Below are 72089 nucleotides of genomic sequence, written 5' to 3' on the forward strand. Positions count from 1 at the left end.
TACACATTTGAAGGTAAATGACATTTTTTGAGATTCTTACCTTTTGAAACAATAATTTTTATGCAAGTATTTTCATGAAATAATATTTTAGTGCATAAAAAAATTCATCTTGAGCTTTCGATGATTCATTACTAAAGATTAAAGCATTGTACCTTTACATATGAATCCAAAAATTTCTAAATCTAATATTTTCGATGTTTGACATTGAAGTCCTTCTCTTGACAGATTTGGCATTCATGCTCGACTTCCATCTCGATTTTCATTGGGTGTCTTCGTAAGTCTTTTGATAGCTACCTTTTTATCTTCAATTGATCAATTTTGCCACAATAGCTATAACGACTCGAATTCAACCACATGTCAACAATTTTTTGCATAGTAAATGTTTGAATTGAAAAAATAATATTTCTAGAATAATTGTAGCATTTTGAGTTAGATTTTCAACTCACTTTGAATTGCCTTAATTAGATATCGAAAGAAAAAAGATATAACTAAATAGTGATGACTACTCAAAACGAAACCAATCACAAGAGAATTTGGACCATGCATGCGATGACCTTTTTTGTGCACTCGAAGCCAAATAATAATGCCTATGTATGGGCAAGGAAATATCCCATTGTGTGCATGGGGTAAATTTGAAAAGATGGGATTCAGTTTCATTCTTTGATAGAAACTCTTTTTGTTAACAAATTGGATGCTTTATTTGACCTAAATCTAGCTCTTGTAAATATAGATCTTGGGCAAAACATTAGGGAATCTCTCTCTAATCTCTTAATACATATTCTTATAAAAAAATTCATCAACAACGAGAGGCCAAATCGCAATTTTTTGAGAGAGAAGATCAAGCCAACAAGAAATTCAAGATACTTTACACAAGAATTAGAAGATTCAAGGCATGGATTCAAGATCAAGGCAAAGATATTGATTTCTATCAAGATTCTTATATGTTTCTATGATCCGGGTGATATTCTTCCATAATTCTTATATAATGCTAGGCTAGATCTTTACATTTATTGGATGAAGATGAACATTTTGCTCATTTATTTTCATTCAAAACAAGTAGATCAGTACATTTCATGATTAATCTTGCATGTTCGTTCCATTATTTTATTGTTTAATCACCAATTAGGTGATTAATTGTTTGAGGTAGTGTTAGGAGGCTTATAATTAAGAAGACCGTTGTATGATTAACACATGGCCAATAGATGTGGGGATTAATGTACATTGTGTGCGTAATTATCTCAATAATAGTGTTATTGAATGTGTTATCATTTAGAAAATTGTGTAATAGATTGCGTTCTATTCATATGAATTCGAACTGGGAATATAATTTAGCTGTGTCTAGAACAGAATTAACTTATCTTTAAAAAGAAAGTTGAATACAATAGAATAATCGATTGTTAATAGGGTAAGAATGAAATTAAATTACATAGTTAAGAATTGAACTAGATGAAAATAGGCAGATTTTAAATCAAATACAATCATCCATTCATTTGTACAAACAAACACTTTTTACATATTTTTTAGAATAATTTAGAATTATCACATATCATTATCTATTTTGTTATACAAACATCAAATCAATACATGACTAATAAACTTCAATTATAATTTATTCTCCGTGGGACAATAGTCAACTCTTCGCAGTTATTACTTGCTAGTGATCCCTTTACACTTGTGCAAAAACTTTGTACTTTACAAAGTGGATATCACATTATACAATATGTACTGTAGTGCAAAACTCTTATATCTCAAATTCAAAACTGCAAATGATTCTTCATGATATCCATCCTAAAGCTATATCTCTCACTGAATCATTCCAAGTTACTTCACTTATTTTAAAATTGTTGTCATTATGGAAGGACTTCGGGAACTATCTAAAAGATAAGCGTAAGGAAATGAATCTTGAAGATTCTATTGTCTAAATGAGAATAGAAAAAGATAATCACAAATCTGAAAGGAAGAATGGTGCATTTCATTCAATGGAATCAAAGGCTAACATAGTATAATGGGGTTCCATTGCTAACAAAAAGAGAGCACAATAGCGATGGCCCAAGTGATAGACATTAATCTTTCCGCGATCATTTTTTAATATAAGTTAGTAGGTTGTTGGATGGATACTGAAACTACTTGTCACATATATAGATCATGATGAACAACTCTATATGAGAAATTCTTCATCTTTCAAAGTTAAGGAACATGAAAAGATATTGCTAAAAATGACAAGTGGAAAGTAGCAACTCATCTTAATGCATGATACATGTTGTACTATATTTATTTTTTCTCAATCCATTGTTGCATGTAGACTAAAAGAATTGAAAGATGAAGATCCCTCAATCTTTTGGGCCGAAGCTTACACAAATTAAACAGGTGATTAAGGGCCTTATGTTCGCCCCATGGACCGAAGTTCATCCATGAGTCTTGCAAGGTTATGAGTCTTATGTTTGCCCCATGGACTGACGTTCATCCACATTAAACCCATAACAATAGGGTAGTAGTTGTGTATGTGCCACTCAAATTAATATTTGACATAATTTCTCCTAAACATCACAAAGATTATCGGACTTCTGTTGGGCAAATTTATAAATGATTTATGAATACGAATAGTAAACGGAATAGTAAAGTAGTGGTCCCATGACATACGTGCATAATAACAAGTAGTAATTATGAATGTGTAGTTGAAATTAATATTTGATTTTTACCGAATTTATTAATCAATTTGTACTTTGTATCCAAACCGAGGGTAAATAATTGTTGAGATCCCCACGAAAATGGTACCGATTACCACCGTAGAAAGAACCGTGCCTGATTCATCCATAACAAGTTGAAGCAGCCTACATATTGACTTAATATACAATTTTTAGCATGTGAACAAACCGATTTCCAGACGGATCTTACAATTTTTCTCGTCTGATCGACTGGCTATTGACTTCATCTAAATGCTTGTACCTTCTGACCACCTTGTTTCTAGTAACATGTTTCTCGATCCCACCATTTGTTATCTCCTCTGATCTTGTCCTCCTTAGCCTTCGCGAAATTTTACCATTGTCTTTTGTAATCCTCTTTCTTGCTCCTGATGAAAGCGATAAATCTAAGGACTTCTGTTTCTTGATAATGATTCTGGTTTTTTCTCCATTGTTATCCTCCAAACTCTTCTTTTTATTGTTTTTCACATAATCTTTGCCTTTGATTTTGATTGATCCTGAAGAATTCCAAACCTTATGTTCTTTCCCTCCTGCTGTTTCATCCTTTTGACTCAGACACCAATTGCAGATCCCATAAGAATCAGCATCTGGATATATATTGCTACAATATCTGCAAGATCCATATGATTGCCAAGAAATATTCATATGTCAAACTTCAAATTTATTTCAAATAACCCATCCAAGCAACGGTTCAACAAAAAACAATAACATATTTTATTATAAAACTTGCCTGTGTTGTGATCTGAACTGACACCCTTTGCAGCGGAAGAGCTCCGAAGAAAAACCATAATCTCCACACATACAGCACTCAGTATCTCCTCTTCTTGCTGCCATGCATCCTCATACAGGAAAACCTGTAAAAAACTTTAGCGTTTCGAAAAATGGGTTGTCTGCCTAATCTTCTTCTACACAATAATTTTTATTTATTTATTTGTCACATTAGATGGAGAGAGAGTGTTTTTTATTGGGGAGACTGAGAAGGAATCATATTTCATTTTCTTCGTCCCATTCCGTGTGGGACAAGTTAGAAAAATGGCGCTACAATCAGTTGACAGAATAGCATTGTGGGGGTACACCACTAATTGTATTTTTTTTGGCGCTGTCCAGTATTTGATAAGGGTGTCTTTTTCATTAGTAAAGTTGAATAGACACGTTAACAAATTAGAAGAAATATATGTGTTGAGTAGTTGGATTAAAAATTAAATAAAGGTGTGAAATGTTCCAATTAAATTCTTAGATTAGTCAATGCATCATGTTCGTTCCATTTTAAATTCTTAGATTAATTAATATGTATGGCCCTCTGTTCAATTGAATATTTTTTTATGCATTTATTAATACTAGTCACATGTGAACATGCGATGTAAATGATTTCTGATTTTATTATTATTATTATTTTTTAAAGTCTTGTAAATAGATGCAAAGTGAAGAATTAACAAATAAAAAAAAGAATGTAAATTGGTAATTTTTAAAGGATGTTAATCCCTCCTAAATAAATGTAATTTTAGATCACATGTATACTCACAAATTCACATGCAAAGTTCAAATGAATATTATGTCTATGTTTGACCACCATTTTTTTAAAGTATATTTTCAGACTAAACATTTATGGCACCCACAACCACAAATTTTATAAATTTTTCAACCACACATTTAATCAGTTGTTATCAATTGATTTAAATTGGATCAATAATGGAATTCGAAGTCTTAGGAGGGTGTATTAAATAAAACTTTTAATGACTTTCTAGAATTTAAAAAGTTTAGGGGTATTTAATTGAAATTTTTTGAGACTTTTTAAAAGTCACGGTGTATTCAATTAAAACTTTTATAGACTTTGAAATCTTTAAAAGTTACTGTGTATTCAATTAAAACATTTTAAAAGTCTTTATAAGTTTTAGGGTATTCATATTTTAATGATTTTTAGAGACTTTTATAAAAGTCTCTGAAACACTAACTTTTATGCAGAAAGTACTCATATAAAATCTTAAAATTTGTTTCTCGTTAATCACAAAACTTTTGGAGACTTTCACATGTAAAAAAAAAAAAAAAAAAGGTTTTCTTCCTTTCTTTCTTTCTTTCTTTTCTTCCTTAATTTAACCTTCTATGGACATGTATGGCTAAATTTTTTTTTCTATTGATTATATTCCATTTATATTTCTTTCTCTATCGTATTATTTATCTTTATTTTCTACTAAAAATTTTGGATTCTTGTAGCTTTTCAATTTCTTTTTTTATTCATTTTTGTGTGAAAAATGTCTTCTTTTTTTTTTTTATTGAAGTATAAAATTTTATATGAAAAATTCATAATTATATATATATTGTAGGAAATAACACCTCGTATGTAAGAATTCCACACCAGATCCACGTGAATTCTATTTCAAATGAAAGTTTTCAAAAGTCTTTCGAATTCCACAAAAGTTTATAAAAATCTTAAAATGAAAATCCATAGAAGTCTACGAAAGACTTCCACTAATTCCATACAAATCTATAAAAGATCCATGAAATCCACAAAAATCATCACTTAAAAAAAAACTATCAAAGTCTTCAAAAGTCCCAATAGAATACACCTATCTTAGTAATCATATAAGCTAATTTTACAAAATAAAAAATAAAAAACTCTCATAACTTGTTTATAAAAAAGTTAATTTAATTAGTTAATTAGCATAAATTCTTCAAACAAATTTGGCTATTTGACTAATTTAACAATAACTCACACTAGATTAAGCTTATAGTCCTTGTGGTAACAAATATCTCATTCATCATTTTATTACTTGTTTACCATACCACACACTTGCGAAATTTCGTACCTTCAGTATACATAACTTTTTTGACTTTGTGTCCATAAATAAACATTTAAACCAAACAGAAGTCATTGTGTAAAACATCAATCGTTGTCACAGTCTTCAATCCAAATGTGATGAACTGTGTCAGGCGGAGTTTTGGGACCGTGAGTGAAAGATAATTTAAATTTTCAATTTAGTATGATCAAGGTTCTATCGTGAATATTAGGCGAAGGAATTGAAGAATTTATCTCAAATAATTTTCTTTTTTAACATTGCTTTATCCATGAATAACTATTAAATGATGGTTTTATTTTTTTAAAGCATATTCTTGTAGTATATGAAGTTATCGTATTAAACTTTGTCAGACGAAGTAGTTTTTGTCATATTTCACTATATATGATCTAGAATTTCTAGAATTTGGGCTACATATTGATTGGTAGTCGCCAAAATAACTTGAGTTTAATTTGGTTAGTGGTAAAAATGTTAAAAATTTACTATGCAATAAAAATAATGGACCATTCTATTTGTACACTTTTTTTCACAACTTTTTTCAGAGTATACACACATGCAAGTGGGTGGGGTCCACAATTAAAACAATTGTGAACCCCACCTTTGTGAGAGGAGTGTGAAAATTAATGTGAAAAAAGTGATGTACAAATAGCATTTTTGAAAAATAATTAGGGGCATTTGCAAAAATGTACAATTTTACATATGTCAATTAAAAAATGTCCACTTTTGATAATCTTTGCAAAATAGGCAAATTTGATATCAAATTTTATATTTTACCCTTGATGAAAAAATAAATAATTTCATATTACACATGTCAAATCACAATTAATGCTAAATATAGAAATATTGAGAACAACATTTAAAGTGTAGAAAAATATTACGTTTGGAATGAAATATCATTTTAGACATTTAATATGTCAAGAACAGCGTCTGAAATGTCGATAACATTTAATATTATGATTTGATATGTGTACTTTTGAAATATAAACGAATTCAAATATCGAAAATGATATTTGAAACGTTTAGAATATTATTTTAATGTAACTTCTCATGGAAACTGTTTAGGGATATTATCGTCCAAATAATTGCAAAAATAGACATTGAAAAATTTTGAACATTTTTGCAAATGACTATGTCAAAATGGACATTTTTTGTAATTTCATCAAATAATTAATAATATATTTGCAGGAAGTGAACCATCGGTTGAAACACTGTGTTATCGGTTGAACCTTTAACCTGCTTCGTTATTTTAATCAGTGTTCAGGTCGGATTCGACAACTATGCTATTACCCATATTACTTCTCAAATTCTTGACAATAAGAATTTGGAAAAATCTTCAAAAAATTTGGACTGAAGAAAAAAAAAAACGAAAAGAAAATTTCTTAACCACGTTCCAAATAGATGGAATTCGGCATTTCTTATGACAAAGTCGTGTCTGACTATCAATGCTATTAATGTTTCTGTTAATTCGAAGGAAACTCAATTTTAGGTTGAAGATTTAAATTGAGAACTATATTGCGTATTGTCGCACCTGTCCTATCCACTTGGGCCAATAGCCCACTCATCCTGATCCACGTGGCATTCTTGCCGAGGTGGCACACATTGCCGAGGTGGACTACATCCGAACTGCTTTGAGCCGAGGTTCATCCGCCGAGGCTCCACGATCCGACGTACTCTGCCGAAATCCAACTACCGAGCCCCATGACCCAAAGCATGGAACCTGTTGAATTTAGCTGAGGTCCTCAAGTGGAAGTATTTGTCAAATGGTCGAAGCCCCGAAACTGATACACGAGTCTCTTAACCACAAGGAGCTTCCTCCACAGTCACTCCTCCCAAGAGATCGCCTGCTCAGAGATCTTATTCGAATGACTGATGGAACGTTTATCACAAGCATAAAGGTCAAATCTTGTCACTAGTATGGAGGACCTGCGCAAGCAATAAATACGCCGTAAGCTAGCAAGTCAAGCCCCATACCTAAGAAAAGACGTTTGAACTAAAGAGATGAGGTCACGTGCCACTTCATCCAAGGGCTCCCATTTCATGTGTATCACTATAAATACTTCCATTGTATAATGTCAACGGCTAATGTAAGAATCAATACTAAAGACTACATTTACTCAACTCTATCTCAGTTACTTGCAATACACACATCGAGTTTATACACTTTTACATATACATTTACGAGCACCGGTTGGTAATTATTGTACAACCGGATTATGAACAACCCGCCGGATTTCGAACGTCACCATCCCACGTCGTTAGGCTACTCCCATGCCCCTTTAAACAGCTCGTTTTAGATCGTCCACATGTCTTAGCGTGTTGGACATTCGCCCACGTAAGCGTGGGTGAGACCGACATCTGTTGGCACACTTTTTGGGGTCAACAAACTACATTTAAGGTCATGAAATTTTTTTAAATCTTTCTACAAGTACAATGATTTTATATTTTTTTTCTTTTTTTGTGGTAATTAAACTACTAGTAGACATTGGTAAGCAATTTTTGATCTACAAGTACAATGAATTTATTTTATTTTATTTTTCTGAAATTGCTTATACGATAGAAGAAAAATATCGAAACTATTTTTAAAACGTGTCAGCTGTGATGAATTCTCGTGTTAAATTATTTGGAGTTCAATGTGCTATGGAAAAACTTTCAAAAAAGTTTAAGTTTTTAATGTAAAAATTGCAAATTGAGAATTAAAATGTTTTATTAATGAATTGTATAATTCCTATTTAAATAATATGTAAATTATGAAAGTGTTTGTTCATCTGTGAGCTCTACTACAACTTCTAAATGTAAAGCTTCTTTTTATTCCGAGATAGCTAAGAAGGGTCAAAATGCGTATAATTCTAACATTAGCACTAACATTATTATACTTACTAAATTAGAAAAGTAGTATCAATTTGATCACTCAATTTAATTTCAGCGGATGAAATATTAAATTTAGATACCCTGAATTGGTGGAAAACAAATGAAAGATTGTATCCAACAATATCAAGAATGGCACGACGTTTATTAACATTTACGATTCCAACAGTGGCATTCAAGTTTGCATTTTGTTCAAAATAAAATGATCGATGATATCACTGAAGACTTCAAAAACCTTGCAAAAGAAGACGTGGAAGATTATTTTGCTAACATAGAATAAGTTATAACAACTAAATTATAGTTAAGTAGGTGCAACTTAGTTGGAATGTTCTTAAACTATGTATACGCAAATGATTGATAATTAGGTATTACTTGAACTCAATCACCTAGTTGTAGTATATTTTTAGAATTATTCTAAGATTTTTTATTTTTTGACAAAGTTAGAAACAAATGGATATAAATCAATGTTTTTTTTTTTAATCTATAAATTAATTTTATCTTTGTTATTTATTCTTGCCATTTTTTTTTAAAATTAATATCAAACAAATTCATAGCAAACGTGATATTTACATTGCTAGTTTACTGTTCACGTGCTATTTTAAGTTTATCAATTTTCCTGGTAAGATTATTAATTCAAACAACCAATTAGTCCATTGGATTAAGAATTTGTCCATTTGCTACTATCCTAAATATTAAATATCAACATTTGTGATGCAAAGGATATGAGTGAGGTTATCTCACGCCTTGCTGACAGTCACAGTTTGGGGGTTCGATTTCTGAAACATGAAATTGGACTCCTTGTAGGTGCAGTGTACAGACAATTTTTGTTTCCTAACCTGTTATGACACATCCCGAAATTGACCTCCCTCACAAAGCCCTAAGAATGGAGCAAAGAGCCCTTAAGGTTGGGGTTCAACCCTTTATTTATTTATTTATTAATATCAACACTTGCTTTGAAGTTTGAACATCATTTGCTTTGACGTAATTGACGCAGTCACGTGAACGATTAGGCTGATAGCCTTAATTTTGCCTCAAAGGTTAGGGCCCAGTAGAAGATTTTTTTCCCAAGCCAACCTACAAATTAGAAAATTTTTATAGCTGTAGATTATGGCTACGACGTGACGGCCTCAATTTAGACTTACGGCTGTTAGCCTTAATTGAATAGAAGGTTCGAGCCGGTCTGAGGCTAACCGATACTATTCCCGAGTTGATGGCGCTTTAGGGGTATTACATTTTTTGCAGGTCGATTAAGACTCACCCGTTAACTGGCATGGGTGGTCCTACAATTGGATCGATCCATTTTGAGCTGTAATCTTAACGGGCCGATTCGAGCCTATCCATCCATTTTGACACTTCTAAGGATGAGTATAGTTGTTCTCTTGTATCATCACTATTGTTTTTTTATGTTGGTATTGTTAATGTTACATTTCTTAGGATAATGTTTTGTTCGCTATTGGTCATTGTCTTACGACAACCATAGTACCATATGGTCTGTCAAAAAACCATTACTGCATAATCCACGTATGTTGTCGACCAAGGGCACTATCAATATAATGACCACCAATCTAGAAGCTAGATGGTCCGAAATAATTTATTAATAATGATAATTTTCAAGAATTCAAATTATTAATTTAGAATCTAACTAGAATATTTGGTTTGGAACAGAACTGAGTCCATTTCGCCTCAAACAGTCGCATCGCATCACCTAACTCTCATCATCCGAAAATTGGGGAGAGATAAAGTGGAATGAGTTAAAGCTCAGTAAACAAACCTCATGCATTTAAAGCGTGCTTATAATATGCGTATGAATTACTTTAGGAAAAAATTCACAACTCAAATGTTAACTATAACAAATTCAATTTTCAGATTTAAAGGTTTAAAATTCAAAACTCATTTCGCAGATAAATAATTAGAAATGTTTTATTAATTAAATATATTAAAGTCGCAATTATACAATTAATGATCACAAGAAATTATTTTTGAGTCACAACTTATTTATTAATCTCATATAATCAAATTGATTGGTTATAAATTATTTCTTAATCACAAATTAAAAATTTTATAGGTCAAAATTTATTTTACGATTACAGATCAAAAATTTTATAGGTCAGAATTTGTTCACCAATCATAAATCAAAAAAATTATAAGTCATAATTTATTTATCGACACAAATAACATTTTATAGTTCACAACCCAAATTTTTAAGTCATATACTATTTATTGATATCAAAATATCTAATTTATTAATCACAACCTCAAGTAATTGATCCCAAATTGATCAATTTATTGGTCACAATCAACGAGTAAATTTAACCAATAATCACTGAACTTTATACTTGATTACTACTTGTTCACTCATCTTTCACATATTACTGAATGCTCACTCATCTTTTCATATAATTACTCATTCATCACTCGTCTCTTCAAATAATTGGGCGACTTTTACGACAAATTTTCGACAACTTCTGACCATAAAGAATGTCGAATTTTGATACCGTTGGAAAGCCCACGATATCCTCTTCAATTACCACCCAAAATTTCATTATAACTCCAAGGGATTCGATCGAAAAATTGCCTTAAAATTTGCCCAAAAATTTTGAAAATCTGGCGACTTTTAAGGCAACTTTCGACCATCAAAACTATCGAATTTTGATACCATTGAAAAGCCCACAATGTCCTCTTCAATTACCATCCAAAATTTCCCCATAACTCCAAAGGATTTGGTCGGAATAAACCCACAAAATCAGCATCTTGAAAAGGTGAAAATCTGGACAAAGTTCGGGATGCTGATTTTGTGGGTTTATTCCGACCGAATCCTTTAGAGTTATCGGGAAATTTTGAGTGGTAATTGAAGAGGACATTGTGGGCTTTCCAATGGTATCAAAATTAGATAGTTTTGATGGTCGAAAGTTGTCGAAAAATTGCCTTAAAAGTCGCTCAAAAAATCTGGACAGATTTTCAGAATTTTTGGGCTACTTTTAAGGCAATTTTTCGATCGAATCCCTTGGAGTTATAATGAGATTTTGGGTGATAATTGAAGAGGATATCGTGGGCTTTCCAACAGTATCAAAATTCGACATTCTTTGTGGTCAGAAGTTGTCAAAAATTTGCCGTAAAAGTCACCTAATTATTTGAAGAGACGAGTGATGAATGAGTAATTATATGAAAAGATGAATGAGCATTCAGTAATATGTGAAAGATGAGTGAGCAAGTAGTAATCAAGTGTAAAGTTCAATGATTATTGGTTAAATTTACTCCACAATCAACTAAATAATTCGTGAATATCACCACCATTTGCGACATCACCTCTACACACCGTCAAACACCATCACTGCTAGAACAATCCGCACAACCTCGCGACAACCGATCGACACCATTGCACAGGACACCGCACCCACCACCACTGCACCCAGCAAAACCACTATCTCAAAATCACCACACCACCGTCTAGTCACCTCACAGAATCAATCAAAATCGAATCCACCTTCAGCTAGAGAGAAGCCAGGTTCCCCAACTTCATTTACAACAGATTTGTCCCTCTCTGCAGCCTGAGAAATGCAAACCCCTGTAGCACCTGCTTTAGAGACACGGGTTGAGAAAATCCAATTCTCTGTGAATGAGATCCATCAACTCTCATTGGCTTCTTCGAGGGAATTCTTCGCGAGTCCAAGAGATCCATACTCGTTGTTGTGGCAGTCGTTGCACTTGCGCTCATGACGACGGAGGCATTGACTAGCACAAAAAAATAAAAATAAAATGAAAATAAAGAGAAGAAGGCGTCGCCCCCCAAGAGTTGGTGGCGGTGATTGGCGACCAGAGAGAGCGAAAGCGAGAGAGAGAGAGAGAGAAAGAAGTGAGATGAAAATGATTAAGGTTTGGAAGTTAAATTTGATTGGGTGGATGGAATTGAATGAGGCGAAGTGAATATTTAGATTAATTTAGTTTTTTAATGTTATTATTAATATTAAAATTTGAATTTTTAGCTGATTTTTTAATAAAAAATCTTTAAACTTAGGTATAATTTCCTCATTACTTTAAAAATGAAACTTTCTCTCTTCAATTTCTTAAAGAACTCAACATACATAATGTAAATTCACTTAGTGTATCGCCTTGCCAATTAGAATGCAATGAGTCATCACTATTTGAATCAATCGGTAGTATCGCAAAGTGGTTAATATTAAACATTAAATATTCAACATTCAACATTGGTCGGCTGAGTGAATTGCCAAAATAGTCACTGAATTTTGTAAAAAGTTTCGAAAGGGTCACGAAACTTTAAAAATCACCTAAATAGTCACTGAACTTTGCAAAAAGTTTCTACAGGATCACTGAACTTTAAAAATCACTTAAATGGTTACTGAACTTTGTAAAATATTTTCACGAGGTCACTGAAATTTGCAAAAGGTTTTCACGAGGTCGTTGAATTTAGTGATCCCTGGAAAACATTTTGCAAACTCCAGTGACCATTTAAGTGATTTTCAAAATTCAGTGATCATTTGAAAACCTTTTGCAAAGTTTAGTAACCATTTCGACAATTCACTCATGGTCGGCTACACCTATCTCCCATGCATCATTTTCACTCGCTCCCTTCATGACATAGACATACACCTCTTAACAAAAACATTCAAGATACATATCTTTTAGAAATATTTCATAACTCATTGACATTTGAAAACTTTTACCTCGTGAAAGTTTATTATACTTATGGTTGTATTGATATGCACCAATATGTCATGAGAAGCACTAACAATATAGAACATGACAATCAATAATCATTTCACATAATAGTAAACTTAGGTAACACAATTTATACACATAGCAATGTAACGATGTATGAATGCAAAGGAAGGTTTACCAATCTGGAATATTTAACAATGTACGTTTTAGATAATAAGTGGGGATATCTCTCACTGCCAACGTAATCAACGTGCCGAGAATACTAAACCATTTACGACTTATTTAGGAATTCCAACATACTTAATTCTTTATTTATAAATATCTATTTGGATAGTTAGGAAGAAACATCAACATGGATAAATTAATTAAAGGTGTACAAGAAGAACTACAAAAATCAACTACAGTAAACAACCTCAAGGTCGACATTTGGTTTCCATTCTCACTTTCTGGGGACACATAGATCATTAATGTAAAGCCTCTATTGATGCATGATTATGCCCTAAGAATAATGCAGTAGTTGTAATACAATTTTGGGGTGTCGATTCCACAGGGAGATGAAAAAATCACTCAAAAAATCCAAAAAGGTTGATTGTCCTCTTGAAATATGTAGGAGAATTCAATGTTAAAGTAATGCAATTAAGATTAATCTCTTGAGGTGCCGAAGCGTCGGAATTCCCTCAATTGGATTGGGTCAATCACATTTATTATTCATTTTTATAACTCAATTTGAGAATTTTCATCCCAACTCTCTAATATGAAGATTTAATGATAAAGATCAATTTAATTCACACTGTAATCCTAGAATCTAGACTTATAACATATTCACACATTCTTATTTGAACAAGATCAAAGATTGACCATATACATCAAGCATAAGACAGTAATTAATCCACCAATAAAGTAATATTAAGATTAAAATGCAGCAATTATTTTAATCTTTCGATAGAAAGAATATGACTAGATCTAAAGAATTTGATAAAAGTTAAACCAATCTCAACAATAAGTAATTGAAATTGAAACTCAACAAATAGTTTAATTTAACAATGGAAAAAGCACGACGGAATCCATGAAAAAATTTGTAAATGTTAAATCGATTTCAATGTAAATTCATAATAATGAAAATCTAAATACTAGAATTGTTTAACAATAACAAACCAAAATACATGAAATAGTGGATGTGAGATCACCAAATCCAAAAAGTTCCTTTCTAGCTTAATCTCGATTTTATTCTTCATGGAGTTTCTTGAGTATCAAGATGATAGCAAAGTATATGGGGACGTTCTCTTCATTTTAGCCTGTGATTCTCTGAAAATAATCATGCTGTCGCGTGCATTTTAAATTGTGCGACCACATAGTTATAATGTTTTCTAACTGGACAGTTTTCAGTATTTTGATCATATCTTTCTCTATCGATATCTGATTAAGGTGATTCAAAATGTGTTTGAAAAGCTAATTCAAAGGGCTATAACTTTTCTTCAGATATCATCTTCTAGTTTGATCGTTTGACATGTCAAGAGTGGGTCCCAACATGAGGCTGAAAATCGATACGTAACTTTTTTTTATTGGAAATTGATGTGTGATCGTACTTTAACAATATTTTATCCATTTAACTTCTTTTCTCATCCATTTGATCTCTAGCACTCTCGAATCTTCATCATAAGGTTAGACACAAGTTTAGAGTATCTGTACTTTAGTCCTCGAACTTTCATTTTCTTCCACTTTAATCCTTTCTCGCTCTTTTTCTTCCCAAATTCCATTGTATTCATCCATTTGCAACCTAAATCAAGACGTAGAGGTACTTAGTGCATTTAGGTATTAATTTATCACGATAACACAAGTATAAATGGATGAATTACTTAACAATTTGTGATATTATGAATGCAGTAAACAATACTAATTGGTTCTAGGAATTAAGATAAACATGCTATATCGAATCCCGATTTTCATGGAAATAAGGTTGAACCATTTATAATTTCAGGTGAAGTATTCATACTGCACAAATATTTAAATCCTACTGTAGAAACAATTTTGGAAAAGTAAAGTCAAATGGCCAATTTTATTAACTAATGATTACATTTTATTAGCACATAACTCATGACAATTACTTAAATATAAGAATCCAACTCTACTCCATTTAACTCACTAATTCACAATATATATATATATATATATATATATATATATATATAAATAGTATGTGTACTTGCACTATCAATCAAGCAAGTATCTTGACAATTTCCCATATATATCACAAAATAACAAAATATATATATATATATATATATATATATATATATATATATATATATATATGACATAGTTGAAGTGGCTTTAGAGAGAGATAAATGGAAGCTATAAATTAATAACTATGAAATAATTATTCAAGTTAATTAATAACTAATAATCACATATATGCAAAAGAGCAAATTATGTAAATTACCAAAAAAGAAAAAAAAATTCATCTGTAAAACTTGGCTTTGAGGAAAAATTGGTGTGTCAGGCAGGGTGTTTCCAATTCAATAAGGGAATGATGGTGTTAATGACTAATATGACAATTTTGTCGAAATCGCACAAACATACATATATAGACGGGGACATGAATATGGATCAAAACACATAATTATAATTTCTTGGAATCAAAACAGAATGTAGCAGGCTTAGGAAAATGTGAAAACTCCAAATTATAATCATTATAACAATAACCGAAAAAGAAAGCACGGTACCTTCTCATGGGATAAATTCTCGATTTTTAGACAATGCACAAATAGAGGGTTTGAGGTTTAGCATGTTTTGGTTTGCAATGAGGTGAATAAATAGGAAAAATCGTTACTTTTTAACCTTAAAAAGGCTAATTACATGTATTTTGTGCAAATAAATTAATGAGAGCCCTTACATCTATTATTAACATATTCAAATCATTAAATTGATTTTACTGATTAACATTCCACTTGGTATCTATATAATGTAATAAAATGGAGAGAAAATGAGAGGAAAATAGAGGACTAAATAGATTTTTGTATATTTTATTGAGAATCAAAGTTTCGTAGTTATAGGGAAGAATTAGGGTTTGCAAGGGATATAACATTCATAATAATTAGGACTATGGTGCTATAATGGTTCTGTCTCGTTAAAACATTATTTGATAAAAATTGAGTGGCAGAAAATATCAAACGAAGGAAAAATGAGTACAAAATATTATAACATAATTGGAGTAGTAAAATGATGCCTCGTTAAAACCTTTTCAAAGAACATCAGTAGGACAAAACTTGAGCGAAGTAAAAAGAGTACAGCTAATCCCTTGATTTCAATAAATGAAAATTCTTATATCAAGTCATCCAAATCTTGTACCTCAATATCTTCAATATTACAACTATGTTGAAGCAAGTTTTGTATTGTCATGTTATAACCTTCAAACAATATCGTGTTTATATATGATATTTATCAATCTTTGTTTGTCTTTAGTAGGCATGATAATAAGTTGAAAAATAGGCAGTGTTGTTGCTCCATCGGGAGTTGTACACAAATTTGTAATATATAAGAGTATTATTTTAAGGATAATTATCTTGTAAGTTACACACATTTATTATGTAAAGAATATGCCTCGCTAAAATCTTACTAGAAAAAATCATGGGGAAAAAATTTTAATCAATGAAAAAGAGTACATTATTCTTTTGAGTACGTTATAAAAGTTGTCTCTTTAAAAAATATGTCAAAAAAGTTCAATGGGACATAACTTTGATCAATAAAAGAGTACAACATGTATTTATTTCCCTCACAACACTATTACCTAAATTATGCTTCATGCATATTAACATTAATAGTCATGACGAATGAGTTGGCTGTAATTGCATTTAAATTTTCATGCATCATTAGGATAATAAGATATGGACTTGCATAGAATTCACCGATATCTTCTCAAAATTCACTATACTGAGATTTGTGCATTACAAATTACGACTTTATTTTTTTCATTTTCTTTTGCATAAGTATATAACTTTTGATTTTCGGACCGGAGATCCATAAACTTCAAGTTTTCTAGTAAATTTTGTTTTACTAGGATTGCATCATTATATTTGATCAATTATTTTTCAATAGATATGTTTCAATGAATTTATTTCGATATTCTCATTGTTCAAATATGAAGTGGTACATTATGTACAAAAAATTTCTCAACAACTTCGTCTTTTCGATTCTATTTCTTTCTCAAAATGATATAAGTTATTGAGATTCTCTAATTTTAATATTTTTAAATACTCAAATCTCTTCTAAGATTTATAATTAGTTATATCTATATGCCTCCTAAATTGGACCATCTTCCTTATCTGCTCCATTCTAGTTTGAGATTTTTGTTCAAGAATCGAATGTTTTTGCATTTCAAACGTGTCATAAATATATCAAATATAATGTTAAATATATCAAATATAATGTTAAAGGATTGTCCTTTGAGAACTTCAATACAAGTTGGGGCATTTAAAGTTGGTGTATGAGGTTTGTTTATCATTTCTTTTTTTTTTTTGGTTCGTGAACGCATCTAAAAGGATTTTTTTTTTGAATTTCTAATTCGAAGTGTTTTTTGCAAAGATCTAGATAATATAATGATGCATTTGTATATCATTTCAAGCTTCTTAAACCCCCAAATGCTAAAAGAATTGTTCTAATCAAATTGATAATCAATAAATCGCGTTATAGAATATAACCCATTAGAACTTGAGATTTATAATACTACGTATTTATACTCAACATTCTTTACTTTTTATCTTAGTGCATTGTAATTAGATAAAAAAAAAAAAAATAATTAGGTGCTAACCATAAGACAAATATGGCTGGACTAGATAGAGCTAGAAAGAACTTTGTTCTCAACAATAATGATTTAGAAATTAATCGAAGGCATTTAACAAATAATAATGTTAAACAATTTATTGTCATCCCAATTAACATTTATTAAAAAGTTGAGATGTAGGCTCACTGGTATTAACAAGATGCACCGTATTGATTGCATAATATGAAAAATATGTTCATTATTTAAAATTTGAGTAGTAATTTTGGAAACTTCAAATTGCAAACATCATATGATTATTGAATTTCTAATTCTTCTTTTTGCATTCTTGAATTAATGATCAATTTCTAAAAAAGTAACAAACATTATATAGGAATTATTTAGATTGAAGATTATTCTAATTCTTCGTTGAATGTCCATTTAAATTCTCGTTTTGCATTGTTGTTGATTTAGTGATGCTCTAAATTGACATGTCAAATAATAGTTATAAGAGTTATTGAATTTCTAGTTCAATAAAATGTTTATTTTAATTGTACTAATATCAGTATAGTATACCAATTAAGAAACATTATTAGAAACTTTTTAGTCTCTTTTACTTAGTGAAGAACAAATTATTAGTAATAGTAAGTTTATCTTTTCATATCACATTATAATAATTCTTTTGGAGCCTCAAAATAATATTCTTCTAGAATATTGATATAAATAAACTATTTTTCTTTAGAGGTAATTTAACTTAAATTGTAATTCTTTATGATTAATACAATATTTATATTGAAGGGTATAAATTTATAATTCTTCAAAAATAACCACATAATATTCTTTATTATTAATAATAAATATAGAATTGCACTTTGTTCGGAACAACACAACACATTCATTCATTTTCATTTCATTACCTTCTATTCTCGATCTTCTGTATCCTACCATTCTTGAATCTTCATTCCGATGCTTGACAAAGGTTTTGATTATTTGCACTTTAGTCCATAAGCTTCGGATTTCTTGCAATTGAGGCCATTTTTCATCATTTTTCTCCAATCATATGTACTTAATAAACACAACTCAAATCAAATTAAGCCACAATTCATTAAAATACCAACAATTACTCTAATTTAGAGGCATAAAAAAGTGTACAAAATACACTTATATTTAACCATGTCATTAACCCACATTAAGAAGTACTTAACAGATAATCATACTTGGTCATGACCCTAAAATCTCTACAAAATTTTTTAGATAAGATTTCATTACCTACCGATTCAACCTGTTGGCAACAAGATTTTTTGTTTAACTTTTCCCTCGCCATTACTTGTTGTATTGTATTGTAAAAGCCTCAATCTGATTGTTTTTACTAGTTAATAATCATTATACGTTTCAATACACTATCATTTTTGTATCATGTAATCTGAAAAGTCAAATATTGACACAAGTGTACATTTATGCAAAGCTTTTGAATAAATGTCATTTCAAATGCCACTCATGATTAAAAGTGACCCTGTTTATATCGTTAGGGCAGACTTTGTAAGATAAATTAGAGAGTATTGAATGAGGAATATCGTAATTTTTAATATGTTGTTTATTATACGAATATTTAATCGATATGACAATTTATCATGTCCTTCAATGATGGTGGTTCGTTTAAGAAAATCAGTTGTTAGATTCCATTGTCATTTGAACATCAAACAGAACAAATTGCTCCTTCGAACTTAGTGAACTATTATACCATATTGAGATATAAGATTCCATTTCAAAATGTCGACTTTATTGAGAGGGTTAACCCAAATCGTTATATTGCTTATTATTTTGCTATTTAATCTATACAAGATTTTACCCTCAACATGAGAAAACGAGGGTGCAATAATTTCTTGTATCATTAATTAGTCAAAGACATCAAACATACCATTACATTACAATAATCGTCTATACGTAAATGAGAGATCAAGCAATGAGGAGTTGAAGCGCCGGTACCATTCAGGCTTAATCGGCAAAGTGACATTTAATTTCACAATAACTATTCAATTACAAACACTTCTATTCAATTTGCTTCATAGAGCTAAATCTGTTTCATAATTTTTCCCTACTTTCATGTGTCCAAATCTAAATGATCAAAGCATACAATGATAACTTAACGGTGAAAAACCTTCATGGAGTCGATAAGAAATCCAATCAAAATTTTGGGCTAACCTCATACGACGCGTTTGGATACTCTTCATTCTTCATCCACTTTTGTATCTAAACCGACAGGCATAAACCTCAGAGTTCATCCTTCATATCGTTGCTGCTCGTCTCATGGGATGCAGCACCATCAGAAACCTTGGATTTCTCTTGCGGCTGCTTTTGAAGCTTGAACGGAATAGATGCATGTTTCTTGAGGAACTTGTAGAATGCTACCACAGTGCGATCCGTGTCAACAGTAATCTGTGTAAAAATCATTATTGTGCAAAATCAAATTCTGGCAGTAACTTGAGTTTGGAACTAGGAGGGTGGGGTGGACATTATCATAGAAAAGAAATGAGGTAGTGCTAACCGGATCAAAGCTCTTATTGCCAGCCGGGAAGAAAAGAAGTGTGGGAAAACCATCAGACTGCAAAAAATACAACATTTTACAGACGATATTATCTAATGCCAGAAGGCTTACAAAGTCTCGTAAGCAAGAAATTACGGTAATTACCTTGGCTCGGGGGTGTTCATTTGTAGTACCATCCATCTTGGCAATGACAAGGGAATTGATACCTCTCAAATGCTTGCCAAGCTTATTATATATAGGTTCGAGTGATTGGCAATGCCCACACCAAGGAGCATATATCTATTTTTAAAACACTTATCAGAACCACCACTAGATATAGAGCGAACATATCAAAATTCTATTGAATTTTATAGTCAATACCATCAAATTGAAGATTTAGTACCTCGAGAAGAACATCTTTTGACTCGTCCAACACAATTTCATCAAAATTGTTACCAACCACTATTTTTACATCCCCATCATTCTGCTCCAACAAAAGGCGTATCGATGTTTGAAAAGAATACATAAGCAAATCAACTTCAGCACGTGTAAAAGATCAGAACTTACGTTCTCCGGAATAGGGTCTGATTTATAGAAGGGCTTAAGATTGTCTTCCAAAAACTTCTCTCCAAAAGACTAAATAATGAAAAAATAACGTATTAGAGCATGTACTCTTTCGATTCCGGATAAAACAATGTTAAGAATGCCAGCAACAAACCTTGATGCTGCTTATGGTCAATTCACTATCCAAGATGAACTTCCTGGCATCATCATTACCTGTATATGCTAGAACCTGCATTCGACAGTCTAGTTATCAAATGTAATGCTTCAAATATATAACAAAATGATCAGAACTTAGAGCAGAAATATAAAGTGCATTCATCTCGACAGTCAAATATAACAAGAACTTACTGTTGGAGCCTCTCCAGTGACTCCAAAATACTCAGAAACTGGTTTTCCAACGTCTTCATTATCCAACTCCACAAAAACACATATGAGCTGCAAGATGGTTGATAAATAAATTCTAATATGTAAATGAGAAAAAAGGTTGGGATGAACTAGATTCCAACTGGCACTAAAGAAGATATTATAGAAGCAACCTTCTTAATGAACAAAGATAGTCTCAGTATCTAGAAAGAAATTTTATTCATAATAGTCCTCAGAATGATAAATGGTAGCAAGATAAACGTATATTTAACAATCAGAGATATGCTCCAAAAGCATTCATGGTAACTTACAACAAAAATTTATAGTAAACTTTACTAAATTTATGTAAATTTCCATTCTGATCCAAAAGGTAAAACTAGTCTTACAATCACCCTTTTCCTATGAAAAGATCGACAACCAATTTAAAGATCTTATCTGGATTTAATTTTCGTTATTATAATGAAAACTGACTAGTCACCTTTCCCTTGAAAGCCTTTGCTGCCTCTTGGAATGTGGGCAAAACTTTCTCTGAATCGTTGGAAGTAGCAAATAGTATCAACTGTGATTGAGAAAGGAACCACGAATCAGAACATTAAAAAGGAAGACAGAAAATATATATTTAGTATTAACATGTATCACCTGTTTCTTAATTGGATTCTCAAATATCAGTGCAGCACTTTCTCTAGTGAAGTTGGTGACAAGAGGAAGCTTGTTCTCAAACACGAATTCAGCAATTGCTGATTTAGTGAACTGACCATCTGTATAAATAAGAGATAATTATTAAAAGTGATGTTAAAGAAACTTTGACTGCAAAAATGTATAAAGACCAAGGTAACTAACCAAAATGGTTAATTTTTTCAGCTTCTTTCTTAATAATGACCAAAGCTGGACGTTTGGCTTTGGGATCAATATGGAAGAGCTTTGCCACATCAGGACTCGTCGTCTGGTAGAAGTTAACATCGTCTTCCAGCTTTGAAGCATCCAAAAGTTCCTCGTTTTCTGAACCCTGTAATATTTTTGGGCAAATGAGTAGTATATACAGTTTTAGACTCTCCAAAATTCTAAGACAATTTGAACAGCAATAGAAGTCATACCACCAAGCTCTCTAAATAACCCAAAACTACTTTTTCTTCTGCAGCCAAGATGCGTTCAGCCTCCTCTGTCGTTGTGATGTTATACAAAGCAGGGCCTGTCTTCTTCTTCACCCAAGTAATTATAGCATCTCTGCAAAATAAATAGAGAAGACGAGCAATTTAGTTCTAACAACATACGAACTCATAAATTCAATACAATTTAAACAATTCATTCTACACAACTGTTAGATGCAGAAACTAAACAAATAAGATTAAAATCAAAAAGTTACTGCCATGAGAATATTGAGAAGGGGTCATCCAGTATTTGGTATTAAATTCTTGATTACTAAATATTACTGACAATTTTCTAAAATTTTTTAGTCCACCCTAAATTCTTACTGTAACTTCGTCCCTGAATGCGCAAAATCCAAATCAAATTATCCAAGCAGTGAAACCATGTTTCTCCATTCATCAATCGCGTATGAAACCGTAAATACATGCTATTCATCCTAAATAAACACGAAAAACTTACTTGGTTCGTTGACCAGGGTAGGGTTTATGCACCCCATCAACAAAGAAGTACACAGTCGGAAAACCCTGAACATCAAACTTCTGCGCCAACTCCGTCTCCTCAGAAGCGTCCACCTTCACCAGTGCCACCCCTTCCTCTTTCAGCTCCGTCGCCGCCGCCGCGTACTCCGGCGCCAGTGCCTGGCAATGCCCGCACCACGGAGCATAAAACTCCACCATCACGAACTTATTCTTCTCAATAAACTCAGAAAAATTAGATTCCTTTAACACAATCACGTGGGTTTCATCAACCACCGGGGCATCATAACTACCATCCTCATCCGAATATGTCGATTCCTCATCTTCCAAATCGTCGTAGTTTTCGTAGTCATGTGGGATACCATAAGGATGAGAATCATCAGATGATTCAGCATTGCTCACTTCTTCTTGTTCCAGGAACTTGAGATCTTCATCTTCTTCAATTTTGGGAGAACACACAGCCGTTTTGACGCAAATTAAGCATAGAAAAATCGAGAGAATTACCAGAGATTTCATTTTCATGGTACCCAACAAACAAAAAAATCAAGATTCTTTGATTTAATTAACGTTGAAGGCTGAAAAATGTGAAGAAGTGGAAGTGGAAGTGAAAATAGTGAGAAATTGGTACTTTTGAGCGGAATGGCGTTGTGTGAGGTCGAATTCACGAAAAGCACGGAGTGAGTGGGCTGACACGTGGACGAAATCTGTTGGCTAATACAAGAGATTAACAAATGGAATTTGGACACGTTCGCGAAGTGAGTCACAAGTACATTGGTTGACTTTTAATTACTATCTCAGTAGGTAGGGTGTGGTCGCCGTGGCAGGATGAAACTACCAGTTCAACGGTAATTCTTTGACTTATCAAAAATGCCCTTGTACATTTTTTTTATACAGATGAATTTACAACCCTGTTTGATTCTCATTTTTATCAAAATGCATTTTTCTCTCTTTCTCTCCATATTTTTTGTAAAAATAATATCATACATAAATCAAAAACTTTTCTTTATTTTTCATCAACTCAATCTACTATTTTAAAATTTATTTTTCCAACAGAATGGGTGTCAAACACTCTCTACATGTACTTGGATAGTAGAATTTAGGACAAAGCTATAGTGCCAAGGCAAAACCCCCCCATATGCTTCTCACAACACATAAGGGTAGGCATTTTTGAGATACATTTTTTAATGAAGTGGAAGAGACCCGTACAAGTCCTGAGGAATGAGGTTTGTACACCCAACTTTATTTGAGAATTTAATGGGGAAAACCCTTTGACAACCCCATGGACGAGGGGGGGTTGTGTGGCGTCCCACAATTAGACGTCCAGGGGATTGTTATCCAAGAATAAACCAAATTTAATTGCTGGTTGTTTTTTGTCTAGAATTCTATAAATTCTTGTCAATTGATGTTTTATAAATCAGTCTGTAAACACAGATGTACATGTAACATTGTTCTTGATTTATTTTCGTTTTTAACAGGTAAGTGGCACAAGAATAATTCTACTTGTATATAAGAAGCTACAGAAAATTTTACAAATAGGTGAGTTGTCAAAAAAATAGGGAAAGTTTTTTTTTTTTTTTTTTATTGAAGAAATTTGGATCTAATCATATTTCCCTACATCATGTACACACCAATCTATAAGTTGTGATGTACACGTAAAATAATTTTTATTGAATATTTTTTTATCTTTCATTTTGACGCAATATCTCCTAAATCATAACATTGCGGAAGATCCACACGTATGTTAATTTCTCCATTGAAAGAGATCTTAGGCTCAAATAAACAAAAACATTATGGGCATTTTGTCACATCATTTCCACACTTAAATTATCATAAAAAAGATTTTATAGAGTGTTTCATTTTGGGATATGAAAATCGAAGAAATTTAAAGTTAATTAATATAAAGAAATTGGATTTGCTTGTTTTTCATTTCATTGCTGCTACAACTTTAAGGTTGCAAAACCAAGTGCAGGTTGTCGCAAGTAGTAAATCTCGGAAGTCCGAGGTCGAACCACAGGGAATTGGAAGGAAATAAACTATTCTATGAGTAATAAACGGTTGGTGGAAATACGATTGAGACGAACACTAGAGCGTCGGGGATTTACTTCGGATAAATGAGTAGAAATTGCCCTTGATCTTTAATTTAACTCATATGAAAATCAACTAAGGAGTGATCTCATATGGATTATAAAACATTGATCACAAATATATTGAAAGATAGATCTTGATAATTGTTTGAGAGAATATGTCAAAATAAGTTGTTGAAATGTAAAGATTATCTAAGCATTTATTGTGCCAAAATTGTCAACAATAAATCAAAGTCTTTAACAAACCAAAACCATTTGTAGAACATATACTTCAACCAAGTAAGAAGATGAACATTGAAGAACAAAATGAAAGATCAAAGACAATACTAAACATTCATCAAAGTTTCACCCCTAGCTCTAGCTAAATGTTTAGAAATACATAGTGAAATGTTACAAAAAAAATGAAGGAAACTAAAATATGATGGAGAGAATTGATGCTTCAAAATCGTGGCCAAAGTCCCCTTTTATAGGCAAAGGAACATCCAAAATTCAAGTAGGTAATGCAACTTGTTTCTGTCCAACTTCAAGACAGCTGGAACATGCAACTTGATGCCAATTTTCAGATATATTGTGCAGCGAATTTGGACTTATGATCAACAGATAAATTATTGGCACTTGAGTTATCTTTCCATTGGTTCAAATATCAGGTTCATTGGATCTATATAACTCCAGATATGATAAAAACAATAAGTGCTGCTTCACAGGTAAAGTTGTATCTGGCAGGTAACAAGTTGGACTTTGCATGGTAATTTTGGCTATCTTATGATATTAATTTGACTTCTTCCAAAACATGAAAGTTGTAGAAACGTGCCTTATCTTTCCAACCCAACTTGAATCACCTAAATCCAATGTCTACAGCTCAAGTTATGATTATTTTACCGACAGCTGCTTCTTGCTTGAGGCAGTCACTATTTTTGACTTTTCAACATTATTTTCCTCCACTTGCTCCACTTGTTCTAATTTGGAAATACAAGTGAAATACATCAAATAGATACTCTTTCAAATGTATAATACTCATGCCACCATGTATGTAAATATGTATTTCAATTAATTGCATTTTTAACCATGTATTAATGGAAATTGAATTTACGACAAGAGAATTGAAATTAGAGACTAACATTAGTATTTTTAAACAAAGTGAATGTAAAATGCCTTATAAATGATATATCTTTAAAGCACTTTTAGACACTAATCAATTGCCCCATTTAAGAGAAATGAGATTGATTCTTCTAGAGCTTAGTGATAGTGAAACAACAAAGATTGAGCACAAGCTTTTATTCCAATTGATTTGTATGTTAATTTATATGAATGAAATTTAAATTTTAGTCATGATGGTTGTAAAACGAGTTTGTGCACATAAGTATTTTCATAAGTGTGATTCGTACATTTGGATCATTATATGAGATTAACTGTTTCAAATTTTGGTAAATTATGGCTTAATTATGTATATATTTTGTTTTCAAAGTAAAAAATCGATACAAAATGATGGAATTGGACAAAATGAGCAAAAAAATTAGCTAAAATAGAAGAAATTCAAAGTTTGAAGACCAAAATGTAAGTATTCAATAGTCGTTCAAACCACAAAATGATGATTAAATGATAACATAGGATAAATTGGATGCAATTAGAAGTCAAAGTAATAAAAATATAGTCAAAGTATTTTTACAAATTAATTTCCAGCTACACAAATTGTGCTCTAGATTTTCAGCCCTAGATTGAGCTCGTAGTAAACATTCATATTGGAAATGATATTTCTATAAGAATTATAGCCATTTGAGTTATATTTCCAACGTACTTTGAATATGCTCAATTAGATATAAGGATGGCAATCGGGCTCGCCGACTCGGCCCGCATGTGACTCGGCTCGGGGCTCAGTAGACCCGAGCCTAGGCTCGAGCCAAGCCCCATTTTGGGGACACGGGTTTTGCCCGAGCCGGCTCGTGAGTTCGCGAGCTTTTTAAAAAAAAAATTAAATTTAAAGCTGCCAAAGGTAGCAACTTGCTGCCTTATTTTAAGGCAGCAGTTCAGGAGAGAGAGGAAAAAGAGAGGGGGGGAGGGAACGAGCCTGCCCGGCTCGACCCGAAAAAAGCCCGAGCCTAAGCCTATTTATTTTGGCAGAACTTTTGCTCGGCCTGGCTCGAGCCCGCAAAAAAGCTCTGCCATTTTAACCGGGCCGAGCCCGAACCGGCTCGGCCCGGCTCGTTTACATCACTAATTAGATATCTATAGAGAAATATATGACAAAAATATTGACAACTACTTAGATACGAAACCATGCGTGAAGCCTGTTTTTGGGCACTTTAGGCCATAGCATCATGCCCTCTTTGATACAAACTCATTTTGGTAAAAAATTGAATGAGTTTCTTGACCAAAAACTGGTTTCTATAAATATAGAACTTGGAGAAAAAATTGGGAGCTTTCTTCCTAGCCTCTTAATACACTTTTGTATCACAAAATTTACCAAGAATTAGAAGCCTAATCACAAGTTTGAGAGAGAAGATCAAGCTAGCAAGGAATTCAATATACTTTATACAAGAATTTGAAGATTTAAGACATGGATTCAGGATCGCACCAAGATATTGATTCTCCTTCAAGATTATTATATTATTATATGATCCAGGTGATGTCTTTTCATAATTTCTTGTACAAGCCATGCTAGATCATTATATGCCCCCGTTTGGTCCCCATTAATTTTCATTCCATTGTATTTCATTTTTTCTCTTCTATTTTCAACCACACAATCTTCCATAAAATAATATTACACGTAAATCGAAATTTTTCCTTCTTTTTCAACAACTCATTTTTCAAAAAAAAAAAAAAAAAAACTATTCCACCAAATTTCGTCTCTACAAAATGAGGGCCAAACAGGGGCTACGTATTAAATGAAGATGAACCCTTTTGCTTACTTAATTTGATTCAAGATAAGTAGTTTATTTAGTTATTGATATTATGCATTCTCGTTGCATTATTTAATTGTTTAATCATCAATTAAGTAATTAGTTGCTTATTATAGTGCTGAAAAGTTCACAATTAAGTAGAGCAGTGCATGGTTAATACACAGGCAATAGATGTTAAGAATAGCGTATATCACGTGTGCAATCAACTTAGTAATCGTGTTATTGAATGCACTATCACATAGAACTCGTGTAATTGAATGCATTCTACTCATTCGAGTTCGAACTAGAAACAGGATCAGGCTGCGTTTATAATCAAATTAATTTTATCTTGAAATAGAAAATTGAATATCATTAGATTATCGATTTTCTAGAATGTATGCATAAAACTAGATTATATGATCAAGAATTGGAAATAGATAACTATAGGTGGACTCTAAACCTAATATAATTATTTATTCATTTATAATAACCAAGGGTTTTTGTTTAATTAGTTAAATAATTTAGAATAATCAGAACAAATCATCCCTTTTGGGTTACATATTTTGATTCAATACAAGACTAGTGCATTTAATAAAAATTTATTACTCGTGGAACTATACTTTACTCATCAAAATTATTTCTTATTAACAATCCCGTATTCTTGCAGCATTTAAACAAACAAGTTTTTAACTCCGTTTTCCGGGATTATTTTTTTTTTTTAAATTTAAGTTTGTTAGTTTATATTGAGTTTGAATGTTCTTAATTGTTTTTTCTATACCCAATTTCTCTTGTTTGGTTTTGTAGCAGTTTATACAAGATTCTGACGAAAATTGAGCTCTTACTTTTGGATCTTGAGATCGAAAAGACATTTAGACAAACAAGAAGAGAACGGAAAGAACCAAGAGAAACAACAGAAAATCAATTTTAAAATTAGTTACCACCATATCCATCAGCACAGCTAGTTCCATCAAGAAAAGTTGCCAACGATGGTGAGATATAGTATAGGATTATATGATTCCCTCTTCAACTCTTGTGCAACTGACTATTATCTATCCATTTTTGGGCAAGCCAACTTTCACATTTGATCAGATGTCATTAATTTGTTTAAAATCATAATTAAGTTCCCAAAAAACCAATTGAAAATCCGCATGAGCATATTCAAGCTTTCTTGATGCTTTTTTGAAATAATTAGTCACTAAGGTATGTTAGTAGATGAATTTTGAATGCACCTATTTTCTTATACTTTTAAGGATGGTGTACAAGAATAGCTACTCTCACTACCTTCTGGAAGCGTCATTTCATGGAACAATATGGTACAAAAGTTTAACTTGAAGTTCTTTATGCCTTCTCAAGTCCTTCAGATTAGAAATAAAATATATATTTTCAAACAAAATGACCTCGATAACTATCCAGAAGCATAGAAGAGTTTAAGGACTACTTTAGAAAGTGTCCGAATTTGGACATTTCGAAAAATGCACATGTCTTCATCTTTTATTTGGACTCGCATACTGAATACCATAACATGGTCAACACTGCAACAAGAAGATCAATAATAAATAAGCCCATATATAGCCCCTGTTGGCCCCCATTAATTTTCATTTCATTACATTCTATTTTCCTCTCTCTTATTTTCAACCACACAATCTTCCATAAAATAGTATTTCATGTAAACCAAAATTTTTTCCTTCCTTTTCAACCACTCATTTTTCCAAATAACGCTATTCTACCCATTTTCATTTTCAAAGAATGGGGGCATAATATGCACATAATTTTCAAAGGTAGCAAAACAATCCTTACTCCAACATGTATAATCTAAGTTGAAAAAATATCTGAACTTCTCATGGGCTAATAATCAAGGTCAAGAAAATTAGATACGGGACAACTCACAAGAATTTTAGCAACAAGAAGAAAAGAGGTCATCTTTGGGGGATCTAATAGTTTAGTAATTATAAAGATTGAGAAAGCACTCCTAAATAGTAGGCTTCGATAAAAAATTTCAAAAACCAAGTAGGATGGATAACATCTGCAATTTATAAAAAAACACTGGGTACCATCAACCTTAAAGAATGATGTGGTTGACACTCCAACAATCAAGGTTGCTAGCCATGTTCAAGCCCGTGTCACCTACTTTTTTCCCTCAAAGGCTTCGAAGGCAACAAGATGAACAAGCTTAGGCTATCACAATGAGAATTCAGTTAGCTGCTAAAGATTAATGTAAAGAATTTAGAGACCAAAGAGAATCAGGTACCTACTACGAGTGAGAAACAAGTGGTTCAGTCTGAAGAATCAACTAAAGTAAATCAAAAAGAATAACTAGGCAGTCCACGTGTTAGGGAAACCGTTTCTATCAAAGAACATATGCCTCCAATCCTATTCCCTTAAAGATTGCAGAATAGTAAAATGAAGAGTAGTTCACGAAGTTTTTGAATGCCCTTGGACAATTTAAAAAAGATTCCAAAATACATAAAGTTATGAAAGATTTGCTGGCAAATAAGAAAAAGCTACAAGAAGATGATGTAGAAGCATTGACAAAAGAATGTAGTAAAATCCTACAACTTAAGATTCCTCCTAAATTAAGTGATCCAAGGATTTTCACTTTACCTCACTCTATAGGAAATTCACATAGCATAAATGCTTTAATTGATTATGGAGCAAGTATTGATCTGACACCATTGTTTATCTACAAAAAAAAAAAGGATTGGGTGATCCAAAAGTACCTTCAATAATTTTAAAATTGACTGATAGGCCCCTAAATCATCCTTATGTGATGGCAAGAGATATGCTAATCAAAGCTGGATATCTCATCTTTTTAGCTGATTTCAGTATTCCCAATATAGAAGAAGATCAAGACATGTTGATAATTTTAGGAAGATCATTTTTAACAATCGAATGTGTATTAATAGATTTGGAAAATGGTGAAATAATCTTGAGGGTGGAAGAAAAACAATAAAACTTCACCATGAATACTCTATTCAGACAACCTTCTTACCTTAAAGAATGCAAAAGAATTGACCATGAAGAAAAAGATGATTGTGAAAGTCATAGATACAAAAAAGGAGTTGGCGAATTGGTTGGAGCGATTGAGGACCATTGTGGAAACAATTAAATTTGGATGGTTAAATATGAAGCAAAGAACATCCGCCAATGCAATTGATGCAGGGTTGAAAACTCCCTAATCAAACCACCATGAATAGCCAAAATAATAAAGTCAAGCTAATGACTAAAAATAAGCGCTTATTGGAAGGTAATCCAATTTTTTATTTTTATTTATTATGCTTTATTGAAAGTAAATTAGTAGATTTTGTTGCTTTTAAGTAGTTTTGGAATTTTCATCCTTATATTGCCCCATAGGTTGCACAGAACAAGAGAAAGGACATAAGAACATGGACAATCTAGATCTAGCAATTTCTTGCCATTTTATCAACCACTCTTAGATTTATATCAGTGGAATACTTAGCAACCCTCTTTACTCTTAATTTTTACATATAATGTGTTTTATTGTTTAGACATTGAGGACAATGCCTGTTATAAGTTTGTGGTTGGAAAAATTGAATTTCTCACTTGCATGCCCATGTAAAAAAAAATGGAAATTTAGAAAATTAAGTTATGTTCAACTTGATTATTATTTTTATTTGCTTGTGTGATTTAGATAATTTTGCCTACTATGATGCATATATTTGGAACCACGTTTAGAGTATAAATTGTGGAAAAGTTGTATACTAGGTTGATTTATATTTATCCATATGAAAGTTGACGTTACTTTTCAAATTAGATTTATGTTTTGCATCATGAATGATTAAATTTATTGAAAATAATGGAATTTAGATGTTGAACTCGAAAAATCATTAAAATATACATCTTTAAACCAATTTTAGAATAAGTTTGAGGGTGGTTAAACTGTTATAGGGAGACATTGAGATAAATATAAATTTCGTGTGTTAAAACTTTTGTGCAGATTGCTTGAGGCCAATAAGATGAAAAAATAAGTAAGAATCTTAAGTTAAATATCGAGTTTTTAAGATGAATGTTTAATAAAGACATTGCACTAATTAGTGTATAAAAAAGGGGAAAAATTGCCATGATTCATGGGTGAAGCTATCCTATAAAAGATCCCAAAGAGGACATTTAATCAAAAATTTCAAAAGAAAACTTAAAAATGGATCAATATAGTGCGTGAAATAGAATACATACATCAAATATTAAAAAGCAAGTGCATGGAATAAAAGACATACTATATACTTTGACTAAGTCCCGAACAGTTTGAAGGAGTTAGACATTTGAAAAGCAATTATTAGCCTAGTTTAATCTTAGGGGTTGAAGTAATCAAAATATAGGAGAAATCTTATTTGTTAAAGTGTTGACTTCCAATTAGTGAAATCCAACAAAACTAGAGAACACAAGGATTAGTAAATGAATTCAACATAAGATCATATCTTGAAAAAATGGTGAAGAAAGAGTAAGTTCGGGAGTGTGCATCTTACAAGAAAAGAAAGGATAAATTTGACCATTGACAGTCGAGATTTGTTTCACCTTATGAATTTATGATGTTGTACATGAATCTCCACATGCACACGTCGATTTTGCATTGGATGAGTAGAAATTAAATCTAAATGTGATTTTGAAAACATGCATAGTTTTAATATAGAAATTCCAATCTTGAGACAAAAGGTTGGTTATTAAACCAAATTTGTTTAAAAACCTTTTTAAGTCAAGCTTTTTTTTTGTTTGAGGATAAACAATTGTTCAAGTTGGGGGGTGTTGTATATGTGTACTTTGTACACTTGGTTGGGTTATTAAATGAGATTAATTTTTATAAATTTTTATTTAAGTCATTTTTAAAAAAAATTAAGTTAAGCTCTTTTTTGTTTGACAAACAATTGTTTAAATTTGGGGGTGTTTAATAAGTGTATTTTGTACACTTGGTTGGGTTATTAAATGATATTAATTTTACTTGTTAGGTAAAACTTGATGCAAAAAATGACGGAATTAGACAAAAGGAGCAAAAAATGGGTTAAAATGAAAATAAAAAATTAAAGTTTGGGACCAAAAATTAAAATAGTAAATACTTGATATGAACTACCAAATGATGATTGAAGACTATATAGGATAACTGAATGCAATTAAAAGTTAAATGAGTGAAATATAGTCAATATATTACAAATCAATTTCTAGTGCACAAGTTATGCTCTAGATTTTCAGATTCATATGAAGACCCATTTTTTGCACATTAAACGTTCAAATTAGAAATATTATATTTATATAATAATTGTATCGCTTTACATTATCTCATCTATGAACTTTGAATATCCTGATATTGAGAGAGAAAGATATGATGAAAATACAACGGTTGCTCAGAGACAATCTCGCGCATAGAGATTTGTATCATGTGCGTACAAGGCCCTTGTTGGTGTACCGAAGGCCAAATCATCATGCCCATGCTTGGGAAGGAGACACCCCATGCATGAGCATGGGGTTAATCTGGACAGAGGGGATTCAATTTTCTTTTTGATACAAATTCTTTTTGGTAACAACTTGCATGCATTTCTTGACCTAAATCTGGCTCCTATAAATACAAAACTTGGGAAAATATTGGGCGACCTCTCTCTAGCCTTTTAATACACAGTTAAATCACAAAATTCATCAAGAACAAGAAGCCAAATCACAATTTTTGAGAGAAAAGATCAAGCTAGCAATGAATTTAAGATATTTTATAAAAGAATTTGAAGATTCAAGGCGTGGATTCAAGATCAAGACCAAGACGTTCATTCTCCATCAAGATTCTAATATTGTTCTATAATTCGAGCAATGTCCTTTCTAATTTCTTATATAATGCATTTATAAGTATGCTAGGCTAGATCATTATATGCATTGGATGGAGATGAACCCTTTTACTTAGTTTAATTCAAGATAAGTAATTTAATTAATTCTTGTTTTTCTTGAGTAATTATGCATGCTTGTTACATTATTTAATTGATTGTTCAACAATTAAGTAATTAGTTGCCTATTGTAGTGCTAGAAAGATAAACCCTTTGTGTGCTTGTTTTAATTCATATAAGGACTTAACTAATTTCCATACTTTATGCTCATTTTTAGTAGAACAATTCCTTCCGGTTGTTCCATATAGACCTCCTCATCAAGATCCTCATTTAGGAATGTCGTTTTGTTATCCATTTGATGAACATGTAAATCAAATATTGATGCTAATGCAAATAAAATCCTTATCGAAGTTATCCTAACTGTAGGTTCATATATGTCAATATAGTCTATTACTTCTTTTTGTTGATCTCTTAGCTGCTAATTTAGTTTTATATGTATTAACTATTAAGTTTACCGAATGAATTATATTCCTTTCTAAACATTCATTTGCAACGAATGGATTTAGATCATTTTTGTAAATCGACAAATTTTCTAGTACTGTTAGATATACTAGAAATTATTTCATCAATTGTGGCATCTTTTCAAAATATGCAATCTCTAGAAGACATTCACTCTTTATAAGTCAAAGTATCACTTTCAACTAGAAAAATATAATGATTTTTCTTACAACATCCTTCCTATCTCACTCGACTAAGTAGAGAGAAATAAGTTAAGAATCTATTTTGTTCGATCCTAAATCTTTTCTTTTCCGACTCTCTTTCTTCTTCGAGATTGACCCGATTGTTCAACATATCTTGAAGATGTTTTTACTTGTAATCCTTTAGAAACGGGAATGTCTTCCTGAGTTCCATTTTAAGAATTTCTTATTACCAATATATTCTCAAAGAACTCCACATTCCTTGATTCTATTATTGTACTGGATTCTAAGTTTAATAATCAATAGGCATTACTATTTGAGTCATATCCTACAAAGGCAGATTTTATTCCTCTTGGACTTAATTTGGTTCTCTTAGGATTCATATTCTTGCAATAAGCAAGACACCGTTATACTTCAAAATACCTCAAGTTTGATTTCCTTCCTTTTTATATTTCGTATGGAGAAACTTTATTATTTTTTTAAAGGAATTCTATTGACTATATGTCATGCACTAAGTAAGGCTTCACCCTATAAGTTAAATGGTAATTCATCGTTTAATAGCACAGCATTAATCATTTATAGGAATGTTCTAGTCTTTCTTTATGTTAAACCATTTTTTTAGTGTATGTGGTGTAGAACATCAGTGTACAATGCTATTTTTTCACAAAATATGTTGAATTCAATTGAGAAATATTCTTCACCTCAGTTACATCTACGAGTCTTTATTTTTCTTCCTATAATTGATTTTCAACCTCAGCTTATATACTTTAAATTTATTAAAAATCTTCATCTTTATGTTTTAATAGATACACATAAGTATACCTAAAGCAATCATCAATAAATGTAATGAAGTATCACTTCTTGTTAGCATGACATTTAATTCACAAATATCTGAACGTACAAGTTCAAGTAAATTTGATGATCTTTCTACACTATGAAATTACTTTTTAATCATCTTAGATTTAATGAAAATTTCACATTTTTTAATTTATCAATTTGACATGATATCAATTCACATTTAAACATTCTTTTCCTAGTAATAGTACCTATGGATTCCAATCTGTCATGTCATGTCATAAATTAAATAAATCTATCATATAAGCAAAGAATTATTTGTATTAGAATATTCTTAATAGTTGCTGCTTTTTTAGGGTATAGTAAGTGTACGATATCGTAACAACAAGTAATATAGTGGACTTCTGAGTACGAATAATCGTTCTCACGGGGACTATACTTCAATACTTAATTTAATAGTTCTAACTCCTATTTGATAAACGAAACAAATATGATTGTTGTGAATGTTGTTCTAGCTAAACTTAACTAATGAAAATAGCAATGTGAACACAACAATCGATTTAAAATCCAAATATTAGGTCATAACAATTTCATCTATTGATTATATTTAAGTCTTAAATCAAGATTCATAATTCTAATGTAGTGTTCCATCGAATTCTTCTATTGTATTCAACTTACCCTCAAGAGTTCTCAATGGCCTATTTATTTAACTTAATTTTATATCTCTGTGTGATTGAATCGTAGTTAAACCAAATATTTGTTTTAAGAATTAATATAACGACCGCAATAACATAATGTAGGTATCTCTACTTGTTATACTAAATTATTGAATTTTAATATGTGGTCTAAATCTAAAACTTACCTCTCGATTCACAATAGATTCACAAAATCATTGAATTAGTGATAAACTAATTGACAGCATTAAACTCATAATAAAATCAACATAATATGATAAAATAACAAGATTCTTGAATAAAAAAAATAAAGGGTCTCAAATAGATTACACTGTTCGCCCTAATATAAAATTTAGCTATTCATAAAGTAAATAGAAAAACAAGAAATTGTTATTGAATACATCACTGAATTTTGAATAAAGATGTAGAAAATAGATTAGTCTTGGACCAAAATTTTCTTCCTTTTCCAATCAATACTTCAAATCTTGGGGTCAACTGATTTTGACAAATAAAATGACCAAAATTTCTTTCTACTTGAAAAAGGAGAAAGAGCAACACAATTATTAGGCCTAATACATAGTGATGTATGTAGACCCCATATTAGTTACAACTAGATAAGGTTTCTCTTATTTCATCGCATTTACCAATGTGGTGCGAACCCACGTAACAATAGTAGCTCCAAAACTCACAAAAGATTGAATCACAACCCCAAGTAAGTTAAAATCTAGGTTTGAAGCTTGACTCGATAATTTATTGAACCAAAGAACCAACACAATTGTTGACAATTTGTTGACCACGTGATCACAAAAATTATATATCTTGCTCTAAATTTGTTGAACATTACAAAGAGTTGAATCTTTGATAAGTTCAGATAGTTTGAACACAACAAATATTGAAAATAGGGATGTACAAAACTTTTGAACCGAATCGGACAGAACCAGACCCAAATCGAACTGAGCGATTCTTCTTATTAACTTGTTTCCAACTTTTGTGTTTTGGCCCTCAAACTTTGTTTTCTCGATTCTTGATTTCTTTTCTCTCTCTCTCATTTTTTTTGCACTCTTCCAATGGTTCATATTTTATTCAAATTAGTCTTCAATTCTTTCACAACTTTGTCTTGCCTTCTGATTCATCTTTTAGATATTTACAATTTGATCCCTGAACTTTTATTTTCTTTCACTTTAGTCCCTTTTCACCGTGTTCATCCATTTGCAACCTAAATCAAAATATAAGAGTACTGAGGGCATTTAGGCATCAATTAATCATTAAAATGTGAGCATTAATGGATGAAAAATATAAGATTTTACGTCCTTATCAAATGACACTTGGCGAAATGCTTTCCAAAATATTAAACAATATTTTTCTCATCCTCCAGTACTCACAATTCCACTCCCAAGGAAATCATTGACTCTTTATGTTGTAGCACAAGAATATTCTCTATGAGCACTTTTTGTCCAAGTCAACGATGAAGGAAAAGAAAATGTGCTCTATTACTTGAGCTGAACACTGGTAGGTGCTAAAATGAAGTATTCACTTATTGAAAAATATGCCTTGCATTAATCTTCGCTGCTAAAAAACTGAAACATTATATGCTATCACATACAATCAATTTTATTTCGAAGATTGATCCATTAAAGTACATAATGTTCAAGTCGATTCTTTTTGGAAGGATTGGAAAATGGGCACTACTATTGTCCGAGTTCGATATCAAATTCATTCTACAAAAGGTAGTTAAAGGATAAGTTTTTGTAGATTCTTGCTAACCATCCAATTCGAGTGGAATGGGAATTTTAGGAAGATCTTCTGGATGAAGAAGTTTTATTTACTGAAATCATACCATTATGGAGACTATACTTCGACGGAGCAGCCCGGCGTTATGGTGCCGGAGCAGGAGAAGTCTTTGTCACTCCTCATGATCTTGTTATGCCACACTTTTTTGCCTTAACAAAGTAATGTTCAAACAACGTGGTAGAATATCAAGCCCTTATCCCTGACTTAAAGGCAGCACTAGGTATGGATATCCATCAGTTGGAAGTCTTTGGAGATCAATCAATCAACATTTAGTTGAGTAAAAAGTTCATAATTCAGACTTGAAGCCATATCACGAATATGCATCAATGTTTATGAGATGATTTAATTTGGCAAAAATCAAATTTGTCTCAAGTGAAAATAGGGAAGCTGATGCCTTAACTAATTTGTACGCTATTTTAACTAGGTCAGAGGAGGATTTCTCCCACTCTATATCAATTGCTAAAAAATGGGGGCTTTCATCGTTGCTACCCAGTGATCTGGAAGAGAACAATAATGTCTAAGTAATTAAAGATGAGGAAAGAGAAGATTGGAGACAATCAATAATCGATTTTCTTCAACATCAAAAGCTACCAGATAATTCACGGTGAAAAATTGAAATCAAAATGCACGCTCCAACTTTGTCTTTTATAAGGGAACGCTACATCGGCGATCATTTGATTGAATTTTCCTTTGATGCATAAGTAATGATGAAGCAATACATGTCGTGGAAGAAGCCCACTCTAGAATTTATGGTTCCCATCAGTCTGGACCCAGACTCCATTTTCGAATAAAGAAGATGGAACACTATTGGCCAACTACGATACAAGACTCCATAGATTATGCCAAAAAATACGAAACTTGCCAAGTCCATACGAATTTCATCCATCAACTTCTGAAAACATTATATCCGACAGTGGCTTTATGGTCGTTCGATGCATGGAGTCTTGATATAATTGGACCTATAAATTTAAATTCTTCAGTCGAGCATGCATAAATCCTCGTTGGGACCGACTACTTATCTAAGTGGGCTGAAATCAAACCATTGAAAGAAGTAAAGAAAGAAAATGTTGTAGGAAATCTGTATCTAGATCATTTATCGATATGAGGTCCTACAACACATCATCACTGATAATGACAAACCATTCAGCAATAGCCATATGAATAATGTATGTGCGAAGTTTGGGTTCAAACAGTACAACTCATCCATGTACAATACGACAGCTAATGGGTTGGAAGAGGCATTCAACAAAACATTGTGCAGTCTACTAAAAAAGGTTGTTTCCAATTTAAAAAGAGATTAGCATGAAAAAATTGGTGAAGTCTTATGGGTTTATCGAAATAATTATCGATCTCCAACACAAGCCACTCTTTGTGCCTTAGTGGATGGAGTGGAAGCTGTACTTCCTTTGTAGTGTCAAATTCTATCACTTCGAATTGCCATCTAAGATGGTTTGACAACGGAAGAAAATACCTATTTCGATTGGAAGAGCTAGAAGTTTTGGATGAAAAGAGGTTAGAAGTGCAAATGCACCTGGAATGTTATCAAGCTCAAATGGCGAAGTCCTTCAACAAAAAGGTACGACCACGATCATTTCAAGTTGGAGATCTAGTACTTTTTGTGCACAGGAAAATCATAATCACAAGAAAAATAGGGGTCAAGTTCTAGCCTAAATGAGATAGTCCATTTCTTATTATTCATGCATTCACTAACGGAGCATACAAGATCGTCGACAAAGATAGACTGCAAATCAGGCCTATCAATGGAAAAAATTTAAAGTATTTTTCGCTTGAAGGTCTTTAGTTTATAAATTTTTCACTGTTAAAAAAATTCCTGATACACAAGTGGATAAATTGTAAATGGGCCCAAATAAAAAAAGGAAGAATTGTGTTTTCGTAATGAATTACGTTCGATTTGATCCCGTTTGAGTACATAGACATTTTGAATAAATTATTAATTCGAGTTTAGTTATAACTAATAAATTCATTCAATTTGTTTACTACATTCTACAATAAAAAAAAATACACATGAAACATGAACCAGAAAGTTCATATAATATGGTCTAAAAAAAGATTAAAAAAAAAGTCTCAACTTCATCGAGATCACTCGCTATTGATCACTTGTAGGAAACTATCTTCAAGAGTCTTTCTTTTCTGGTCAATAGATGCTATGCTAGTAACATCTCTAGTCTGTGATTCCTCTAATGTTGCCTTTGCAGTTCCAAACAAACAATAGTTGGACACTCGAAGTGTTACTTTATTTTAGATAAACAGGAGTCAACTTCTTTAAAAATGACATCTACGTGTTTCATCAAAGGTGCTGGATCTGTGCAGAATGAGCTGATAATCATGTTTTGAAAAATTAAATTATTTTCATCCCATCAAGATCGGATGTTGGAAAATCCATGTTTCAAAACATCTAGAAAACACTCCTGAAGATAATTAGTCATGGTTTCTTACAAAGCATCCTTCAAATAAGGAAATTCTTGAAAAATTTCAGGCAGAGGACCAAACATGAAAGTGCAAATTGGCATAGCCCGATGTTGTTTGTATTTGAAGGCGGAATGTTGACTAAAACTAGTGAAGATGGAAAAATTGGAACTTCTTGACTGATCTTCGAAATGTTAGCTCTCATAATCTCCGAACTCACTTCATCTTCATTATTAAAATTATCCACTACAGGCGTCAAAGTACTATCATTAATAGTGCTCAAATATTTGCAAGGAGGGTCGTGAGAATCATAAGTGCCATCTATTCTTTGAAGTACAACGATTTGGTCATCATTCTCACCAGTTTGATCTTACAAAATGTTTGGATTCATAGATAAATTTAATCCTTCAGGGACGCTTGAAAAACCTACAAAAAAATGAAGTATGATCTCAAAACGAAAGAGAAAAAAAAAGAGAGAAGCAAATGAAAACAAGGAACACACTTGCATTTTGTGTTCTAGGTGACGTGTCTAAACATCCACCATCTGATGGTGTTAGGAAGACTAATGTTAATGTGAAAGCTCTGACTTTACCTTTTGAAGCACTCGGAATAGCTTGAAGTGACTTTGGTTCTACTGATCATTTAATTTTATATATTCGAAAAAGAGGAGCTTAAAATTGAAGATTGTAGCATAAGATCAAATACATGTAGTACGTTGAAAAAAAAAAACTATACCTGATCTCTAGAACTTTCATCTTCCAGAGTTAGAGTTTTTCTTAGTGCTTGGGATGCTCAATCCCTAGACTACTGTGATCTAAAATCAAAATTACTTCTGCCACCTTATTAGCAGGCTCAAAGGTTGCAGCAAACTTTGCTGAAGAACTATAATTTTAATTCTCTTAATACCTCTTTCATTTTAATGTTTTGGTTCTCTCTTTCGAGAAGTTTCTTTAAGAATGATATTTGGAAGGTTAAACCCTTTGGCTATGGCCCTGTTCAAAGTCAAATAAAGAACATAATCATAGCTTTCACTAGAAGATAAGACTTGTATTTGAACCTCGGTCAAGATTGGCAATACTTGGCTATTCCACCAAGCTTGGTACTCAACATCAATGTTTTCATATGTATCCCTCGTGTACTCTGGAATATGAAATATAGACCTATTTATTGTTTGAAGCCAAGTTATCTTACAAACCCGTGAGAATTATATACCTCGTGAATCAAAGAGAAATTTCGACTAAAATAAGAAACAAATCCAAATCGAATACTCATCTTAAATTTTGAAGTATCCACAGACCTCGATTGGTCATTGACGCGTACATCAGGATGAGATGATGAGGAAAATGGATTCCAGTAAAAGTCATTGACAACCATCGTTCCACAGATAAGGTCTCGAAAATTAACAATATTTTTCTCCTAAGACTGAAAAGCATTCAAAGTGCCAGCATATCTTTGGATTACAGGACGAGAATAACTCTTGTCCACATGAGCATAAATACCACAGACAAAATAAGTTGTAGTCCAAACATAAAGAAAATGTCCAAGAAATGAATGTTAAATCGAGCCAAGGTCTGGGTTCGCCTGGTGGTTCAACGATCTGGACACAATCTCCCGTCAGATGGAGTCCCTTGCCTCGCCTTTTCTAGCCTTTCCTTCTTGCTTGCTTACCTAGCTCTTGTCTTAATAACTCTTCCTCTTTTCTAGGTTTTTTATCTGAGTGTTAAAACGATAGATTTTTCATTTGCCAGGGTAGTCTACGATCAGCTAATTTATTTATTTTACCTATTCACTATTTCAATAATTTTCTAGAAAAAGAAAGACATCGATTCCTCTACGTCAGAAATGCTGACGATTTGCTTTTTGCTGTTGAAAGGTTCGTTTAAGTCCTCTATAAAAAATGCTCACTAATATGGGTGGAACTAGACTATAAGTGTACCCACCTACCATCTTAGAAGACACTTTAAAAGTCCCGACTCTTGTATATTCATCACCAGATGGAAGAACAAAACGACAAAACCATAGGGAGAGATAAGTTGCTATCTTTAATTCCTCTTCTTCTTCCATGGACAAAGATATTAGCAAATCGCTCTAATGATGCCGATCCCTACGAGAAATATCTCTCAGCTTGTCTACCACCATGGACTTCCCTAAACTCTTTGATGAAGTCTTTTAAATGGATTTAAATTTATAGCATTCTTGTAACTTTTTGTGTTGTTAAGGATTCTGTGCACAACCATTCTCGTGAAACCAAAAATTAATCCAATTTTCATGAGTTACACAATCAGATTCATTCGTATTAGCAATCAATGTGAAAACATTGAGGCGATACAGATAAGACTTGGAAAGGTGATCCGTCAACTCTGAAAGGCTTTAGACTACTTCCTCATAGTAATGACCCATGATCGAAAGTCCACTTATCTCGTGGATGTCCCAAAGAGAAATGCCAATTTTACCATTGGCTGTCACAAAAGTGTTGAACTCTGGATACCAAACCTCTCAAAGGGCTCTATAGATAGAGTTTGGGCAATGATAATCTTTTGTAACAAAACTAACTACAAAAGATAATTTGCGAAGATTCCTCATGAACAGAAGTTTTTGTACCCATAAAGACCACTCTAAAATTTTGGATGAAAGGAAATCTCTCCACAACTGACAAGTGTGCTTTCCCATCGTATTTTTTTTATCGTCAATCCTCTCATAAATTACAACCCTTGGGATGCATTCTATGCTCTGGGAATGATGAGGCAAAAGCACAAAAAGGGAAGATGACTGCTAGAGTAGTTAGACTTGTTGGTATATAAACTATCATGACATTCACTAATGATGGACATATGCAACTTCAACAATGGCTCTAGGAGGTCAAGAGAGGATCTGTCGTTGGCCTATGGATGCTAAATTTAAGTCCACCTCGTAGGCCTGACTGGGCATGGTACTACACATTAATGTCTTTGAAATGAATGTAACTTTTACCTTGATTTTTAAACTTAATGATTTCATGTACATAAGGGTATACTATATCATTAGAGCTCATTCCAGCCATTCCTACAAAAAGAAAAAAAAATTAGCAAAAAAAAAGATTATTAAATTGGCAATAAATTTGTTAAAATCATTTATGTCTAAGATCATAAGCCACCTAAATATGTAAGCGGCCCCTACAAAAAAAGCCTCTTGGACGGTTGAAGGAATAAGTCATTGGTCTCAATACAAAGTGCCTTGGATGGTCAAAGGAGTCGGTCCTTGGTCTCCAACACAAATGTCCTGAAAGTTGAAAGGTGACGGTCCTTGATCCTCAACATGCACAAAAAAAGGAAAAAGTTTGAAATTTTGAGTTTGTTCATAGCTAAATATTTTCAACTCCTAAAATAATTGTAGCACGGAAATTAATCTCCACATGAAGAAAATCTTGAACCTCAAAATTTTTGACTTGCCTCAAAAGTTGAATCCTTGAGGAAAAAATGAAGAATGTTAACTTCAATTTTATTAAAACAACCATACTAAAAAAAAATAATAATGACAATTATTAACCCCAAAAAAGGGTCAAAATAAAAAGACAATTCAAGACGAAAGGAACAAGAAGAAAAAAAGAAGAATGAAAAGTGAAAGTTAAGTTTAAAAAAAAATAGCCGAGAAACAAAATAAAAAACCAAAAATAACAATGCCAAATTGGAATTGGTGGAATTGAGTTTTCCGCTGACAACAGGAAGGAGACAAATTTTATTTTCTGCAATCGGCAGAAATCCAAAAATAATGGTATTAAAAAAAAAGGGGAGAGAGGGAAAAGAAAACCTAATTTTTTTTCTCAATCTTTGTTTGTATATTCAACCTATTTGTTTTCAAATCTCATAATTTGTTCATATAATTGGTGGATATCAAATCTCACTCAAGCCCAACTTACCTTAAAACATAAAAAGCATGTTCAAAATCAAACCAGTTACGGATTGTATAAAATAAATAAATAAATAATCGAACAACATTCATGTGAAAAAAAAAAAACTTATTCTCAAATTTGAAGAATAAGAATTTTATCAAGTTCATAAACTACTCTCAAATTTTCTATCTATATTAATTTACTAATGAGAAGTTTGATTTGAACTCAAATTCTAAATTGAATTTAGAGGAAAAAAATCGAAAATCAATATTTATTAATTTATTTCATAATAAATAAATAAATCTTGAGGTGACAAATTTAGACGTAAAAATATAATAAATAAATAAAATGAATTGGATCAATTTAAATCATTTGCACAATTAAATTGAAGTCTACTAATGTCCATAAAATTCAGAGGCCCATCTCATTTAAAAATAAATAAATAAATAAAAGAAATTATAATTACTTAATTATTCCTTTTAATTAAAGATAATTGAGTGGTTAGCAAAATTGATCATGAAAATTCCCTTACAAATAGGACTAATATTCCATAAGGGGGGGAGAAGAAGCAAAAGCGCAGAAGACTATCACAAGGTGCTAAAAATTTCAAAGCCGGAGAGAGAGAAAAAATCTTCCCAAATCTAAATCCAATGAACCCCAAGAAGATTAAAATCTTCTTCGAATCAAATAGGTTCAAGCCAAGTCCAAGATGATCAGAATTTTCCTCAAATCAAATCAAATTCAAATCCAAATCTAAGTTCCAAAATTCAAGTACCAAACAAGTCAAATCTCAACAAATCAAATTTTCAACAAAATCTCGAAAACCAGGATTCAAGCCACGTTGACCCTTGTCTTCAAACATTCAAATCATTAATCAGAGGATTTTTGTAATTTTGTAACTACAAGAAGTTTAACATCACTTGTATATCTCAAAAATACAATTTGTAACAATTTCTGTATTTTAATACACAAAATTCGTCGTACAATGATCTACGTTTCATTCAGTAAATTTGATAACGAAGTGATATGAAGTTTGTGAATGATTAATAGAGGATTCATCAATCTTGGATGGTAAGATATTATGATTTACATTTCATTCAATTAAATTGATAACAAAATCCTAGGCCAAAATGTGTTCATAAGTCGAAAAAGATTTCAACTAATATTTGCTTAAGAATGGGATAAAAGATATGATCATTAATCACGATTGACACAGATTCATATATTGTAATTGATCTATTCATATTAACAAAGATATTATAGTTTCACGGTAAAGTTTGATTTTTGTCATACCACGTGACATTTCCTGTCATATGTATTGTCTTAACACAATGTTAGATGTCAATTTGGTATGAAATATGTAAATTGGTGATATCAATGCTAATTAGATCAAAATTATAATTCATGCAATGACCCAAATTTTAATAATTTAAAATTGCTACTAAAAAGTTTATTCCATAATTAAATAAATTATTCAAACATCCCAACATGAAAAAAAAATTGATTCATCAATAAAATAAATAAAACCTATGGAAAACAAAATTATTTGAAACATGTCTCAAATCTTAAATAGCGAATTTCACAAGAAATAAAACTAAAATAATGCTAAAAATAAAAGTTCATAGTCTTGTTACTCCGGATTCATTTATTTTGAATTCCATGATTTCTGACATAACGACTCCACCCTTTCTAATTTGTGAGGAGTAAGGAAAAATGGTAAGTACATGGGATTATTTAGTAGGACATAAAAATTTATGGTGCAATCTCGAGTAAAAATTTTAAAACCCATATCAGAAAATTATACCGTCTCATATCTTTAGAAATCGATAAGAGCTCATATCATATCATATCATTTGTATCGGAATGGCAACATCATTCATGTCATATCATATTGTGTTTTAGCTTTCATGAGTACAATAATTCATCAACATGAAAAAATTATTACATGGGATAGAATATATTGCACCTCGATATCCTACCTCGTGAGATAAATCAGTTTTTGAAAGACAAAATCCAAATTAACGTTCCAAACTTATTTTGGTATGTGTTGCTGTTACCACCGTATATGAGTATCTAAAATTTTCTAGGATAAATAATAAAACTTTTGTATGGTATTTAAATGTGAAAGAGAATGTTGAATTTTAGTAGACCTAAAAGTCCGTCAAAAAAGTCGTGTTTTTCCCATAAAGAGTTTCAATCCTAATATTCTACACAAATCAACAATTACTTCTTCCTTATCTAATCAACATGTGGCAACCCATCCCTATCATATTCCAAAAATCAAGGCAAATAAATCATTTTAAAATAAAACTACCTATCTATCATTTAACATACACGTGCTAAGCCTCCAACAAATTTAAAATCAAAATGAAACACTTCGTACACATGACACATGTCGGGGTATATTTTCATCCAAAGTTTCAATTAAATTGCAAAACTAATTTTCATCAACTTCTTTAAACTGACATATCTTGGAGCTAATTTATCTGAATCGATTTTTTCCTGAGTTTAATATACATAATTAATTACAAGCTATCCAACGAGTACAATATTGATATATTTATCATTATTCTATCAATATTTAAATATTTGACCCAATGAAAATTGAATTTATTATATTTATCATTTTAGTCCCCTAACTTTCCAAATTCAAAAAAATAGTATAAAAGTAAATAAATTCTAGTATATGCGAATTTTTGGGACTTTACAATCTCCCCTCCTTAAATATTTTCGTCCTCGAAAATTACCTTGGCTAATTGAATAATTTTGGATACTTGGTTTTAAGCTCATCTTCCTTCTCCTATGTTGACTCGTTTTGTCCATGATTTCGTCATTACACTTTAACTAGGGCAACATCTCTATTTCGGAGTTGATGTACTTTTTCTATTCAAAATCATCGTCGAGATTTCTGCATATGATATCTCTTTTTGTACCTCCAAAGTTTGGTAACTTATCACATGATTGGGATCATGGACATATTTTCTGAGCATCGAAACATGGAACATATTATGCATTGCTGCTAGTTTAATGGTAAGGCAAGTCTGTAAGCCAAACTACCAGTCCTTTCAAGAATTTCGAAAGGTCCAATAAATCGTGGTCTCAACTTTCCTTTCTTTCCAAATCTCAATACACCCTTCATTGTTGTTATCTTTAGAAAAACCTTGTCGCCCACTTGAAATTCTAAATCATTTCTTCTATCTCAGCATAACTCTTCTGTCGGTCTTGCGCTGCCTCTGTTCTTGCTCCAATCTTATCAACTCCCTCGACTGTTCATTTAATTATTTCTGAACCCAAAATTCTATTCTCTTTGACCTTGTCCTAATGGATAGGGGATTTGCACTTCCTACCATAAAGAGCTTTATATGGGTGCATGCCTATGGTGGCCTGAAAACTATTGTTGTAAGCAAACTCTACTAAAAGCAGGTGTGTCTCTCAATTACCGCCATGATCCAAAATACATGCCCTCAACATATCTTCCAGAGTTTGAATGATTCTTTTTTATTATCTATCCTTATAAGGATGATGAGCAGTACTATACTTTAGTTTCGTCTCCATGGCTACCTGCAAACTTTTCCAAAATTTAGATATAAAACAATGGTGATTGGAACTTCATGCAATCTAACTATCTCTTTGATGTATAACTGTGTGAGCTATTCCATGTTGAAATTTATTTTGATTGGCTGAAAATGGGCTGACTTCGTCAGTCATCAATCACACCCAAATAGTATTGTAACTTTTTGCTGACCTCGGAAGGCCTACAACAAAGTCCATCGTTATGTGTCCCATTTCCATTCTAGAAAATTTAATGGTTTCAGCAGTCCTAACGGCCTTTGAGGTTTTGCCTTAACCTGCTGACAAACAATACATTTCTCCACGAACAAACCAATTCCCCTCTTCATGTTTCTCCACCAAAATATATTACGAGGATCTCGATACATTTTCGTACCACCTGGATGTACAAAATAAGGGGTAGAGTGAGCATCTTCCAATATGTCATTTCTTATACTTTCATCCTTAGGTACACACAATATTTCTTTCAAAGTCAACGTGTTATCTGCAGATACTTCGAACCCTATACGTTTATTTGTACCAAACTCGACCTTTATCTTCTGTAAAAATGGATCATTATCCTGTGCCTCATTGATTTTATCCCGAAGTATAGGTTAAATCATGAACGCTCTTATTCTCGCTTTAGTCTGAGTCGATGGCGTGATAACTTCCAATCTCATTATCTCAGTCCCTTATCAAGTTTTCCTACACTGTGGGTAAAACTGCTAACTACGATCTTGTCTTCCTACTTAAGGCATCTGCGACTACATTGGCCTTACTCGGATGATAATGAATTGTACGGTCATAATCTTTCACTAGCTCTAACCATCTCCTCTGCCTCATATTCAGTTCATTCTGTGTGAAAAAGTACTTGAAACTCTTATAGTCTGTATAGATTTCACACTTTCCACCATAGAGATAATAATGTCATATCTTTAAGGTGTAAACTGCAAGCTCCAAGTCGCGCATTGGATAGTTCTGTTCATATTGCTTCAACTGTCCCGAGGCATAAGCAACCATTTTTCCATACTACATCAGTACACAACCCAACCCTGCCTTGAGGTATCGCTGTAAATTACAAATCGATCCAAACCTTCGGTATCGTTAATACAGGAGCTGAAACTAGTCTCTACTTGGGTTCTTGAAAATATTTTTCACATTTTTCTGTCCACTGAAACTTCACATCCTTTCTTATCAACTGAGTCATCCGGCCCTTCTATCTTTTAGAAGCCTTCAATGAATCTTCTGTATTAGCCAACCAATCCCAAGAAACTGCGGACTTCACCCAAGCAGGGTCTACTTCAATTTCTTGGGCTGTAACCACATGACTAAGAAAACCTGCGCGATCAAATCAAAATTCACACTTCTTGAATTTGGCATATAGTTTTTCCTTCCTCAAAGTTTTGAGTACTACTCGGAGTTGTTCCTCATGTTGGTTCTTATCTTTTGAGTACATAAGTATGTCATCAATAAATATTATGACGAACTTGTCTAAATAGTAAATTTGGCTTTTATGTTTTATAGTAAATTGGGCTTGAGTGAAGTCCTAGACTTACCTATTTATATAATGCATTATGAGATTTGGAAACAACCTGGTTAAATCTTGCAAACAAAGGCAAAGAATTTTTTTTCTATTTTTTTTTCTTTCCATCTCTTTAGTTTTCTTTTCTCTCTCTCACTCTCTTTTTTCATTTTTTTTATTGTTGGTTCCATCGATGTGATGAAAACTAAAAAGAAATCAAAATAAGAACTTTCATTCCGCCACTCGGAAGTAAACCAAGACAAATTGTTTGGTTTTGCAAATTGGTTTAAACTTTTTTCATCTTTTTTGTTGGGGGTTTCTATGTTGGACCTTTTTTATATATATATAATTCTTGGTTTTTGCTATCTTTGGTGACCATTTTTCTTCTTTTTTTACACGTAACCATTTTTTATCTTTTGTTTTGTTTCCTTTCTTTTCTTTTATTTCTTTATTTTGAGCCCTTTTTTCATTGATTATTGTTATCATTTTTCTAGTATTGTTGTTTTAACAAAATTAAAACTAACATTCTTCATTTTTTTTTTCAGGGATTCAACTTTTTGGAGTGCATCAAGGATTCTGAGGTTTGAGATTTTCTTCGTGTAGAAGTTAAATTTTTTGCCGTAATTATTTTATGAGTTCAAGAAATATATGCTCAAAATTGCAAGTCTTTTCCCGCACATTGAGGACCAAAGACTACCACATTTCGCTATCCCATACACTTTTTGTTGGGGACCAAGGAGTTGTTCCTTTGACCGTCCAAGACACTTTGTGTTAAGAACTAATGACATGCTCCTTTGATTGTCCAAGGTATTTTGTATTGAGGACCAAAGACTGGCTCCTTCAACCATCCAAGACACTTTGTATTGATGACCAAGAGCCGGCTCCTTCGACCATTCAGGGCACTTGGCATTGAGGATCAAGGACCGAGTCCTTCGACCCTCCAAGGCATCTTGTGTTCAGGACCAATGATCGGCTTCTTCGATCGTCCAAGGCACTTTGTGTTGAGGACCAAGGATCGACTCCTTCGATCGTCCAAGGCATTTTGTTTTGAGGACTAAGGACATATTCCTTCAACAGTCTAAGGCACTTTGTGTTGAGGACCAAAGACCCATTTCTTCGATTGTCCAAGGCACTTTGTGTCGAGGCCATTTACATAATTTGGAGGCTTGTAATTTTAGACGCTAAACGAATTTAAAAGATTTACAGCCCTTTTTTTTGCTAATTTTTTTGTAGGCATGGCTGAAACAAGTTCTAACGATAAAGTGTACTCTAATATAAACGAAATTGTTGAGCTAAAAAATCAAGGCAAAAGTTACTTGTGTTTTAAAGATACTGATGTGAAGAATATACCCAGCCTGGTCTATGAGGTGAACTTAAATTTAGCATCCATAAGCTAAGAACGAATCTTTCTCCTGACCTCCTAGGGCTATTGTTGAGTTGTATATGTCTACCATTAGTGAGTGCAATGAAAGTTTGAATACTGGCAAGTCCAACCTCCCTACAGACATCTTCTATTTCTATGTCTTTTGCCTCATCATTTCTAGAGCATGGAGTGTATCCCAAAGGCCATAATTTGTGAGAAGATTGACAACAAAGAAATACAATTGGGAAGTGCAGTTGCCGATCGGGGAGAGATTTCTTTTCTTCCAAAATTTTGGAAGTGGTCTTTATATGTCTAAAAACTTCTATTGAAAAGGAATCTTCGTGATTTAGCTTTTAAAGTCGATTCTGCTACAAAAGATTATCATCGTCCAAACTCTATCTATAGATCTCTTTGTGAGGTTTGGTGTCTAGAAATGTTGACCTTTGTGACTGTCAATGGTGAAATTGGCATTTCTCTTTGGGATATCCGCAAGATAAGTGGACTTTTGATCATGGGTCATTACTATGAGGAAGTAGTCTCAAGCCTTTTAGAGTTGATAGATCACCTTCCCAAGTCTTGTCTGTACCTCTTTAATATTTTCGCATTGATCACCAATGCTAATGAATCTGATTGGGCTACTCATGAAAATTGGATTGATTTTTGGTTTCAAGAGAATTGTTGTGCCCAGAATCCTCGACAACACAAAAAGTATAAGAATGCTATGAATTTAAATCCATTCAAGAGGCGTCATCAAAGAGCATCGAAGGAAATACGAAAGCCAGTGGTGGTTGATAGGCCGAGGGACATTACTCGTAGAGATCGACGACATTGGAGCCATTTGCCAGCATTGTGGTTTATGGAAGAAGAAGAGGAATTAGAGATAGCAACTTATCTTTCTTTGTGTCTCTGTCGCTTCAACCTTCCATCTGGGGATGAACGTACGAGAGTTTGGACTTAAAGCATCTTCTACGATGGCAGGTGGGTATACTTACAGCTTAGTTAAGCCCATATTATTGAGTATTTATAGAGGACTTGCATGAATGTCAAACCATCAATCAGACCTAGACTTGGCTCGATTTCATATTCATTTCCTGGACATTTCCTTTATATTTAGGTTGCAACTTATTTGTCTACAGTGTTTATGCTCATGTGGACAAAAGTTATTCTCGTCCTACAATCCGAAGATATGCTAACACTCTGAATGCTTTCCAGTCTTGGGAGAAAAATGTGGTTGATTGTTGAGACCTTATCCGTGGAACTATGGATGTCAATGACTTTTGTTGGAATCCATTTCCCTCATCGTCTCATTCTGATGTACGTGTGAATGACCGAGGTCTGTAGATACTTTAGAATTCGTGATGAGTATTCGATCTGGATTTGTTTCTTATCGCCGAGGAAATTCACCTTTCATTCTTGAGGCGTATAATGTAACGCCCTGACCCTTTGGGGACCGGAACGCTACTTACTTTACTTAACTAACCGGTGGTTTAGTCATAGGAGAATATGTTTTAGCGGAAACTTAATTTTTACAATGATAATTTTAACAACAACCTTTCGAATACTTTAAATAAAACACTGAATAAAAAAATAATGGAACGTTCTCGCGTTCAGCGTTATTCAGCGTTCAGCGTTCAGCGTTATTCACAACTTGTTCTCGCGTTCAGCGTTATTCAAATACTTTAAAGAAATGACATTGAAAACGTTCACAAAAATAAATAACTTGTTCATCGGGTTTTCCATGGGCTCGTTGCACCACTCTCCATCTTTTCCATCATCCAGGCCCAAGGTAGAATCATATCAATATGTAGAGAAGGGGTTAAACCCGTAAGTTAAAAAAACTCAATAGATATCATTGGTGCATTCGTGATCAAACTATATATTTCAAAGCTGTAACTTTAGAAACCTTTTCATAGTAGGATTTTTGGTAGAATCCCAAACACGTAGAGTCATGACTTAACACGACGCCTCGATCGGAAGTACATGACGTACCCGGAGGTACCATTAGATATGGAGGTGTATGCCGTACCGGAGGTACCATTAGACATGCAAACATTAACATAAATCTTCATTTGCTAGAAACTTATAACTTAACACGAATTAACACTTTGCACCTCTACCTACCTTGATTGATGCTTTGAACCTTGTTGAAAAATGCACTCCTTGATGTTTAAAAAAAACATTCCGTTGAGAATTGATATTTGGAAAACACTTCTTGATAGCACCAAAACTTCTAGGAAAAACTAATTTTCCTTCCTCTCCCTTCTCTTTTTTCTAGACTTGAAAACTCTCTCTTTTATGCTTAAAAGCTTTTGTCTTGGTGTGAAAAATGTGTATGCATTGAGGCCTATTTATAGGTAAAAATCTCACAACTTAAGGGCAAGTGAAGGGCCTAATACTCATTAATATGGGTGCCATTTATGTGGGAGTTATAAGTTTAAGAAGGTGCTAGAAAATCGTGTAGAAATTTGATTTTTCATATTCTATGTACTTCGGTTGATACTGTACAGCCTTTAGTATTTCTATCATAACTTCTTCTCACGATATCTAATTGAGGTAATTCAAAGTGCGTTGGAAAGCTAACTCAAAGAGCTACAAATTTCCTTTGGATATCATTTTTCGAGTCGAATGTTTTCTATGTCATGAATGGGTCTCAAATGAGACTAAAATTCTGAAGTATACTTTAGCCATCCAATATTCATGTCTTAGTGCCACTAAGGTGCTTAAAATTATTTGGGGTTCTACATCCCCTACAGCTTAATTAAAATTTCATCCATGAAATTTACCTTCTGATTGGACGAATAGTGTTGGATACTTGTTTTTGGCTTCTTCTTCCCCTTCCCAAGTGGCCTCTTCTATTTCATGATTATTCCATTGTATTTTGACCAATTGAATTTCTTCGTTCCTTAGTTTATGCACCTTTCGATCCAATATCATAATTGGTACCTCTTCATTGGATAAGTCCTTTTGTACTTCCATGGACTGATAGTTCACTACATGATTAGGATCATGCACGTATTTCTTGATCATTGATACATGGAACACGTTGTGCACTGCCGATAACCCAGGTGGGAGAGCTAACCGATAGGCTACATTTTCGACCCTATCAAGTATCTCGAAAGGTCCGATATAGCAGGGTCGTAGCTTTCCTTTCTTGCCAAGCCTAAGTACACCTTTCATCGGTGCCACTTTCAGAGCTTATGAAGGTAGACCAGTCGTCACCGATCTCATCTTAGACTCTAAGTCAGAATCCTAAACTTCCAAGTCACCTGTCATAATTTCATAAAAGGTTGGACGATTGGATGCGCTTGGTCTATCCATCCCCGAATAGACATAATTGATAGTGATTTCTCTGTCTACCTCGCACTCCACTGGGATGGCTCCTTCTGGAAGTTGAGGTCTAAACCCCTTAACTTAGAATTTACAAGCGTCGTGTATATTAGAAAATGTTTGTTTCTTCCCTACAATGGAAATTGGATCAAATTATCCAAATGAAACCATCGAGCAGACAACTGTTGGATTCTCTTCAATTTCAAGTTTGATCTTATTTTCTTTGTCAAAGCGAACAATAAGATCTTTCAAGACATAGGTGGCTAATGATTCTGTGAAATTTACAATATTTAGAATGATCGACCTTACCAATTTCCTCAAGTCTTTTTAGCACTAAAAGTTTGATTATCTCCTATTCAAAAAGCTAATCCAGAATTCGAGAAACTTCAGAATCTGAGAATGGATACTCCTTTGCTTCAAGTCCTTTTAGAGTCATATGATATCTGCTTTGGACTTGTCCTTTGTTAGATCTAAACTTAGGCTTTGGTTTTGGATTCGAGCTTGACCCCTGAAAAGCTGTCTTTGCAAGAACAGTAGAAAATCGTCATAACTTCTTTGGATTTACTTGGCTTGACGTCCTTTTTTATTTCTTTCTTAGATTCTTTTTTGTCACGTTGATCACTTGGTAAGTAACTCTCATGTCTTACAATTTGGCTATCCAGTTCATGAGCACATGTCGCTAATTCTTCGAATGAGCGAGGCATATTTGATTGGAGATTATAGAGTAATCTCCAATGCATACCTTGCGCACATATGTCGACGGAACATGCTTAGCTTATTTGTTCTTTGCAATTAAGCACGACATTCCTCCAGCGTTCGATGTACTCTACAACAGGCTCTTCTTTGCTTTGCTTCACTCGAGCAACTTCTAGAAGGCTAACAGTTTGCCGAGTGCTATAGAAGCGTGTTAGGATTTCCCGCTCGTGTTGATCCTAACTATCAATTGACCCAGCGGTAAGTCCATGTACCATTCAAATGTGGCACCTTTTAGGAAGTGTATGAACTGCTTCACTATGATGTCATTGTAAGTGTCTGCATTATTACACGTCTTAATAAGATGAGCAACATGTTGTTTTGGATTCTCCTTTCCATCAAAACATTGAAATTTCGGAGGTTGGTAACCAAGTGACATCTTCATTTTGTCGATCCAACGACTATAGGGCTTGGCATATACTAATGAAGATTGCAATAAACCACCATACTGTGCACGAATGGTATCCGTAATCATATATTGAAGTTGTTGAACGGATAGAGAGGCAAGAAAGAGTTGAGTGGCGTCACACAATATATTTTGAACAACTGTCTGATCATATATATCTTGCTTCTGTTAGCACTTTTGGACTTCTAGCTCTTTAGCCTTGGAAATCCCGAATTTTCGTGATCTTCTTTAACCAGTGGATTTTACAACTCTGGCCTGTGCATGAGCATAACAATCTGTGCATCTTTGTCTTCTAGTGACTTTGTTAATTTTTCAATGGCTAAAGTCATTTGTTGAATTCAGTCATCTAAGAGCGATGTCACTTCTGTGATCATCACTGGCTCAAATAATTCTTCAGATGAAGTATCATCTCCCACTTTTGCTGAGAAGTGGCATGAGAAGATCCAGACAAGGATCTACCACTGGAGATGGAGCCTAGATGAGAGCTTTTCGCCGAACTCATGGTCTTTTCAATTGAATGAGAGTTTGGCTTTTTAAAGGCAATTTTCATTTTGCCTTTGTTGGAGAATTTCTTCAATGGTGGGACCAATCGAGTTTTCCTAGTTTTTGTTTGAGCCTTGGTCGCATGGAAGAGTTCAACCAGTATCTCTCCAAGATGACTCATAGTTTGTTTTCACATTTTCGCTTGCTATTGCTGATGTAGTGGTTGAAACTTAACGATTCTGAGATCAAAAGATTAAAGGACAAGAAGGTCCTACTAGGCGTGCTAAGAAATTTGTACGACGAATTTCGTGTATTAAAATACAAAAATCGTTACAAAATTGTATTTTTGATAAATAAAGTGATATTTACCTTCTTGTAATTGCAAAATTGTAAAAATCATCTTATTAATGTTCTGAATATTTGAAGATGGGAGGCCATGCGGCTTAATCCTAGTTTTTGAGAATTTTGTTGAAATTTTGATTTGTTAATACTTGACTTGTCCGGCAATTGAGTTTTGAGGCTTGGACTTGTACTTGAATTTGATTGGATTTGAAGAAAACTTTGATCTTTTTGGACTTGGTTTGCACCCATTTGATTCGAAGAAGGTTTTGATCTTCTTGAGGTTCATCGGATTTAGGTTTGACAGGATTTCTTCCTTTCCTTCGGCTTTGGAATTTATTCAGCACCTCGTGATTGTCTTCTCAGCTTTCACTTCTTCCTTGCTTTTTTCCTTTCCTCCCTTATAGACCATTGATCCTATTTATAGGGAAAAATTCGTGCTACTTTTGATAATCACTCAATTATATTTAATTAAAAGGAATAATTAAATATTTATTTATTTAAAATGTGAGATGGTTCTTTGGGTTTTATAGACCTTAGTAGATTTCAATTTAATTGGGCTAATTATTTAAATCGACCCAATCCATTTTTTTTATTTTTTATGTCTACAGTGTGGATGAAAATGAGGTTTGAAAAATGGAGCCCGAACAAGGGCTAAGGTGGATACTTGACTTTTGTTAATTAATAGATCTTTGGACGAAAATTGTGCAAAGGTCCTTATACTGCACAAGTTTGAAAGATTTGGAATTAGCGTTGCTACAGATCAAAAGCTTGGATAAAATTTGCAAGAATTAATGATTTGAAACTGCGACTGCAGCTACTCCTTGAATTTAGTTTTGTTAAATAAGGCAAAATTTACATGGAGGTCATTAACAACAATAATCAATCAACCAACATTCTGACAAAATCAATCACGATTGGCAAGTTAGAAAAAATTCAAGCAATGAAAGATTACAGATTAAGTGGATGTAAAAACTTAAAAAAGTCCCATACTAACTTGCAATACTTAAAGACATTGAATATGTTTAAGACTACCACAGTAAAAACCACTAAGGAACATGAAATCTTGACCAGTGTGAAATTTGTCTTGGCTTGGGAAGATGAAAAAAATGCTTTGGAAAGAAAATGTGTGATCTTAGATAACAGAAAGTCTTGCAAATTTAGAATAGTCCATGAATGCCTGTATAAGTGGATAAGTTTATAACTTATTGTGTTGAATCTCTCATGAGTGAAGTGAGGAAATAGATTAAAAAGGAATCAGTCATGTCTACTCTTGCACTCAATCGAATATTCTTCAATAATATTTAGATTTATTAAATATTTTAGCTTCTGCATCCCTACATACTTGGTAGCATGAATGAAAAGCATTAGACAACATAATAAATATATATAAACTAAAATCATATTTATTATATTGTTTAAAATTGCATATTAAACATAAACACAAGAGACTGACATTTTCTAAAGAGGACAAGCTAGCATTTTCCCACTATATTTACAAGCAGATACAAGTCTACTTCAGAAAAGAAGAGACATAAAGTAGTAATCTAATAACCCATGTTTCCTGTTAATAAAATATACTCTCAGTTTGCTTTCTTTATAAATTTGGCTCTGTGGATTCCAATTCCAAGATAACATGTTTGATGTAGTGTAGCTCGCTTACAACATCGCTGATATGCATTCTTTCTCTTGCCATAGCCACAGAACACATCAGTCCGATTTCAAATACAGAAACCAGGCACTCCTTCATTTCGTGGATCCTTTGATTTTGTTCATTTCCATTTGTAATATTTGTTATTTTGCTTTCTTCAACAAGTGCCGGATCCATGATATCTACTACACAATCCGGCAGAGATGCCTTGACAAAATTATGAAGGTGAAGACCATCTTTAAACAAGTCATTGGTAGGCTGCTTTCCAGTAAACATCTCCAGGAGGAGGATTCCAAAGCTGTAAACATCACCTGATGGTGATGGCTGACTTCCTAATCCATACTCTGCAAGACGTAACGTTTTGCTTAAATTGCACAAGAGAAGTGGACATGGGGGTATCCCGTCCCTTCGGCCCAAATGTCCATTAAAAAAAAAAAATTAAGTAAATTATTTTTTTATGTGCAATATTTTTATTTATACGTATTAACCCGTGTTGAATTTTTTCTTGGATCCGCCACTGGAAGTGGAGTTTAAGCATGTAAAAGAACTTAAATCCTCTTCAAGCAGGAGATCTAGTGAAATGGTACTACTCTCTGCAGTTATTCTGATCTCATGATTTTGTTTGCATGAATTCTTGAATAATGCTTTCTTGCCAGATGAATTTACCACCTTGGATGACAGATGCATTGGTGACAGTTACTGATTGATGGAAATTTTTTATTTTTTTTAAACCAGCCAATGATAGACTGCCATGTGGCATTCTGTTAACCAAGATGGTAAAATTTCATGGCAATGTAGCAAGGATTTCTTATAAGGAGATGCATAATACTGAAGTGGTAACAGAAAAATCTTATAGAAGAAAGAATAGTTCCCCTAATTCTAATCGCGGAAGATCAGACAATAATATAAAGAGAAGAGGCGACTGTTCAATTTTATGCACCCCTTCTGTACACTATTCTGTAGATTGATGCATATATTATCTTGGGATAGGTTAGTGCTTTATTCATAACGTAACAATTACAGATAGAAGATTATGCGAGACACGCGTTACAACGGCTGGGAAAAAGGGTTGCAATCCCCCAAGGGTAAGCTAACCCCAAAAACCTGTCCTCAGTCCTGAAAATCTTACTGGTCATCCTGACTACAATTTTCTCATAAGTGAACTAAAAAGATGACAATCTTATAAGCTGTGTTATGCAAGCCATCTAACTCATTTTCTGAGGTCAAGTTGTGTTTCCTCTCCTAAGTCCGTTTTATTTTTATTTCTGTCCCGTATTTAAATAACAGAAATGAAAAAAACAAAGGAAAAAAAAAGCCGGCTACTGCTTCTAGCAGACTCTTCTATTGATAACTACTATACCAAGCAACATAATAGCTAATGACTTGTACCACAACATACGAAACATAGTCATCAATAATATGAATATCTTCTCGTCATAATAGTCGTTTTATCTTTTGACTTTGGATGGATGGAGGAAAGTGAGGGATGAATTGCAGTGGAAGACCATAGATCTATACTGCTAAAAACCATACATACCTGGAGCTGTGTAACCAACGGTTCCTTTCACAGCAGTAGAGCTAGATTGATTCCCTGAAATATTTTCTGTTGGGAGGAATTTTGCTATACCAAAGTCTGCTACATGACCAACCATTTCACTATCCAACAGAACATTGCTTGGCTTGAGATCACGGTGAATTATGGGATTATGACACTGATTGTGAAGATAGTCTAGCGCTGAAGCAATGTCAATAGCTATGTTTATCCTCTGCAGAAGGTTTAACTTGTGGAACTTCTGGATAGATAGTTCATTGTCTGAGTGTAACCATTTCTCCAGACAATCATTATCCATGAATTCATAGATCAGAGCCCTGAAATCATCCCCTTTATTGTCAATACCTGAACAAGCACTTAGGACCTTGACAAGATTCCGATGTTTAACATTCCTCAGGGCTTCACATTCCACCATGAAACTCTTGGAAGCTCCACGTTGCAAAAGATTAAATACCTTCACAGCAACAATGGTTTCAGTACATTCAAGAATTCCTTTGTACACAGATGAAAAGCTTCCTACACCAATCAAATTCGCTGAAGAGAAACCATCAGTTGCTCGATAGAGGCTGTGATAGGAAACTTTGAAGAAAGAGCCTCTCGAGGAGTCGCCAAAATTTACCTTACTTGTCTTAGACCAGTAAAGGAACACTAAACCCACCAACAAGCTCGACCCCAAAAGAGCAGAAACTATGGAAACCATTAATGTAAAGGTTAAGGTTGAGATAAACTTTGTGGAATGTTTCGTGGTGCATCGAGGAACCTTTAGGTCTGGTGTACCCCCACAAAGCTTTGGATTACCAGTCACAGAAAATTTATTTGCATTCTTAAATATGCCTTCTTCTGGTAATACACCCTGAAGATCGTTAAAAGAAAGATTCAGAAACTGCAGATCAAAGCTTCCCAAATATTCTGGAATTTGGCCTGATAGATTGTTCTGAGAAATATCAAGATATCTTAGACCTCTCAAAGAACTAAAGGATGAAGGAATGCTTCCATAAAAGAAGTTCTTTTCCATGTAAAGTTTTTCCAAACTTTCACAACGACCGACGGAACTAGGGATCTCATCAGATAAATTATTCCTCGAAACAACCAACTCATTTAAATTTTCCAATGTTCCAACTTCAGTAGGAAGGGAACCAACTAATTGGTTGTTTGATAAGTCTAAATATAGCACTAAAGAAGGTAGATCAAAAACTTGCGGAGGAATTATGCCACTAAGTTTGTTTTGGGATAAATTTAGTGCTTGCAATGTTTGGCACAGTCCCAGAGTAGATGGATCTCACCATAAAATTTGTTGTCATCCAGGTGGAGCTTAGTTAGCAGACTTAAATTTCCTAAGAAGGTAGGAGTGTTCCCTGATAAATGGTTGTGTGAAAGGTCCAAAATCCGTATACTTCGTAGCTTTCCAACCTCAATGGGGATTATGCCCGTGAATTGGTTGCCCCTCATATCAATATCGATCAAGTTGACGAAATTTCCTATCCAATTTGGAATTCTTCCTGACAGTTGATTGTCACTTACCAACAGCCCTGTGAGCTTTGTTGAGAGATTTCCAAAAGATTCAGGTAATTCCCCTCCAAAGTTGTTATCATATAGATCCAATTCTTCCAAATTAGAGGCATTTGTCAAAGTGGAGATGAAGCTTAGATCATTGGAGTCGCCACTTCCCAGGTGATTGCCAGAGATATCTAGACGATTAAGTTTATGCAACTCTGCCAAATTAGGAACGCTGCCTGTAAATTTGTTGCCTCCAATGAAAAGAGACTGAAGATTTGACATATTGGACATCGAAAGGGGAATTGTTCCTGTAAACTGGTTATCCGCAATGGCAAAATAATATAGGTTTGGAAGAGTAAAGCCTAGATAAGATGGAAGTGTCCCTTGAATTTGGTTCAGAGGTGCAAAAATAGTTGTAAGCACAGAGAGATTGAATATTGTTTGGGGGAAGGTACCAGACAATTTGTTTTCACTTATTCCAATATATTCTAGCCTTTTCAGCTGTCCTAGCTCATTTGGAATGCTCCCAGTGAGACTGTTGGAAGCAAACCCAAGAATCTGAAGAGACGATAAGTTCCCAAAAGAAGGAGGTATGCTGCCTGTGAGGTTGTTTAATGCAGCACGGATCAGCCTAAGGTTCGAGAGAGAGCTGAACTCCCTAGGAATCTTTCCTACTAGACGGTTTCGAGACAGCTGGATTTCCACGAGACTGGAGCAATTAGAAAGGCTGGTTGGAATCTCACCGTCAAGTGAATTGTTCCTCAACCACAAAATTCTTAATCTCTTTAAGCCTCCGAGTTCTTGAGGAATTTCTCCAGTGAAACTATTGTTATCAAGAACCAGTTGGTGAAGATAGCTCAAATTTCCAATGTAGGGCGACATAGACCCCCATAGTTTCTGGTGTTGCAGGTTTAAGGTAGTGACTCGTTGGTGTCTGGCGCTGCATATCACACCCCGCCACAGGCAGAAATGTACAGAATCATTCCATGAGCTCAACACCTCAAAAGGATCGTCAGTTATCCGGTCCTTGAAAGCAAGCAGCGCTGCTCGGTCTGTCTCATTTGCACCATCTGTAGCATTTGTCAAATGAAGAAAGCCTAAAACCAAACAAAGGAGAAAAATATTTTTCCAGTAAGCAACTAAAAGGAGAAGCAACCTTGCCAATTTCATCTGGATCTTGAAAACTAAGTTTAAGATTTTCTGGCTAAATTTGTTCAAGTGCTGGAGAATAAACAAAATATATAAGTAAAATGACACCGGAGGTTGTTGAAAGTTGTCATCTGAAGATTTTTTAACCTTATCACTCCATAGTTAAAAAAGGGATTGAAAGGCTACGGAGAAAATTGGCAATCATTAAATAATACTACATGCCCATGAACATCTGCACATATGTTCAGATTCTTATTAAAAATTCAGAACATTGTTGTGCTTACAGATATTCCCTCATTCGTAGTCAAATATTACACTAATGAAAATGACAGATTTTTAATTTTATAGCTTGTTATATTCTCTTGACATTTTAGGATGTGGCCCTGGTATTACCGGGGATGGACCCACTAAGGGACGAGTGGGGCCGGCCGCCCCCACTGAATATCTAGAACCTTCAATTCGACCTTGTTAAATTTAAATTTTTAGAATTTTTTTTTTTTTTTTTTTTGGTTTTTTCACAATTTATTTTAGTCAATTTTCCGTCTCACCACCACTGAAAAATAATTTTGGGTCCGCCCTTGGGTATTACCCACCTATAGGGCATCGGTGCCCGTGTAATACTAGGGCCCATGTGGCCCTGGTAACCAAGCATCACTCGGCATTTTAATATGTTTTCAACCATACACCTGTAACATTTTATTCTAGATACACATTATGTAAAAAAATCAGATAAATGATACCTTAAGATATCTTATTTGATCTTTTTTATCTCGTTAAACAGTAGAAACATATCAAAATGAGATCTCAAACAAAATTCAGTCAATCATGAACAAATATATCAAAGATTAACGAAATCAACAATTGCAAATTGATTAGGATGTTGTATTTATTTCTATTAAGTGGACTAGCAGTGACATTTTTTTTAATTTTTTTAAATTTTTTTTTTTTTTTTTTTTTGGTTTTTTCACAATTTATTTTAGTCAATTTTCCGTCTCACCACCACTGAAAAATAATTTTGGGTCCGCCCTTGGGTATTACCCACCTATAGGGCATCGGTGCCCGTGTAATACTAGGGCCCATGTGGCCCTGGTAACCAAGCATCACTCGGCATTTTAATATGTTTTCAACCATACACCTGTAACATTTTATTCTAGATACACATTATGTAAAAAAATCAGATAAATGATACCTTAAGATATCTTATTTGATCTTTTTTATCTCGTTAAACAGTAGAAACATATCAAAATGAGATCTCAAACAAAATTCAGTCAATCATGAACAAATATATCAAAGATTAACGAAATCAACAATTGCAAATTGATTAGGATGTTGTATTTATTTCTATTAAGTGGACTAGCAGTGACATTTTGTCATTGGGTCCATAATGGGATGGGCCATTTTAACACACATATGGAGGCCCCTACCCTCACCCCACTTAAAATAAAAGTAGCCCATCGAATTTAATTTATCTTTGCCCTCCACCCCTTCCTCGGGACACAACAAAAAGGAAAAAGGGAGCTGAGGTTATTTATTTCGATAGAAGGAAATTTTTTCTTGCAGAAACCCTAAATATTTCATGAAAAATCAATGACAGGCTATTGGAGGTATGATTTCTCTCCACTTTGTTGAATACATGCTATGACTTAAGAGGAGATTATTACATCTATTGAATATAACAATTGGTATCAAACTTGTCTTCTCATTTTTATGGCTGATATCTTACATTGCAAAATTTCTCTCCTTTATTTGTTTATGAATTTTGTGATATTGCTTCATACTTGTTAATATGAGAAAAGAAATGGATAATCCCTTTTTCACACACACAAAAACACACTCACACACATATATAATGGTAGGATGCTTAGGATGATGAAGATAATGGATAATCGTTTGGCGCTTGATGGCCTAATTCTATCCTCTCGATAATAGGCATTTTAAATTTTTCTATTTAATTATTTTGCTTTGTCATGCGTAAGAGCCTTTCATGTATCTTGGGCTCTAGCATAGTACGTAAGAGTATTTTTTTGAATAAGACTCTAGAACTGATATTAAATTTCCTCATGGATACATTTATGGGTGTATGATTCTTGATCCATATGCTTAATAAATTTTATTGTATTGTCCTTAGCTTATGGCAATGCGGCTTTGTCTACTCTCGAGAGTCTAACAGGAACTAATTATGAGGATTGGAATGTGTCTCTCACTATTAATTTAGCTATCATGAATTTGGATTGGCTTTAAGGTTGATGCACCTACCAAACCCACAAGTTCTGCTATCGAAAAGACTTTTTATGAGCAATGGGTACATTCCAATAGGACTTATATCATGATCATGAAGTGTACAATAGACAAGTCTGTTAGGCAGAGCATTGGTGATACATATAATGCCAAAGAGTATCTAGAGGCTATTGGGAAGAAATTTACTAACTTTGATAAGGCAGAAAAGAGAACTTTGATGAAACTTCTTACTACCAGAACCTCAAGATACTCTTGTGATTTGGAGTGGCTATGTATCCACCTCTCGTAGGACTAGTCATGATAAATTATTGGCCATGCTTCCGCTTAATGATATTATTCTAAGCCCCCGTTCGAGCCCCATTATTTCTCATTACATTAAATTAAATTTCTCTCTCTCCTACTTTTAACCACACAATCTTCAATAAAATAATATTACACGTAAATCAAAAACATTTCAACCACTCATTTTTAAAAAAAAAAAACCATTCATCTCATTATAATTTACAAATAATGGGGCTCAAACGGCCCCTAAGATCCATAGGAATAGTGAATTTGCCTTGTTAGCAGATGGTTAAGTGTTCGGAACTCGAGGACCTAATTCCATCCTCTTGATGGTTGGTCATTTTAGGTCCTTGTATTTAATTATTTTGCTTTGCCATGAGTAAGAGCCTTCCGTGTATCTTGGGCTCTAGCCTAGTGTAAGAGAATTTTTTGAATCAAACTCTAGCATGGATATAAAATTGCCTAGTGGATACATTTATGGATGCATGATTCTTGTTCCATATGCTTAATGAATTTTATTGTATTTTCCTTAGCTCATGGTAATATCGCTCGCTCGCTCGCGCTCTCTCTCTCTCTCTCTCTCTCTCTCTCTACCATCAAGAGTCTAGTGGGAACCAATTATGAGGATTGGAATGAGTCTCTCACCATTAATTTGGCTATCATGAATTTGGATTTGGCTTTGATGGTTTATGTACCTACCAAACCCACTAGTGAAAGTTATGCAACCGAAAAGACTTTTTATTCACAATGGTGCATTACAATATGACTTGTCTTATGATCATGAAGTTTATTATAGACAAGTCTATCTGGCAGAGCATAACTGATACAAATAATGACAAAGAGTATCTTGAGGTTGTTAGGAAGAAATTTACTAAGTTTGATAGTCCAGAAAAGGGAACTTTGATGAAACTTCTTACTACTACAACCTATGATGAGGTTAGCGAAGTCAGAAACCACATTATGAAGCTTATTCATTTCTTAACAAGCTAGAAGGAATGAAAATTGAGTTAGTAGATAGTTTTCTTGTATAGCAATTGCTTGAATCTTTGTCATTTCAGTTTGATGTACTCAAAACTATTTATAATGCTCAGAAAGAAGAATGGAGCTTGAGAAAATGACTACTATTGTAACTCAAGAAGATGAGATGATGAAAAATGCCAAGTTTTACGTTACTTTAATAGTAACTGCTGATAAAGAGAAGAAAAAAAATTTCGAAGGTAAAAGCAGCAACTTCCATAAGATAAAATAATTTGAGAGACCTCCCCAACAAGCTACTATGAGTGTTCCAGATGGGCATAAGAAAGAAGGTTTCAAGAGCAAGTATAACTTCTGACAAAAGGTTGATTGGCTTGGTTAGACAAGAAAGGTACACGTTCGCTATTAGTGTGTTTTGAGTCTAATCTACTCGATGTGCCTTCTGATACTTGGTGGCTAGATACTGGTGCAACCATTCTACGACAAATTCTTTTATAGGAATTAAAGAACTGTAGAAGACAATTTGATATAAAGTCAGTAGTAAATATAGGCAATGGGGTAAAGGTTAAATTTGAACATATTGGTACAGTCAGACTTATGTTGGCTTCTAAACATGTTTTGAACTTGTTTGATACTGCTTTTATACCTTTTATCTGAAGAAATCTTATCTCTATTTCTATTTTGAACAAATGTGGATATGGTTTTCATTTTGAACTGGAAATGTTGCAATTTATTATGATTCTATTGTGGTTGGTACTACTACTTTATATGATGGTTTGTATAGAATTAACTTGTTTTCTATTTTAAATTCTATTTTTTGTATCTCTATTGTGAATGATGTAGTTGCTTTAAACATAATAGATCCAATTGAAAATCTTCTATGTTATGGCATTGAAGGTTGGGTCATATTTTTAAAAAAAGAATGGAAATGTTGATTAAAGATGGTATACTCGTTGACTTGGGTTTTTCTAATTTAGAAACTTGTGTTGCTTGTATCAAAGGGAAGCTTCCAGTAACAACCAAATAAACAAAAGATTAGTGAAGTGTGGAAATTTTGGATTTAATTCATACTCATGTTTGTGATCCCATTTTACATGTGGCTTTGGGATATTATAGGTACTTCATTATCTTTATTGATGATTATTCTCACTATGGATATATTGAGCTCGTTAGAGAAAAATCAGACTCGTTGGAAGCTTTTAAGGCTTTCAAGGTTGTTGTGAAACTCTAGAAAAACAAGAAAATCAAAGCGGTAAGATCAGATAGAGAAGGTGAGTTTTATGGGAGATATGATGAAACTAGTAGAAATCCTGGACATTTTGCTAGATTTCTCGAGGCATGTGATATCGAGGCTCAGTACACAATGCCTGAAACTCCTGAACAGAATGGTATTGCAATAAGGAGAAGTCATACTCTAGTGGACATGGTGTGATGTATGGTTAGTCATTCCACCTTGCCTGATTTTTTGTGTGGCGAGGCTTTAAAAATTGATGCCTACATTCGGAATCAATACCTAGTAAGTCAATTCCTAAAACTCCTTATGAGTTATGGTCGGGTAAAAGCCCTAATTTGCATCATCTTCGTGTTTGGGTTTGTAAAGCAGAAATTAAGCCTTATAATCCCTAGCAGAAGAAACTTGATCCTAAGACTATTACAAATATTTTGTTGGTGTTAGGTCTAAATGTGTTATTGGCAATTCTGTGAACAAAATGGGTTTAATCGTATGTTTGTAAAAGTCAGGGACTCAATTGAACATTCTTGTAAAAGTCAAGGACTTGAGGTGCAATTTTGTATAGATGAGGTAAATTAGTGTTTGAGTCGTTAAAGGAGTCCAAGATATCCAAGAAGATCACATAAGATCATCGGAATGCAATTGGAAGTCTAAAAGATATCAAAGAGCCGCACAAATTATGTTTCGGATTTTCAGTCTTCACTTGGAACACATTTTACACATAGAAAAAGTTGGAATTTGGACAAGGCTATTTCTAGAAGAATTGTAGCCCTTTGAGTTATCTGTTCAAAAAAACTTGAATCACCTCAATCTGACATCAGAAGAGAAAGTTATGATGAAAATACTAACAACTACTCAGCAGTCACTCGACTTTCGCTCGACCCTCGCTCGAGCGATAATAACAGAATGGGTCTCGCTAGAGTTTCGCCCCACCCTCGCTCGAGCGACCGTTCTATGAGAAAAAAACCCTAGTACGCATTTTTAAGTGTTTTACTCGGCCCATACTATAAATACCTAAGCCCTAACACGAATTTTGGCGTGGTTGCTCATTGTGCCTCTCTTGAAAAACATCTTCTACTCCATTCTTGAAGAGATCCAAGGCAAATCAATTGAAGATCCAAGATAATATTCTTCTTCTACATCTTCTTCAAGAGATCCAAGACAATATTGATTGAAGATTTTATCTATGCAATTCTTGTGATCCGGCAACCATTTCTTGGGAAAACATCAAACATTCTTGAAGACAAACACCTGGCTTCCTCAACTGATTGAAGGAAGGAACTCTCTCTTTGGTGGATTGAGAGAGTGGTGCAAGGTGCAGTTACAAGCACAAGAACAGGAGGTTCTTGGCGTTCCACTTGTGAGGATATTCAGTACAAGATCAGAAGACTGTAGGAGACAGCAGATTGGGCTGCAGGAGGTGGACTTAGGAGTCTAGAGAGTCTACGCAGTAGATCGTCAGGCTGTTACAGTGGATCTTGATGGGTTCTTTGATTGGCGAATCATTGTAATCTCTGAAGTATCGTTAGTGGAGGTAACTGGCTTGTGCCCGGAGTTTTTCCCGTGTTGGGTTTGTCCGTCAACAATTCTTGCGTTGATTTTGTTTTTACTACTTTCAGTTATTTAGTATAATATGCGGTAATTCAACATAGGATTAAATTGGATTGTATGTCTAATCATCTAGATAACTAACAAAAGTGACTTGTTGCTTTAGTTAGATTAATTCCGCACGTAAGATCGAATTGGTAATTGGAACGTACACTTGGTAAATGCTTAAAATTTGAATTTGACGTTGTATAGCGTTCCCGTGAACTTTCTAAGTGTAGTAGCGCGTTCCTAGAACTTTCAGTTGGCTATTGTTTGGGGTCAAGAGGCTATAGATTTTATTGTACTTCTAATGTTACTAAAGTTATTAAGCTCTTGTTTAAGCCCCATTTTAGAGAAAAAAAAAAAAGCTTTTTTGAATAGTGTATTGATAAAAATGTATGGATAAAAAACAAGAAAAAATTTTGAATTTTCATGTAATATTATTTTATAGAAAAATATATGGCTAAACTGATGTCATAACATTGCTTAAGAATGCATTTTTTTTATGAATGGGGTCAAAACAAGTGCTAAATCTAATTGAGCCATTTTCTTCGAGAATGTTAGTGATTGTGGCAGCCTCTAGCAACATGAAGTTGTGTTTAAGGAGGAGCGTGTTGTTATACCTACTCAAGTTATTTCTCCATCAGTGCTTGTACCACTATTAATAGAGGGAACCAGCACTGTTGTTTAAGACCTTGTTGTTGACAATGAGGTTGATGATTGATGTGGGATGTGGGGGCTAATGATATTGTTTTGAGGAGATCACAAAGAATTTGCAGACCAACAATTTCTAATAATTATATTGTCTATATGCAGGAGCATGAGTTTGATGTTGGCATGTCCCTTGATCCATTCTCTTTTAAGGAGACCATCGATAGTCCTTAATCTTCATATTGGATGGATGTTGTGCATGATGAGATGCATGACTGTGTCAAAATAGTGTATGGGACTTGGTTGAGCTACATCATGGCTATTGACCTATTGGTTGCAAATGGGTTTTCTAGAAAAAGTATAATTTTGAAGGTCGGGTAGAAAGCTAGGTTTGTTGTTAAGGGCTTTAACTAAAGATAATGAATTGATTATAAGGACACTTTCCCGTCAGTTTCTACCAAGGATTCCTTTCGGATTATTATGGCACTTGTGGCTCATTTTGATCTCGAGTTGCATCAAATAGATGTCAAGATAGCTTTTCTTAATGGATGTTTATCTGAGGATGTGTACATGATGCAACCAGGTGGTTTTCAAGTAGATGGAAAGGAAAACAAGGTGTGTAAGCTTAAAAGTCTATTTATGGGTTTAGGCAGACATTGAGACAATGGAACCAAAAATTTGTTGAGATGGTCGCTTCTTTCAGTTTCAAGAAAAATGTTGTTGATAAATGCATATACTTACGGGTCAATGGGAGTAAGTGTATCTTAATTGTTCTTTATGTTGATGGTATATTACTCGCCGCAACTGACATTGAGATTTTGTGTGAGAGAAAACGTGTGTTGTTATCTCATTTTGATATAAAGGATATTGGTGAGGCCTCTTATGTTTTGGCCTTCTAGATTTTTTGTGAGAGATCTAGAGACGTTCTTTGATTACCTTAAAAAAGCTACATTGATCGAGTTTTAAGTAGGTTTAATATGCATTTTTGTTCTCATGGTAAGGCTCCTATTCTAAAAGGTGATAAATTTTCTAAGTCTCAATGCCCTCGGGGATGATAATGAGAGTACTCAAATGCAAATAGTACCATATTCATCAATTGTGGGTGGTTTGATATATGCTCAAGCATGTTCATGTCCTGATGATGTTTATGTTGTTGGTGTACTTGGAAGATACTTGAGTGATCCTAATTTGGTCCACTGAAAAGCTGCAAAGAAAGTAATTAGGTACTTGCAAGGAAGTAAAGAACTTGTGCTTAATATCGGCGATCTGATATTCTTGATATAGTTGGGTATTCTGATGTTGATTTTTGCAGGTGTTTAGATGACAGGAAATCAACTTCTGGTTATGTTTTTGTGATGGTAGGAGGAGCTTTTTTTTTTTTTTTTTTTTTTGAGAAGTTCCTTATTGCTTCCTCTACAATGAATGCAAAGTATGTGGCTTATTATGAGGTTACATATTAGGCTATGTGGTTGCAAAACTTTATCTTCGAGCTAGGTGTTGTGAACACCATTTCGAGGCCGCTGAAGATATTTTGTTACAATTTTGCAACAACTGCTTTCTCTCGATACACTAAGAGCTCTTCTTCTAAGCATATTGATATTAAGTACTTGTTTGTTAGAGAGAAAATAACGGAGTCTTATATTTATTTTGAGCATATTTTCCACAGAATTATGTTAGCTGACCCACTGACTAAAAGTTTAGCTCCAAAACTATTTCAAGAGTACGTGATTCATTTGGGATTGTTAGAGTCTTTTGTTGTATTTAGTTAGTGGGAGTTCTACAATCATTGATTGTTTGGCTATATTATTTAGGCTAATTTTCTTTTAAATACAGCAATGTCAATTAATGCTTGAGTCTCACACATTTTGGGCAGGGCAACGTTCATATATAATGAGACATTATGTTTAGTCTCGTTCCTGAATCAAGCATATTCTAGACAAGGCGTACTTTATGTATTGAGACATTTTGGTTAGTCTTGTGCCTGAGTCACATGCATATTGGATGATGCAAAATTGGTGTACTCAGACATTTTGGTTAGTCTAATGCATGAGTCACGCACATTATGGATAAGGTCTATTATCTATAAGAGACAGTCAGTTTTAGTCTATGTTGAGTCATTGGACTATGTGCTACAATTGCATTTTGGACAAGGCTTATTGTTTTAAAGACATTCAAATTTGTCTCTAGATCATTTTATAGAAACAGAGGTTTATCATTCTTTTGATTATTTTCATACTGTGTTTACATCTCATTGGCCTGTATTACATGATTGTAAGTATGGGTCATGTGTTGTAAGCCCTATCGGTATATCATTCACTTGTACTTGAAGGCACATTTTGAATAGGGCATTTTGATCTTGGAATACTTGTTTATATATTGTGATTAAATGTAATGTTATCCAAGTGGGAGATTGTTGTATGTTTTTCTATAAAGTGGACTAGCATTGACATTTAGTTATTGGGCCCATACTGCGATGGGCCATTTTATTAAACACATATAAATGCAAATAAATACTTAATGAAAAAATCAGTCACAAGCTATTGAGGTACGATTGATCTATGAGATATAATATAACCTGCAGTAGCTTATGGAATCTTCTAAGCAACGCAGTGCAATTGGATATTCAATAATTGTTTTTAATTTGTAGCATTACAAAAATGGTGACTAGACAAGATCAATGAAAATGAAAATTAAACAAAAACTAAATTTCACTGAGAAATATTTTACCTCGTAAAAAATACTGATTTAGAGGAAAACTTTAAAGGTTAAAGCACAGCATTATTCAAAAAGGGAAAAATAAAAAGGCCATCAAACGTTCAATAGTGATCAGATTATTCAATGTTATAAAGCAGGCGTACAACTATGAACAATAATCACAATTAGGATTGAATTACATAGGATTATTCAATGTTATAGAGTAGGCAAGCACCTCAAAGATGCAAATGCCCAAATTTAAATTTGCACGAAGTTTTGCTCTATTTCTGTTCATAATAGATAAAACAATTCTTTATAGAGGATTGAATTTCTTGATTTGGGTTCATTTTGAGTTTGATAATTATATTAACACCACAATTTTAATTCCTGCGCTACATTTTAATTATACTTAAATTTCTTTATCTTGACTCATTATAATTTATGTCCCTAACATGCTATTCTTATACTCAAACTTTTTAGTAATTAACATATTTTGTATTTGATAATATTTTATGTTCAAAAAAGCCCATTGAAATCATGTATAACAACTTATTTTTTCATCAAATTTACTGTCCCCATTTTAGTAAGAAAATGTATTTGAAATAATGATATTTTTTAGAATATGTGGTTAAAAAGAAAAAAAAAATTCATTTGCGTTTGAAATTATTTTATGAGAAAATATGCAGTTGAAAATGAGTTTTGAAAATTTGAATTTTTTAGAAAATGGAGATCAAATATAAAATATTTTAACATAAATCATCATCAAGAATTAGATGCACTGATTAATGAAATATTAAAGATAAGAATCTGACGAAAATGTTAAGAAAATAATTTCTATAATGAACAAAGATTGACGAGCTTAATTGCTTTTAAATATGGTGTACCAAATAAAATTTGTTGTGACAACATAACTATCCTTTCAATTTTCTATTATAAATGTCTATTC

The 72089-nt window shown here is 33.2% G+C and overlaps 4 protein-coding genes across 4 annotated transcripts; all 4 read right to left on the reverse strand.

Moving 5' to 3' along the window:
* Positions 1-2769: 2769 nt before the first annotated feature.
* On the reverse strand, positions 2770-3672 carry LOC111407552. Its single transcript, XM_023037115.1, has 2 exons — positions 3433-3672; positions 2770-3312 (listed from the first exon to the last, which is right to left on the reverse strand). The coding sequence occupies exons 1-2, from the start codon at positions 3534-3536 to the stop codon at positions 2892-2894; spliced, it is 525 nt and encodes a 174-aa protein (XP_022892883.1). The 5' UTR covers positions 3537-3672; the 3' UTR covers positions 2770-2891.
* Positions 3673-19756: 16084 nt separating this feature from the next.
* LOC111407553 (protein disulfide isomerase-like 1-4) lies at positions 19757-23502 on the reverse strand. Its single transcript, XM_023037116.1, has 12 exons — positions 22849-23502; positions 22338-22467; positions 22084-22249; positions 21883-22001; positions 21722-21802; positions 21229-21315; positions 21035-21109; positions 20884-20952; positions 20720-20800; positions 20482-20616; positions 20338-20394; positions 19757-20228 (listed from the first exon to the last, which is right to left on the reverse strand). Exons 1-12 carry the CDS (start codon positions 23385-23387, stop codon positions 20064-20066), a joined length of 1704 nt encoding a protein of 567 aa, XP_022892884.1. The 5' UTR covers positions 23388-23502; the 3' UTR covers positions 19757-20063.
* Positions 23503-57093: 33591 nt separating this feature from the next.
* Positions 57094-60027, reverse strand: LOC111407554 (probable LRR receptor-like serine/threonine-protein kinase At3g47570). The gene is made up of 2 exons (XM_023037117.1): positions 58825-60027; positions 57094-57631 (listed from the first exon to the last, which is right to left on the reverse strand). Exons 1-2 carry the CDS (start codon positions 59852-59854, stop codon positions 57234-57236), a joined length of 1428 nt encoding a protein of 475 aa, XP_022892885.1. The 5' UTR covers positions 59855-60027; the 3' UTR covers positions 57094-57233.
* On the reverse strand, positions 60027-61506 carry LOC111408435 (LRR receptor-like serine/threonine-protein kinase EFR). The gene has a single exon (XM_023038195.1). The coding sequence runs from the start codon at positions 61504-61506 to the stop codon at positions 60076-60078; it is 1431 nt and encodes a 476-aa protein (XP_022893963.1). The 3' UTR covers positions 60027-60075.
* Between the last annotated feature and the right edge of the window lie 10583 nt (positions 61507-72089).

The sequence above is a fragment of the Olea europaea genome, chromosome 13, assembly GCF_002742605.1.
Source record: "Olea europaea var. sylvestris chromosome 13, O_europaea_v1, whole genome shotgun sequence".
Lineage (NCBI taxonomy): Eukaryota > Viridiplantae > Streptophyta > Magnoliopsida > Lamiales > Oleaceae > Olea > Olea europaea.

What these genes read in the sequence shown, in the direction of transcription:
- LOC111407553 (XM_023037116.1), bottom strand. Translation starts at nt 23,387, where the DNA reads ATGAAAATGAAATCTCTGGTAATTCTCTCGATTTTTCTATGCTTAATT. An exon ending in ATGAACACCCCCGAGCCAAG is followed by an intron (nt 20,395 to 20,481) that starts GTAATTACCGTA and finishes TATTTTTTGCAG; the next exon opens with TCTGATGGTTTTCCCACACT. An exon ending in GCAATAAGAGCTTTGATCCG is followed by an intron (nt 20,229 to 20,337) that starts GTTAGCACTACC and finishes ATTTTTACACAG; the next exon opens with ATTACTGTTGACACGGATCG.
- LOC111407552 (XM_023037115.1), bottom strand. Translation starts at nt 3,536, where the DNA reads ATGGCAGCAAGAAGAGGAGATACTGAGTGCTGTATGTGTGGAGATTAT. An exon ending in CAGTTCAGATCACAACACAG is followed by an intron (nt 3,313 to 3,432) that starts GCAAGTTTTATA and finishes TGGATCTTGCAG; the next exon opens with ATATTGTAGCAATATATATC.
- LOC111408435 (XM_023038195.1), bottom strand. Translation starts at nt 61,506, where the DNA reads ATGAAATTGGCAAGGTTGCTTCTCCTTTTAGTTGCTTACTGGAAAAAT.
- LOC111407554 (XM_023037117.1), bottom strand. Translation starts at nt 59,854, where the DNA reads ATGGAAAAGAACTTCTTTTATGGAAGCATTCCTTCATCCTTTAGTTCT. An exon ending in CGTTGGTTACACAGCTCCAG is followed by an intron (nt 57,632 to 58,824) that starts GTATGTATGGTT and finishes TACGTCTTGCAG; the next exon opens with AGTATGGATTAGGAAGTCAG.